General features: G+C 40.5%; 4 protein-coding genes across 4 annotated transcripts; 3 read left to right on the top strand and 1 right to left on the bottom strand.

Moving 5' to 3' along the window:
• The first annotated feature begins 9,177 nt into the window (after nucleotides 1–9,177).
• LOC128869780 (kelch domain-containing protein 10 homolog) lies at nucleotides 9,178–13,757 on the top strand. The gene is made up of 3 exons (XM_054112383.1): nucleotides 9,178–9,233; nucleotides 12,569–13,118; nucleotides 13,187–13,757. The coding sequence occupies exons 1-3, from the start codon at nucleotides 9,178–9,180 to the stop codon at nucleotides 13,535–13,537; spliced, it is 957 nt and encodes a 318-aa protein (XP_053968358.1). The 3' UTR covers nucleotides 13,538–13,757.
• A 343-nt stretch (nucleotides 13,758–14,100) lies between these two features.
• Nucleotides 14,101–14,775, bottom strand: LOC128869781 (putative nuclease HARBI1). Its single transcript, XM_054112384.1, has 2 exons — nucleotides 14,523–14,775; nucleotides 14,101–14,462 (listed from the first exon to the last, which is right to left on the bottom strand). The coding sequence occupies exons 1-2, from the start codon at nucleotides 14,551–14,553 to the stop codon at nucleotides 14,101–14,103; spliced, it is 393 nt and encodes a 130-aa protein (XP_053968359.1). The 5' UTR covers nucleotides 14,554–14,775.
• Nucleotides 14,776–50,379: 35,604 nt separating this feature from the next.
• Nucleotides 50,380–52,161, top strand: LOC128869782 (uncharacterized). Its single transcript, XM_054112385.1, has one exon. The coding sequence runs from the start codon at nucleotides 50,380–50,382 to the stop codon at nucleotides 52,159–52,161; it is 1,782 nt and encodes a 593-aa protein (XP_053968360.1).
• An 18-nt stretch (nucleotides 52,162–52,179) lies between these two features.
• LOC128869783 (uncharacterized) lies at nucleotides 52,180–55,608 on the top strand. Its single transcript, XM_054112386.1, has 3 exons — nucleotides 52,180–54,251; nucleotides 54,297–54,859; nucleotides 54,977–55,608. The coding sequence occupies exons 1-3, from the start codon at nucleotides 52,180–52,182 to the stop codon at nucleotides 55,606–55,608; spliced, it is 3,267 nt and encodes a 1,088-aa protein (XP_053968361.1).
• The last annotated feature ends 16,481 nt before the right edge of the window (nucleotides 55,609–72,089 follow it).

A 72,089-nucleotide genomic window follows, 5' to 3' on the forward strand; every position in this document is an offset into this window, starting at 1 on the left:
CGGTTAAGCCGATTTTGGGTAGATTTTTCTTTATTTGGTAGTCTTCTCATCATAGGATTTGTGTGCGTTAATAATCTATTTATGTGTCTTCTGCTAGCGCTTTGTATTGTTTCATCAATAGTATCGATGTCAAGGTCGCGATGGATATCTGCGTTAGGTATGTACCAAGGTGCATTAGTTAAGATCCTAAGTATTTTAGACTGGACTCGTTGAAGTATACTTAGATTACTTTTTGCAGCAGTGCCCCAAATCTCAATTCCATATTTCCAGATTGGAGCAATTATCGTTCGATAAATAAGTACTTTATTTTGCAATGATAGATTGGACTGAGGTCCAAGTAGCCAGTACAATTTCTTAAAACGATTTTTAACTTCATTTCGCTTTTTCTTTATATGCTCCTGCCAGTTTAATTTCGAGTCGATCGTAATACCCAGGTATTTCGCTTTGGTGTCAATATTCACGTCAGAATTACCAACGCAACTGGTTCAATGGTTGTCCTTCGGTTTGTGTAGTTTACTTGTATTGTTTTGTCAGCGTTAATTTCGATGTTCCATTTTTTGAACCAGTTTAATGTCACATTTAATTCGGTTTGTAAATTTTGTTTTGCGACTTTTGTATATTATCTTTATGAGATACCATGAGGACCGTGTCATCCGCAAATGTTGCAATCATGCTGTTTTCTGACTTCGGTTCCGGTAGATCAGTCGTGTACAATAGATACAATGTTGGTCCTAAGACACTGCCTTGAGGAATGCCTGCGTTCATAGGTTGAATGTCTGAACATGCGTCGTTATATTTAACGTAGAATTTCCTGCCTTGGATGTAACTCTTAAGCATAAGGTAAAAGTCATTAGGTAGTTGTGTTTTTAATTTATGGAGTAACCCAGGGTGCCACACTTTGTCAAAAGCTTTAGCTACGTCGAGGTATATGGACATGCACACTCTTTTTTTATTCAGGTCATCATCAATTTTGTGAACTACTCTATGAATCTGTTGGATGGTTTTTCCTAAATCCAAATTGGTGTTGAGGTATCAGATTCATGCTTGTTATAATAGGATTTATCTGGTCAAATAATATTTTTTCAAAAATTTGTGATATTGTCGGTAGTAGGTTGATTGGTCGATATGATGTCGCTAGTGTAGCGTTTTTGTTAGGTTTCGGGATCGCTATAATTTCAGCTACTTTCCAGGTACTAGGGAAATATTTGAGACTTATAGCAGCGTTGAAAATATTTCTTAGATAAATTATTGCCTTGTCAGGCATATGCTTCATAATTGTTCCCGAAATTTGATCGTATCCAGGCGATTTATTGTTCTTTAGAGTTTTTATTAATTGTTTTATCTCCGTAAGTGTGATTTTTTTAATTTGCTGCTTATTCTCGTTTGCTGCATAAGTAAGATTTATGTCGTTATTATTATTTTCAAAAGTATCTTTAAAATGTTGAGCTAAGACCGTTGCTTTTTCTGAAGAGGTTCGGGCCCATTTCTCTTTAGTTGTTTTTATTGGTGGTAAATGTATTGTGGCGCCCACCACTTTTTTCGTCGCCTTCCAAAGTGTGTAGTTTGAGGATTTTGTTGCGTCAATATTTTTGAGATAATTGCTAAGTTGTTTGTCTTTTTCCTTTTGAAGTAGGTCTCTTATATCTTTTCCCAATTTGTTTAGCTTTTTCTTGTCGTCTGGAAATCTTGTTGTCTGCCATTTCTTCCTTAGCTTTCTCTTTTGTTTTAGTTTCTTTTTTATCGTATCAGGTATGTAGTCATTTTTTACTTTAGTTGGTGAAGAGGGTGTAGATTTACTAACTGCCTTAATAGTTTTGTCGTTAAAAAAGCTATAGCTGTCTCAATTTCATCGCCTGTTTTCAAAGATACTTTTGTGTCTAAATATGATTCCAAAAGCTCAGTAAACGCATTCCAGTCTGTATGATGATTGTAAAGTGGTGGATTTAAGTTTTGTTGCGGTGGTTGTTGGGTTCTTAGTATAATTGGCGAGTGATCAGAAGAGAGCTCAAGACAAGATTCAATTGTCAGTACGTTTGAATTAATTGATTTCATGATAAAAAAGTCAAGTAAGTCAGGTACTTTCTTAATGTCAGAGGGCCAATAAGTGGGTTCTCCGGTACTTATATAATTACAATTACGCGCTCTGATGGCGTCAAGTAATGCTTTTCCTTTCATGTTTGTTAATATTGAACCCCACATCATATTTTTTGCGTTATAATCTCCTCCGGCAATAAATCTACTTCCAAGTGTTTCAAGGTAGTTAGCGTATTGTGTTGTTTTGTTGTTGTGTTTCGGAGGGCAGTAAGCAACTGATATGGTAAACTGGCCTAGAGTGTCATTTATTTGTATCGTCGTTGCTTGCAGATGGTCCATTTGATATTCTTGCATTTTGTTAAACATAATATTTTGTCTCAGTATAATAGCTGTTCCGCCGTGTGCTCTGTTGTCAGGGTGATTGGTGCATATTATTTTGTAGCCGGGAATACTAACGTAGCTTTTGTCATTAAAATGAGTTTCTGACACCAATAATATGTCAATGTTGTATTGGTCAATAAAAGTTTTAGTTTCAAGAATATGTTGATTTAGTCCTTTTGCATTCCATAAGGCTATTGTCATTTTACTTTGCTTGTCCATCGAATTTGGTGACCAGTAGGGTGATTATATTCATCATGTTAGTCATTTGATTGATGAGCTGGCTCATCATTTTTTTAAGTTCTTGAATATCATCATTTTGAGGGTTAGGCATACCTGTGTTATTATTTGTAGCTTGTGCTGCTACTTGCGCATAGGTTGATAACCCGATTCTAGCGGGTTCGACTGTGTTTTCTTGTTGCGGCGGGTTCAGTATCGGAGTCTGGAGTTCCTTTTTGCGTAAAACTGGAAAACGTTGCACCCTCAGTGATTTGTATACCATACATCCTTTATAATTGGCTGTGTGTTTTTCGCCACAGAGTGCGCATTTAATATTGTTACTACTTTTATCGATTGAACAGTTCGCAGTTTTATGCGGGCCTGCACACTTAACACAGATTGGATTTTTTGTGCAATTGTTTCTAGTATGCCCATATTTTTGGCAGTTGAGACATTGTGGAAGGGACCTTATTTGACGTGGGGGTTTGAATTTTACCTTACAATGCAATAGATTTGTTATATTGTATATATCTTTGTTGTTACTATTTGTTTTGATTTCCAGTGAGAATAAAGGTAGAGGTTGTTTTGAGTCGCTTTTGAGGATGTTGAAAATATTTGTTACATCATGACCGTAATCAGCGAGTTCAGATTTAATGTCATTTATGTCTGTAGAATGATGCACATTGCGCATAATTACTTTTTCTTCCTTTGGTCGGAATGTATAGTATTGAGTATTTCGTTTTTTAAGTAGTTTTATTGTTGCTGAATAATGCGTTGATTCCTTCGTTTGTATCTTTATTTCATTGTTCTTAAGTACTTTTAGTTCATAGTTATTTTGTATACATTCATTAAGAGCTTTGATAAGAGTGCCTAATACTTGGACTTTTTGTACATAGATCGGTGGTGGCTTTGGTACATATTTGGGCTTTGTTGTTATTGAATTAAGAGTTTGCGTCTCTTCTTTTTCATTCTCTTCTAATTCGTTCTCTTCTAATTCATTCTCTTGGTCCAGTATATCAAATCTATTCTCTGACGGTGGTTTACTCAGCCAATATGAGAGCTGTTGTTGTTTTGAGGACAATTTCCTTGTTTTCTTGTTTGCATTTATTTCTGCTTTTTCTGGAGAACTGCGTAAACGCTTGGGTGTTTGGGTTTTCTTTGAGTTGTTGGGTTGCTCAGCAATAGATGTTTTTAGTGTCGTGCTCATAATAGACTTTGTGTTAGTCGCTGATGATGATACCGTGGTTGTTACTGCTGAGGCTGTCGTTGCCGTGCTGGTGTTTGTTGTGAGTGTTGCGAGAGCAAGAGTAGCTGTTGTTGCGGAGGCTGTTGCTGTAGTGGTGGTCTTTGTTGAAGATGTTAGTAGAGCAGCTAGAACATTTTTAGTTATAGGAGGAGTGTGGATTTGATCAATTTCTTTGTTGAGCTTATTCGCGTGCGAGAGTATGGCATTTGGTCGGACCGCAAGCGGTTGATTATTTAACAAATTGTTTACACTGTGAGAGCGCCTACGCTCGCATGGAGGAGAGCGTTAGACACTCATTTGTAAATATGAACTAGTTTAGTTATTTCTGTTTTTTTTTTTTTTTTTTTTTTTGTTAGTTGAATGTCACAAAGCGCAACTTAGCGAATTAGCTTGGCACTTTTGATATTTAGAGTCACTATCTCGTTAATTTATCAAATATGCGGATATTTTACCGGGATTTGGTAGCTATTTCGCAGAGCGAATCATAAACACGTGGAAAACACAATATTAAATCTAGCCCTAAAACTTTTTTGCACTACATCTAAGAAATCCTGTACTAGTATTCCATTATTTGGTTTGGTACTACATCCGCTAACCCGCCACTACATGCAGTCAATCTTTCTACAGAATTTGTCCTTACTGTGTTCAGAATGATAGTGATTCAGATTCTTATTTAATTTAAGATCAATCTTTAAATCTTCAGCTCTGAATTTCAGATCGGTTGGAGGATGGTTCCATATGTAGAAGTCCACGCAAGTGTGGAAAGTTACTGATCGCTATTCACTTGGGAGTTGTAAGGACGATTCTTCTGCTTATGGTTCAAGCAGCTCACAACTCCCGGGATAGGGTATGGCTCGCTTCCGAAACACCCGTTCGGGAGTGAGCCAACGTGAGAAGGCGAAGCATTTCAGGATAGCTGGTTGTTCGACGGGTTTGGGACCCGCCACTTAAAAATTAACCCCCCCCCCCCCCCCCAAAGAAAATATGTACAAAGCCTCGGATGAGAACTTCCTGTACTGATGACGTCCCCTGCAAACGAACTGAGGCTAACGATTTGGGGGAAATCACCTGGAATCTCCGGCCCCTTAATGAAGAAGGTGCCTCTGCCTGGCAGGCTGATGTCCTCGTGAGAGTAAAGGCTGACATCACTGGCATCAAGAGATGCGATGGAAGGGGCAAGGCAAGAAAAACATAAACGTTGCGAGGTTATTCATAGCTGCCATGTAAAGGCGCGCAAATACGGTGTCGGAATTGTTTTGGGAGAGAGACTTAGTCGCCAAGTACTGTCGTTCACTCCGGTGGACCAGCGTTTCGAAACCATCCGCATCAAAGCACGATTCTTTTACATCTCGCTCATTTGCGCCCACGCCCCGATAGAATTGAAGGACGATGTGTCCAAAGATTCCTTCTATGAGCGCTTGGAACGTTCCTATGTGCGCCGACATAAAAATCGTGTTTGGCGACTTCAACGGTAGGGTGGGCAAGGAGGGAATTTTTGGTCCCACAGTCGGAAAATTCAGCCTGCACAACGAAACATCCGGTAACGGAGAGAGGCTGATCGACTTAGCCGGGGCCCGAAACATGATACTCTGCAGTACTAAATTCCAGCATAAGAAGATTCACCATTCCACCTGGCTGTCCCGATCGAAAAACAGGAAACCAGATGAATCATGTTGTGATAGATGGAAGACACGCTTCTAGTGTATTAGATGTATGTATTATTCGAGAACCCAAAATCGGCTCGCATCATTACCTCGTTGCAGCCAAACTGCACACGCGCCTCTGTACAGCAAAAAACGTACATCTACCTACGCAAAGAATGTTCAACATTGGAAAGCCACAATCACAACAGACAGCCAGAAGATTCAACACCCGATTCTCACTCCTGCTCTCAGAGAGTACTGCCCAATATTTTTTTGTTTTTTACGTCCCACCGAAAGGAATGTCATGCTGTCGCAAAAAGAATGGATGCTGCCTATAGATCTACGCTGCGATCGGGCGTAATGCGAGCCATGTGGGATCGCTACCAAGAGCTAAGAAAAGAGAGACCGAAATACGTGAGTGTGAGGAGCTTGAGATGCTGACCAATAGGAACAACTTCGGAAAATCCCCCCAGAAAGTTCGCCAGCTTACAGAAGGCTTTAAGACCGGGTCGTTTTCCTGTAAGAACAAAGATGGCAATCTGGTGACTCACATCTAGAGCATACTTAAATTATGGAGGGAACACTTCTCGAACCAGTTTAATAGTGATAGCTACACATGTAACTGCTAAGCTATTCAAACATGATGGCGAAGGGCTGGTAAGGTGCATGCATCAGCTTCTATGTTAGATATGGTCGGATGGAAGCATGCCTGCTGATTGGAATTTAAGTGTGCACTGCCCAAACCATAAGAGCCGGTTCTACGTTACCGGAATGACTTGGGTTTTTCCCGACCAAGGGCATCCGTCATAGTAACCTAGCTCTGTGTAGTGTATCGTATCCCACCCCCAATCTTTCGCCACAGGGGCAATCCATTGAAGCACGTTTGCTCCAAATACTTCTCTTCAGGGCTAGCGTCGAACCCAACCCTGGGCCAGAACTATTTGACTGCTGCATCTGCCACAAACCTGCTCAGGCCTTAAGACTCATAGGGAGTGGTCCCCAAGGGATGTGGCCACGTGTTGCTCCCGCCCTCAGGCGGCCCCTGCCTCAACGGCGATACCACCCTCAGTGCCGGCACGTCAAACTGCCGCTACCAACAACACCTCAACGGTAAGGAGCCCCCACACGCAACACAACTCCCTCACTGACCCACAACCCTCCTGCTCCTATCCCAGTGCGGGGACAAACCAGCAGCTCTTGGTCCCCCGCATAGTCTGCTCCGTGTGTCAGACCGTAGTTCCTCAGAACTTGACAACAATCCAATGCAATTCTTACAGTGGCTGGTGTCACTTTCGGAGGTGCTCCGGCCTGCAGACCACCCGTGAGTGGACACGCGACTTCGATGCTCCCTGTTGCTGAGCTCGGCACTCGCAACCGCCCTCTGTGGCGCGGCCACCCGTCAACGTCAGGCCACAACAATTTTTGCGCAACGCACAGCAGGACCAATGTAGACAACGCCACGCCTCCCTGACCCCCCGAGTTAGGATTACACTCCCGCGAAGTTTCAAGCTATTTCAACTGAACTGCAACGAACTCACGAGCAAGCTTGACGAAATAGTCGACTTCATGAGCCGGTATGGTATCAAGATAGCTGTGGTCCAAGAGACAAAACTGTACGCCAGCTCCCCCCTGATTACCAGGGACGGCTACAACGTGCATATAAAGGACCCCGAGCGAGACAACGGTGGTGACCTAGCGTTCATAGTCCACCATACAGTGCAGCATCGTCTTGTCGATGAAGGCACCGACCGCAGGGACAACACCTTAGAATGTCAAGGTATAGCTGTCCGGTCAGGCGATGCTGAGCACGAAATTTATAATATCTATATACCGCCTGTCAGCCGCCGTAGCCGAATGGGTTGGTGCGTGATTACCATTCGGAATTCACAGAGAGATCGTAGGTTCGAATCTCGGTGAAAGCAAAATTAATAAAAACATTTTTCTAATAGCGGTCGCCCCTCGGCAGGCAATGGCAAACCTCCGAGTGTATTTCTGCCATGAAAAAGCTCCTCATAAAAATATCTGCCGTTCGGAGTCGGGTTGAAACTGTAGGTCCCTCCATTTGTGGAACAACATCAACACGCACACCACAAATAGGAGGAGGAGCTCGGCCAAGCACCTAACAAAAGTGTACGCGCCAAGTATTTATGTTTTTTTTTTTATATACCGCCTGTCGGCCGCCGTGGCCTAATGGGTTGGTGCGTGACTACCATTCGGAATTCAAATAGTGAACGTCGGTTCGAATCTCAGTGAAAGATCAAAAAATTAAGACAAAGTTTTTTCCAATTGCGGACGCTCCTCGGCAGGCAATGGCAAATCTCCGAGTGAATTTCTGCCATGAAAAAGCTCCTCATAAAAATATCTGCCGTTCGGAGTCGGGTTGAAACTGTAGGTCCCTCCATTTGTGGAACAACATCAAGACGCACACCACAAAAAGGAGGAGGAGCTCGGCCAAACACCCAAAAAGGGTGTACGTGCCAACTATATATATATAATATATGAAAACCGATTGGTAGTAGGTGAATTTAATGCGCATCACGATCTTTGGCATTCAAGCCTGCCAAATGATCGTAAGGGACAGCTACTGGAAGAACAGATAGACGTTTCGACACTCAGCACTGTGAACGACGACGTCCCCACCAGGGTAGTGAGCAATTGCAGCAGCTCGCCTGACATCACAATTGCTAGCGCAGGTCTGATAAATAGCATAATCTGGCGACCTATGCTATCGCCTGTATCAGACCACTTGCCCATTATCATCCCGATCGAGAAACTGCCGACTTTGTTTCCGCGGATCACCGGTTATTTATCAACTTCAACAAAGCTGATTGGACCAGATTCGCGTTATTCACTAAGGACATCTTTGCCGCTCTACCTATTCCCACCGATGTGCGCGCAGGCGAACACGCATTCCGCAAGGTAATCACAGCTGCCGCGGCTCGCTTCATACCCGCTGGACTGATCCGGAGATACGCCCCAATTTCCCAGCTGAAGCAGCTGTTCTGGCGAACGAGCGTGATCGCCTACGCCAGGCCGATCCCGGGATCCTCAAACAAAGGATCTCAGTTCGGAGATCCGGCAACTGGTAACCCGTCATAAGCGGACTAAATGGGAAGAGCATTTGAAGTCCTGCAACTTCACCTCTGGTGTGAGCAAGCTCTGGCCCACCGTAAGGTCCCTGTCGAACCCGACGAAGCACAACGACAAGGTGGATATCACCTTCAACGGTCGTACTTCGGTGGATCCGAAGAGATGCGCGAGCTACTTTAGCCGACGGAGCCAAGCGTTGACGGTTGCACAAATTGACACACAACAGTGCATCGCTTGCTTTCTCCAGCGACGAGGTTCAGGGGGCCATCAAATTCATGATACCATCTAAAGCCATTGGCCCAGACGGATTAAACATGCTGATGCGTAAAAAGCTGGGTCCACTGGGAGTAGAATTTCTCACCAAGGTCTTCAATCTGTCTATGGCCACTGCCATCAATCCTAATAAGTGGAAATTAGGGAGAGTGGTCCCACTACTAAGGCCAGGGAAATCCGCCAACCAAGGGGAGTCTTATAGTCCGATAACTCTCCTTTCCCCAGTAGTGAAGACTCATGAAGCCCTTCTACTCCCAGTCTTTACAGAACACCTCACCCCAGCCCCACACCAGCATGTTTTCCGAAGAGCGCACAGCACCACCACGGCACTCAACGTCATTAACACCCAGGTAAACCGCGGACTCAACCAAAACCGCCCCTGCGAGAGGACTGTCGTAGTAGCGTTGGATTTACAAAACGCTTTCGACACAGTCAGCCACGCCACGCTACTAGATGAAATTTTACTGTCGACATAGGGCTGATGAGGTGGACCGCGAACTACCTGAGTGGTTGTCACTCGTCGGTGATATTTCAAGACCAAACGTCTAAACAGAGAAAAATAAGGCAAGGAGTACCGCAGGGTGGTGTTCTTTCACCCTTGTTTTTTAATTTCCATATTTCGAAACTCCCCCAGCCACCAGAGGGAGTCTCCCTGGTCTCATACGCCGACGACTGTACGATAATGGCGTCGGGCAATGACATTGATGGCCTATGCACCAAAGTAAACGACTACCTCGCCCGCCTTTCTCGATTTTTCACTGCGACAAACCTACAACTTTCTCCCACTAAATCCACGCCGACCGTTTTCACCACCTGGACAAAGGAGGTCAAGCTGCAACTTCAGGTGCACGTCATTGATACCCCAATACCGACGGTTAACAACCCCAGAATATTTTGAGTCACCTTTGACAGCTCGCTCTCCTTCTCAGCGCATACAACCGCTATTGCAACGAATGCACAAGGTCTTGAAGGCGCTTGGGGCAAAGACAAAGAAATGTTGCTGTCGACTTTCAAGGCAATAGGCGGACCGGTTCTTAACTATGCTCCGCCTGTCTGGTCGCCTGAAACCGGGGTACGCAGTGGACGAAGCTCCAGACCTGCCAAAATACTGCAATAAGGCCCGCGACAGGATGCCTTCTAATGTCCCCCATACAACACTTGCATGACGAGGCTCATATGCTACCTGTGAAGGAGCATAACAAACTGCTCAGCAAGCAGTTTCTGCTAGGGTGTCTCTGTAGTCCTCACCCACGCAGACACCTGCTTGAGCCTGAGCCACCTCCCAGGCACATCAGGAGGCACTTCCTAAATTACGCGTTGGAAAGATCAGGTGGGGAAGAACTTGGCTCCATTTGGTGTGTCCAACTACGGATATCGCACCAATTAAGAAGAAGAAGAAGTCTATCAGAAATTGATGTCGAACATGGAATATGAAGTTTAAAACCCTCCTCACAGACAGATAACGATGAACTTTCTGTAATTTTTCTAAAGAAATGTCCGGCAGTTGTTGTTGACTGGAAACTGACAAGTATATCCCCAATTTTTAAAAGCGGCAATGAGAATTGATAAGTAGGGTTAGGTTAGGTTATGGTGGTAGTCGGTCTGCACGACCAACTCACATAGACCTTACAGGTCCGTTGTGATACCACTGTGCTACACGGGAACCTCATTTATCTTCCTTCGTGGAACCATTTCGTGGCTCTTATGAAGCGTAGTATTGATGCCAACCCCACGCCAGACAGTTCTGTAAGAGAATTAAAAAAGTATTTACCTTGACAACCTGCTCTGATTTTAGCTAGGGCAGGACAATTGCAAAGGAAGTGCTCAACTGTTTCTTCCTCTTCCTCATCTCTGCAACTTCTGCAATATTCATGGGAGAAAACTCCTAGTCTCGAGGAATGTCTGCCAAATAGCCAGTGACCGGTTAAACAAGCCACGACCTTCGAGATATTGTCTATTGAGAGACTAAGCAATTCCTTTGTTCTTTTCTTGTTTATTTGCGGCCATAGTAGCCTAGCTGTTAGACACGTATCTTCATTTCTCCATGACCTATTGGCCTCTTGGTTAAAGTGGTTTTTTATTATTAGTTTACTCGTGGCCATGGGTATTCCAATGGTACTTTTATCACTCAGCAGTTGGAGAGCGGTACCCTTACTGGCTAGCTCATCTGCTTTACAGTTTCCCTCAATATCTCTATGTCCCGGAACCCAAATAAGGCTGACCTTGAATACGTCACTAATATCATTTAGAGCTGCCCGGCATTCCTGTGCAACCTTCGATCTTAGTAAAGCCGCATTCATTGATTTGATGGCCGCCTGGCTATCCGAGAATATATTTATAATCGTTTTTGTTACGGCGTGCGTATTTAGGTATGTAGCCACTTCTTTTATAGCTAGTACCTCTGCCTGATAGACGCTGCAGTAGTCTGGTAGTCGAACGGATAGTTCCAGTCCTAATTCCTTCGAGAAAACTCCGTAGCCAACCTTATCGTCTAGCTTGGAGCCATCTGTATAAAAGTTTAATTCCCCCCTTCTCCATGGCCTTGTTGTATGCCACTCCCTTCTTGACGGTATACTCGTCTTGAAGAGCCTTTCAAAGGTGAGTCTAGGGATAGAGTAGTCTATTTCTTGTCTATGACTATTCAGAGAGTGCAAAATGGAAGCGTGGCCAAAGCACCGGTCTTTCCATAGCGCCATACTTTTTAGTCTGAGCGCCGAGGCGGTGGCCACGTGTTTTCCTACCAGATTTAGGGCAGGTAAGTTGATTAGCACTTCCAGCGCTTTGTTTGGAGTAGTCCATAAAGCGCCAGAGATGCATAAAAAAGCTGTTCTTTGGACCTTACTCATGATTTTAGCGTAAGTCGCCTTTTGAGCAGATGGCCACCATACAAGTATTCCGTACATTAAGATTGGCCTAACTACCGAAGTATAGAGCCAGTGCTTAATACGGGGTGTTAGTCCCCATTTGATACCGACCGCATTTTTGCAAGTGTATAATGCAACGTTGGCCTTCTTTACTCTTTCCTCAATATTAGATTTCCACGTGAGTTTCCTGTCTAATATGAGTCCTAGGTACTTGACATTCTCTTTCAAAGGAATCTCCACACCATTAAAAATTAGCGGGGAGATTATAGGGAGCCTATGTTTCTTTGTAAAGAGAATTATTTGAGTTTTTGAGGGGTTTATATCTAGTCCCCTGCTCTCAGTTAGAGCGCAGAATATCCATAAGGGAATTAGGATATTTGCCTTTAACGGCGATTGCTACGTCATCTGCGTAAGCTGTGACGTGGCAACCCCCTCTTTCCAGGGTCAGTAACAGGGAGTTTACTGCCAAAATCCAAAGAAGAGGGGAGAGGACTCCACCTTGCGGTGTGCCTCTGCAGACCTGTCTGCTTAGAGTAGTGCTTCCTAATTTATACTAAGTTTCCACCGCAGCCGGAGTTTGGGTTCTCTGCCGCTATCGTGTTCTTAGCGCAAACACGAAACAAAACACCTGTCAAATCCCATACAAAATTAAAACACAACTCCATACCTAAACCCACTTTTCAAAGCGTGTTTTGTTGGGTTTGCGTCTAATTTAATTATTAAGTGGTGGCAATGTTGCTCATTTTTCTCATTTATTATTGCATTCTTATCGAAACATGGCAACAATGATTGCAATTTGTCAATATGACATTTGATTGACGCACCGGCTATCCATTTGCTGAATCTTGCTCAAACGATTGTTATATATATCAAACAACAGGTAAAAAACCGAGTGTTGAGCGAATAGAGGCTACTGGTGATGCGCCAATTCCGCAATATGGGCCGGGAATAGTTTTACACGAACATTATTTATATACGGTTGGGGGAAGAACTGGCTATGATTACTCTTGTGAAGTGCATCGCTTAAATTTGCGCACACGAGTGTGGGAATTCGTATATATCTGTCGTCCAGATATACGCGAAGATCCAGAGGGTCGTTATCGTCACGAAGTTGTCTACGATGAGCAATACATATATGTGCTGGGTGGTGGTACATCGAATTTAGTGTATGATTTACAACGCATCCCTGCATTTAATTTAATTACAAACCGATGGGAATATTTCGTCACATTACCCGATCGAACATCACAAACAAATCTAACAATCGAGCGACAAAATTCCGGATATCCAAACCCACGAAAGTGCTTTTCCTGCGTACAGCACACGAAATCGAATGGTGAGGTCGAAGCATTCATTACGGGAGGCTTGCAGGTGCGTAATAATTAAATTTAGTATTATTAAATTATATTTGAAGTTGGATATCCCTTTTCCATTTGCAGGCCGATCAAGTATATTTTTCAGATATATGGAGATTAAATTTTACTACTAAGCAATGGACACTTATAAAAACAGCCTCTCTACCAAAAGCTTTGTACTTCCATGCCGCAGCTCACAGTCAAAATGGTTGTATGTACATATTCGGTGGTATTGAATATGATGAAAAACGTATACGACGGTGCAATGACCTTTATAAAATGTGGATGACCATACCATTATTAAGTGAAATTTGCTGGGAGGCAGTGTTACATTACAGACCAAATCTCAAATTGAATGGCCACTCACAGCTGCTTAAAATGGGCATACCATTGCGCTTTGCACAGAGATTGTGGCATTCTTCAAAAGCCAAATGATTATACAATAAATGAAGAGATATATGGTATGGTATGTCATGTAACGAGCAATAAGAAGCGACAATTTTTATGTTTCATTCTAGACATAAAAGCATAATTATTGTTTGCTAACCATTTAGGAATGACATAGTTTCATATGGAAGAAATGGAACCAAAAGAATAAACATAATAAAATAAGACATTAATAATGAGTAAAAATGAAAAAAGCTAATTAATATGAAAATAACATAAGAGTAATTATTTTTATACGCTACATATGTGTACGAGCAGTTGTGGCGATTTTTTTTACAATATGGTTCATACACTGTCAATGGATGCTCAGATCACGAATTCTAGAAAATTGTATCATAAGAGTGGAAGCAGGATCAAGTGGCCAATCGGGCAACCAGATGAACACCAAATTTAAAAGGATAATAGTTTGCCGTCTGATTTAAAGTTCGTATCCATGAGTCTATGCATAATTAAATTCGCTTTTTCCAGATTAACGATATAAACAAATTATTTTCAATAAAGAAATCAAAAATGAATAAAATGTTATTTTATAAAATTATGTATTACAAATTTTATTGTTCTGGTGAAAAGTTGTTTTTCAGATTTAAACCAATTGGACTCTTTGCAGGATATGGCTTCATTAAATGCTGAGAGAGACGAAAAGCAGAGTCCCCTATAATATGGACTGGTATTTTTGTGGATCCATACAGCAAGCTCAATTCATCAAGAAGTGCACAACTTTGCAACTCGCGCTTTAGCGATGATTTTTCAAAAATTCCGGAGTCGTTGCATCTTCCAGGACTGCCGCAATGTATATAAACAAATCTATATTTTGCGTCTACCAAAGCCAATAGTACTACGGAATACCACCCTTTGTAGTTGTAGTAATCAATGGCTTCTTCCTTTCTTGGATGAATTTCAATATGACATCCATCTGTATAATAAAGATGCTTTTGATTAAACGTTATTTTTATCGCATTACTTATAAACCTACCTATTGCTCCAATACATTGTGGATAGCCCATTGCATTAAAATCTGCGACTCCATTCTCAATTTGCGCCCTTGTCAGTGGAAAATTTTTCAAATATATTGGAGCCAAAGATGTCCCAACTTCATTGCAAAACTCGATGAGTATTTTGCAAACAGTTGCTTTGCCTACTCCAAACAAATGTCCAATTGATCTGTATTCACTAGAAGATCCTAGTGCATACAGAGCAATTGCCACGCGCTTTTTTAGTGAAATCGGGTTTCGATAGGTTGTTTTTCTTTTGGCTATTTTTTCAAGTTTGCTGCACAATTTTTCAAAGCAGGATCTTTCCATTCGGAAATTATTTTTGAAAAACTTTTCCCCATTACTCTGGCAGTCTACTTCCCAAAAGGTACTGGAATGTTCCTAAAATATACATGTACATTATACACAAATAATGTATCATAAATCTGTTTACCATACCAAAGACCATACACTTTGCGAACGCATTAAATTGGCAGCAACGCTTAAAATTATTTTATTTTCCCTTAACCTTTTTTTTAAATAATATGTGACCAACTCACTATCAATTATTTTAAAATAAAATGATAAAATCAACATAACAAATTGAATTTTATGCACCATTTTATAATTTTATCAATTTTTATAATTCTTATTTCACAATGTCAACAAAAGACAGTTCAAACACAGTTTCTCCCAAACTTTCGGTGGAAACAGTTGACAGTTCTCCCAAACACAACTCCTGCAAACACGGTGTTTGCTTTTGGTGGAAACGTAATATTAGCCGTTACCTTTCTTTTGATGAGTATATCTTCTATCAGGGCTACGACATGTGGTTCAACTCCAAAATCTTCTAATGAATCTACTATAGCGTTTGCATTTATATTGTTGAAGGCGTCTTCTATGTCTACGAAAGCAACCAATGCAAACTCTTTGTCTGATAAGCTTTTTTCCACCAACCCGACGAGTGAGTGTAAAGCGGTTTCTGTGGACTTCCCTTTAGTATAGGCATGTTGCGCCGAAGAGAGCCTATTTAAAGGCACGACACCCCGTATGTATTCATCTATTATTCTCTCCAGGATCTTGAGAAGAAAAGACGTTAGACTAATGGGTCTGAAGTCTTTAGGGTTAGTGTGTGAGGACCTACCTGCCTTGGGTATGAAGGAGACTTTCGCCTCCCTCCATCCTAGCGGAATGTAGCCCATGTTAAGACAACTTCTAATGACAGTTTTGATAAACGGTAGTACAATGCCCCGTGATTGCTGCAGTTCAGCGGGGTAGATACCGTCCATTACTGGCGATTTATAAGGACCAAAAGTATTAATAGCCCATTCGATTTTTGAGTGTGTAACTAAGAGATTTCCTAGGTCGGATTGCCTTTCATTATTGGCGGAATGGTTTTGTTCCACCGGCTTGTTTCCTGGAGAGTGTGTGTCTAGGAGAAGACCTAACGATTCCTCACTTGACGTAGTCCATGTATTCCCTTGACCTTGTAGGTAGCCTAGGTTGCATGGCGTCTTTGAGAGAATTTTTCTTAATCTGGCCGCTACTGAAGTCTCTTCAATTTCTTTGCAATGATTTTGCCATGATTCACGCTGCGCAGTTCTAACTGCTTTTTTGTAGTTTTTCAATTCAGCCTTATAGGCTTGCCAGTCCTCTGACCTTCTCGTGGCCTTGGCCAGATTAAATAGTGTTCTATGGGATTCTCGTAGCGAGGTTAGCTGCTTGGACCACCAAGGTGGTTTAGACTTCCCTCTGGGCCGGACAACCGGACAGCTGGCTGCTAACGAGCTATTCATTGCTTTAGTTACCTGATTAACCAGTTTATCCAACTCCCCACAAGTAGTGGGGTTTTTGGGGGCTTTCTTTGGCAGTAGAGCTCTTAATTTTTTATTGTAAACTCCCCAGTCAGTTTTCCGTATATTCCTGAACTGACTAACTTGGGGAGACCTAGTGTCGATTTCGAATTCAATATACCGATGGTCTGAGAACGAATTTTCGTTTGAAACTCGCCATATTTTAATGTGATTAGAGAACATGTCGGAAGCCAGGGTGATGTCCAAAACTTCCTCTCTGTTCATAGTAACAAAAGTCGGCTCTGAGCCTAAATTCAAAACACTAATTTTATTTTCTAAGATAAAGTCTAGTAGTGACTCACCTCTAGAGTTAGTGTCGCTGCTCCCCCACAGGATGTTGTGAGCATTTGCGTCGCAGGAGACAACCAAATGTTTGTTCTTCCGGGCTGCCTCTTGCACCAGAGTACGGACTTCGTCCGGCGGAGCATCTCTGTCATAGGCCATATAGGCGGAGGCTAGCCAAAAACCGGTTTTCCCGAGCTCGATGCTTGCCGCCATCGTGTCGCCGCTACTAAGCTGTGGGAGCAAGAAGATATTTATATTATTTTTAGCGAGGATGCAGCTACGGATCTTACCTCTGTGTTGTACGGCAATCAGTTTAAATCCCTTCACTCCGAGGCCGCAGATTTTATTGCCGTATATCCACGGCTCTTGAATGAGGGCTATGTCAAGTCCACCGGCAGCCAAGCGGACGGAAAGATGCGCAGACGCAAGTTTGGAGTGGTGGAGATTAATTTGGATCAGCTTCATGAGAATCTGTCCGTTTCATCTCCACCATCGTGACCTCGACGTACTCCTCCGAGATCTCCTCACCCTCAATGTCAGCGAGGAGATCATCTTCGTTAAAAAGCGGCCCCACACCGGTCAGCCTCTCCGAGTCGGTTGAGCATTCGCTGGTGGCCAACCCTTCTGCAGTATCGCTCCGCAAGCTGGCTATGTCACTCTCCTCATCTGAGTTCAAAGCTGGCTCGTCGCTGCGATAGATTCGAATGGTTGCGTCAACGAACTAGAACCTCACGACATTGTTTTTCTGCGCCAGTGGGCTGAGCGATTCTCCATTGAGGATGAGCATCACCTGTCGCCTACCTTCTACTGGCTCCTCTATTCTACCTACCTTCCAATTATGTGTTGGTAGGTCTCTGTTGCAGGACTTGAAAATTTCTTCAATTTTGTTTGGCTCTGCCGGCTTGGCCGGAATCCAAACTCGAGCTCGAGGCCTGCTTGGAATTTCATCCTTGGTGACCGCATCGAGTTTGGTACCCGGCCAAACCTCTCCTATCTTGTTTACGGCCAACCTGTAGAGCGTGGCTGACCTAGTGTCTTCGCAGGCGATGAGTTTAGTTCTACCTTGATACCAGCCTGCGTCATGACAAAGGGGAGGAGGTCCGGGGTGTTCCTCTAGGATCTGGAGGTACACTTCGGCGATAGCCTCCTCAATCCACCTCCATTTTTCCTTAGGAATCACTCCTTCCTCCTCTCCTTTGTCGATGACGGCCAGTATCTCACCGCCGCCTTTTACCACCTCACTAAAGGTTGGATGTTTTTGGCCACCTGCCTTCTGTCTTTTGGCGGCCCTTTCCATTGTCTGCTCTGCAGACCGTTGTCTTTTGGGAGTAGCACCCGCCGGTTTTCCCAAGTCGGATATTACTCCCTTTGCCCACTCTAGCGATTTAGCCTGGTCTTCGGTTAGCTGGTCTGTTGCTACCTCTCCTAGTCTAAATAAGACCCTGCTGGCCGCCTTCTTTTCATAATAATTTTGTTTGGAGGGACGGACATGTTTAGCCGGCCCCCCCCGTTCTGCGCTTATGAACTGCCTAGAGGTACTAGGCCCTTCTATGGCAACCTGCCGGTTAATCCTAGAAGCAGGTGCCGACCCCCGTCCTCTATAAGAGGTTGAGGTGGGATGGGGGTTATTTGTCCTACGCAGCGTTGCCCCCGCAGCTTCTGCCATTGACTGATTTGAGGCCGGTTTACCCAAGCCTCCTCGCCCCCCGCTGCCTCCTGCAGTACTCGTGCTGGGACCAGCCCTTTCGCTTAGGCCCCCTCTAGCTCCTAATAGCGGCGGTCTGACCACTGCCTTGCTCTCAGCTGTAGCAGTAGTCGAATCCACCTTTGTTGGTTTTTTGGGAGGACCGACCTCCTTGTAAAAAATGTTTTTCTTGTTTGACATGTTCATTTTGGTCCCACGAGTGTCGGACAAGGGAGGTCCGCCTGTGCAGAGGTCCGTGTGCACAGGTAAGGCTAGATAGAACCGGAGGTCGCCAGGTATCCGGAGCACTCCGTTCAAGACTGGGCTATTTTTGGTCTGGGTCCCTAGCCAGCTGAACCTCGGCACGGGTTGTTATACGGCTTGTTCCGACCCAGGGCAGAGCTTGGCCATCGTTCAAAAAGCAGCCCGAACCAAGGGAATGAAGTGCATTCGCTCAATACTGGAATGTATTCAAGTGACAACACTATCATCCATTGGTAAGGTCTGGTTAGTGATTCGACTAAGCCTCCGCACCACGGCAAGGTGTCTGCCATCGCGAAGGAAATAATAAGTAAGTAATTATCGACCAATTTCCAGGCTCTCGACAATTTCTAAACTTTTTCAAACCATTGTCAAAGAAAATATGTCCTTTGCCACTAAAACCTAATTTCGTGCAATCAGCATGGATTCGTCACTGAAACGGCAAGTCGACTGCATTTACATAGATTTTTGCAAAGCGAGAGATTCTATCACAATATTTTATCTTCTATATATATAAAAATGAAATGATGTTCGTTTGTACGCATTTTTTTGGGCCGATACGAGGCCAATTTTATTCGTTCTTTTTTCATATTATAGGGATCCACTAGGGGAAGGTTTTTAGCAAAAAAAAATTTCTTTTAAATATTTTCTTCATATAAAAAAAAGAAAAAATCAAACAAAACTTGCTCGATTCTTAGATTAAAGTAAGTTTCGAATCGACATTCATTTTATGTGTACAACTTTTTTTGAATTTTTCGTTATTGTATACAGAAATTTCAAATGATTCGAATGAAAATTTTTTTTTTTTTTTTATTTCTTCCATAAAATATTACACCTGTCGTTAGACAATAAGTAATTTATTTACAAAAAGATGGAATGAGAGTGATATTGAAGGGCCAATGCCCCCAAGCTCATTTAGAAGAAATATATACATATTATTTAAAAACAAGTGGTTAACAAACAATGACATATACGATTAGTTGACAATTGATTACAAGGATTTTCCAAGATCTGTTGGTGTTTGACGGTTAAGCCGACTTTGGGTAGATTTTTCTTTATTTGGTTGTCTTCTCATCATAGGATTTGTATGCGTTAATAGTCTATTTATGTGTCTTCTGCTAGCGCTTTGTATTGTTTCATCAATAGTATCGATGTCAAGGTCGCGATGAATATCTGCGTTAGGTATGTACCAAGGTGCATTAGTTAAGGTCCTAAGTATTTATGAAAATAATGTTTCAATTCAATTGAGCAATGCTTTCTTTGACCAATTCTATATGGAAATGAATGCGTTTGCAAACGATGTTTTCGGCTATGAACAAATGTTGGAATCGAATGAAAAAGGAAAGAAACGCGAAATGATAAAAAAAATTCTTGGACAATTTCAAATGAATGGTGCTTCATTGGAAAAATTCAAAGGTAATAAGAACATACACAAGATAAAGTTAGAATTCGAATTTTTAGATTTATTTTGTTTATTTCTCATTTTTTCAGAAGTACACCACACAACAACTCATTCCAACTCTGATTTTGAAATCCTGTTGGAATTGGTGATCGATAATTTTGTCACTATAATGTTCAATGGAAATTTGCGTGTATCAGACCCTGCATATTATTTACCATATCAACTTTTTATGGAACATATGGACCAAATGAACACAAAAAAATAATTTAGTTTTGTTTTGATTTTTTGCAACATTTTGGTTTTCAGTTAATACAATAAAAACAATACTGTTTTTTCGTGAACACAAAATTCTAAATTTATTACGTTGTTTGTTTAGAATTTTTTTAGAAAAAAAGTACAATAAATTTTTTGGTTTTGAGGAAATTTGTTTATTGTTGCTATTTGTGAAAGCGTAGATATTTGTAAGTATTTGACTATAATCCTAAAAGTTAATGGAATACCACTATGACACATAAAAAACATTTTTTCAAAGGGGTGTTTTTCGAAAATTATAAAAAAAATTGTTTTCAAAAATTTTGAAGAAATAAAGTAAAATAAAAAAATTTCGAAAGCATGAAATTTTTTCAAAACCAAATTTTCCTCAAAAAGATAAAAGAAATTTCTTCGAAGAGGTGTTTTTCTAAAATTACAAAAAAAAAAATTTCAAAAATTTTAAACAAATAAAATAAAATAAAACTTTTTCAAGGGCATGAAATTTTTTCAAAACAAAATTTTCTGAAAACCAAACAAAATTTAAAAAAAAAAATGGTGTTTTCAAAGCATTTCATATTCCACTATTAATAGAGAATACATTTTTTCGAGGGGGTGTTTTTCAAACCGTAAAAAAATCTTTTTTAACAAATCAATTTAAACTTTTACAAAAATTTGACATTTTTTCAAGAACAAAATTTTCTCAAAAACGTTAAAATAAAAAAAAATAGTTTTTCAAAATATTTAATTTTCAGCAATTAACTGAGAAGAAATTTGTTAGAGCGAAGTGTTTTTCAAAACTTCAAAAAACACTTTTTAACCAAAAAAAATAAATCTTTTTTCAAAAACAACAGGAATGATAACATTGCCTAACAATTTCTGCACTTTTGCACAGTCTAAAGAGGCATTGATACAGAGTGTATTTCCAAACATAGTTCAACATTACAAAAACCATGATTGACTCAGCGAAAGAGCAATTTTAGCTGGGAAAAATAAGGACGTCAATGATATAAATTCAGGTATTTTAGATCAAATACCTGGTGACATAGTTGCGTATAAGTCAATGGACACTATTACTGATCAAGATGAGGTCGTAAATTATCCAACTGAATTCTTAAACTCACTCGATTTGCCAGGCTTACCACCCCATAATTTACGATTAAAAATTGGAGCACCGATTATTATGCTGCGCAATAGTAATGTGCCCCGACTTTGCAACGATACCAGACTCGCTGTGAAGAAGCTAATGGGTAACGTTATCGAAGCAACAATTTTGAAAGGGAAGTACAAAGGAGAAGACATTTTGATACCCTGAATTCCACTGATTCCGGCGGATTTACCATTCGATTTCAAACGTTTGCAGTTCCCTATTCGCTTTGCCTTCGCTATGAGAATTAATAAGGCGCAAGGACAGTCTCTACAAATGTGCGGTATTAATTTAGAATACCCAATTTTTTGAATACTACAATTGTATGTAGCTTGCTCACGAGTTGGCAAACCATCGTCATTATTCACGCGAAAGATGAAAAAACCAAAAACGTTGTCTACCAAAAAGTGTTACAATAAAGTTCGAATGAAATTGTATCAAAGAATTTGCTTTGTTTCGTATTAATTTTATTCTCTTTCAACAAATCATTGAATTTATCGTCTAGCGAAGCGGGCGAGGGTACGCTAGTTATCTATATAACATATATAAATGTGAAAATCTGTCCCTATGTTCGCTTATAACTCGAGAATGGCTGAACGGATTTATCTTATCTTGGTCTTGAATTATTCGTGGAGGTCTAGGGAAGGTTTAAAAGGTGAGAAAAATTCGAATAATTGCCGGGAAAATGGTCAAAACGTGGACCCGGGTAACCTTCGGATGTGTATATACAATATGGGTATCAAATGGAAGCTGTTGGTGAATGCTTTAGTTCAGAGTATTTTTCATGCGGCTCCGTGACTAGGGTCCCGAGATAGAGACAAACACGTGGACCCTAGAATGTGTTTGTACAATATGGATATCAATTGGAAGCTGTTGGTGAATGCTTTAGTACAGAGTATTTCTCATGCCGCTCCGTGACTGGGGTCTCGAGATATAGGTCAAAACGTGGACCCGGGTAACCTTCGGACGTATATGTACAATATGGGTAGCAAATGGAAGCTGTTGATGGTTTCTACAGTATAGAGTATTTTTCATACCGTTCCGTGACTAGGGCCTCGAGATAGAGACCAAAACGTGGAGCCTAGAATGTGTTTGTACAATATGGATATCAATTCGAAGCTGTTGGTGAATGCTTTAGTACAGAGTATTTTTCATGCCGCTCCGTTACTAGGGTCTCGAGAGATAGGTCAAAACGTGGACCCTAGAATGTGTTTGTACAATATGAATATCAAATTGAAGCTGTTGGTGAATGCTTTAGTACAGAGTATTTTTCATGCCGCTCCGAGACTGGGGTCTCGAGATATAGGTCAAAACGTGGACCCTAGAATGTGTTTGTACAATATGAATATCAAATTGAAGCTGTTGGTGAATGCTTTAGTACAGAGTATTTTTCATGCCGCTCCGAGACTGGGGTCTCGAGATATAGGTCAAAACGTGGGCCCGGGTAACCTTCGGATGTGTATATACAATATGGGTATCAAATGGAAGCTGTTGGTGAATGCTTTAGTTCAGAGTATTTTTCATGCGGCTCCGTGACTAGGGTCCCGAGATAGAGACCAACACGTGGACCCTAGAATGTGTTTGTACAATAATGGATATCAATTGGAAGCTGTTGGTGAATGCTTTAGTACAGAGTATTTCTCATTCCGCTCCGTGACTAGGGTCTCGAGATCTAGGTCAAAACGTGGACCCGGGTAACCTTCGGATGTGTATATACAATATGGGTATCAAATGAAAGCTGTTGGTGAATGCTTTAGTTCAGAGTATTTTTCATGCCGCTCCGTGACTAGGGTCTCGAGATAGAGACCAACACGTGGACCCTAGAATGTGTTTGTACAATATGAATATCAAATTGAAGCTGTTGGTGAATGCTTTAGTACAGAGTATTTTTCATGCCGCTCCGAGACTGGGGTCTCGAGATATAGGTCAAAACGTGGGCCCGGGTAACCTTCGGATGTGTATATACAATATGGGTATCAAATGGAAGCTGTTGGTGAATGCTTTAGTTCAGAGTATTTTTCATGCGGCTCCGTGACTAGGGTCCCGAGATAGAGACCAACACGTGGACCCTAGAATGTGTTTGTACAATATGGATATCAATTGGAAGCTGTTGGTGAATGCTTTAGTACAGAGTATTTCTCATGCCGCTCCGTGACTGGGGTCTCGAGATATAGGTCAAAACGTGGACCCGGGTAACCTTCGGATGTGTATATACAATATGGGTATCAAATGGAAGCTGTTGGGGAAAGCTTTAGTACAGAGTAGTTTTCATGCCGCTCCGTGACTAGGGCCTCGAGATAGAGACCAACACGTGGACCTTAGAATGTGTTTGTACAATATGGATATCAATTGGAAGCTGTTGGTGAATGCTTTAGTGCAGTGTATTTTTCATGCCGCTCCGTGACTAGGGTCTCGAGATATAGGTCAAAACGTGGACCCGGGTAACCTTCGGATGTGTATGTACAATATGGGTATCAAATGGAAGCTGTTAGTGAATGCTTTAGTTCAGAGTATTTTTCATGCCGCTCCGTGACTAGGGTCTCGAGATAGAGACCAACACTTGGACCCTAGAATGTGTTTGTACAATATGGATATCAATTGGAAGCTGTTAGTGAATGCTTTAGTTCAGAGTATTTTTCATGCCGCTCCGTCACTAGGGCCTCGAGATAGAGACCAACACGTGGACCCTAGAATGTGTTTGTACAATATGGATATCAATTCGAAGCTGTTGGTGAATGCTTTAGTACAGAGTATTTTTCATGCCGCTCCGTGACTAGGGTCTCGAGAGATAGGTCAAAATGTGGACCCGGGTAACCTTCGGATGTGTATGTACAATATGGGTATCAAATGGAAGCTGTTGGTGAAAGCTTTAGTACAGAGTAGTTTTCATGCCGCTCCGTGTCTAGGACCTCGAGATAGAGACCAACACGAGGACCCGGGTAACCTTCGGATGTGTATGTACAATATGGGTATCAAATGGAAGCTGTTGGTGAAAGCTTTAGTACAGAGTAGTTTTCATGCCGCTCCGTGACTAGGGCCTCGAGATAGAGACCAACACGTGGACCTTAGAATGTGTTTGTACAATATGGATATCAATTGGAAGCTGTTGGTGAATGCTTTAGTGCAGTGTATTTTTCATGCCGCTCCGTGACTAGGGTCTCGAGATATAGGTCAAAACGTGGACCCGGGTAACCTGCGGATGTGTATGTACAATATGGGTATCAAATGGAAGCTGTTAGTGAATGCTTTAGTTCAGAGTATTTTTCATGCCGCTCCGTGACTAGGGTCTCGAGATAGAGAAAAAAACATGGAGCCTAGAATGTGTTTGTACAATATGAATATCAAATTGAAGCTGTTGGTGAATGCTTTAGTTCAGAGTATTTTTCATGCCGCTCCGTGACAGGGGTCTCGAGATATAGGTCAAAACTTGGACTCAGGTAACCTTCGGATGTGTATGTTCAATATGGGTATCAAATGGAAGCTGTTGGTGAATGCTTTAGTTCAGAGTATTTTTCATGCCGCTCCGTGACTAGGGTCTCGAGATAGAGACCAAAACGTGGTATTGAATAAATAAATAAATAGTATCAGAATAAAGAAATAAATAATATGAAAACCATATCTTTTCTGTTCTAAACCATATCTATTTTATTTTAGTGTGCCCAGCGAAGCGGGCCGGGTTTGCTAGTATTGTATAAATTATCTTCACTCGGATTTGATTCTGTTTTTCTGCAATGGTTGAAATCCTATTTATGCGGAAGGCGTTGTGTGGTCACAACTGATTGTATATTCTCGGAAACATTCATTGCCTGCTCTGGAGTGCCTCAGGGAAGTATTTTATGGCAGCTACTCTTTGTGTTATTCAGTAACGGCATTAGCAATTGCTTTTCATTTCCTAATATTCTGTTAAAGAATTGAAACGAAAAAACTAGTCGATTGTGTTTATTTATCACTTTCTTAAAATTAACTGTAAATAAAAAATTAGTATACATATTCATAGTGTTTATTGTCATTATTAATTCACTTTTGTGTTCGGTTAAGTGTGAGCTTGTGGAGAAAATTGTGCGCAAAAAGCAAAAAATGGTCATTTGTCGCACAATGGCAAAGCAAAAACTTTAAATTTTCCGAAAAGTACGGTAAATTATGTGTTAAAAAAGTTTAATAAAACCTTGTCGGTGAAACGAAGGCCCGGAAGTGGAAGAAAGAAAGAATTTGTGTCGCAGTCAAAAGTAGTGTTACACTTTATACTCGAACTGCTAAGTCGTGTCATTTCAGAAGAGGATTCTAATCTTTAATTCTATTCTTCTAATTCTTTCTTCCAGAGAGCCAAGATCTTCAACCTCAACCCGATGGAGTTTGTGCACAGGTTTGTTCAAGAGAGCAGTTGTTTTCTGTACCATCGCAAAAGATACTGTTTCAACAAAGGTCCCCTTCGGTGTTGAGTATGTTGCCTCTTTGGTGTCCTGATCTCGTACACCTCTTATGAATGGCTGGTACTTCATCTTTTCCACGAAATCTGCTGGATCCTTTGCATACGCCAAATTCATTTGTCCTCTGGTAACGATTCATCAGTTCCATCTGGAACATTTGTTGATGCCTGTGGCCACTCTCGTAGCGTCTTCATATAGCTGGATGGCGGAACCCTTCAGCGAGACAATCTATGAAAATTTATCTGACGACTGAAGGTAAGTAGCGCTGAAATGCACTTTTTGTTTGTATTTTCTTTTTTCGCAACTTTTCTAGCGTTGAACTGTTTTGTTTCGATACGCCACTTGGAACGTGTTATTTATTTTAGCGCACACTACTTTTTTTTTGGAGCACTAACTGGCCGAAAGAAACTCGTTTTATGTTTTTACATCACTGAGGCCGATTTTGTGTGGTCCGCACTGGTTCCATCGAGAGCACTTTATACATGTATATATGTTGGCTTATTTTTTAAGTGCAGTCCACTTCAGCACACAATATTATTTTGTTTTTATGTTTTCAGCACACTTTTTCAACGCCACTATTTTACTTATTTGCTGTTTTTAATTTCAGTCTTGTGTGTTTTCTTTTTAAGTTATAATTGAAAACTGTGTCCGTTCCAAATTAAAAAAAACTCACTCTGTCCGTTTTTGAAAACACCACACTGTAATTGCAGCTGGTACCGTTTCTCATTTCATGTTTACATGTGTATGTAGATATATTATGCAACGGGTGAATTTTAGCTATTATGTTGTTGTTGTTGTTGTTAACAGCATAGGTAGCCCTGTCAGTGTAGGCATATCATCGTTCGTCTTCGTCTAGCTCATCTAAGGGTAGGCCCAGGAAACATGCTGTTTCGACAGGTTGGGTCCAAAGGGAGAGGGGGGTTAGATGAGTCGGTTTGAGGGGGCATTTGAAGAGGTGGTTAGTGTCGTGCGGGGTACCTTCACATGCCGGACATGTGTTTGGTATGTCGGGGTCGATTCTGGATATGTAGGAGTTTAACCTGCTACAGTATCCAGAACGTAGTTGTCCCAGTGTTACACGGGTCTCACGGGGAAGCTGGAGCTCTTCATCTGCGATAGGTGGTGGTTGGACTCCGATTACGGCATTCACAGGACGGGAGTTCAAGAAGGAGTTAACGGTCTCCCGGTGAATGTCGTTTATAGACTGTCTAAATGCTGTCCGGTCCAGTAGGTTACGGTCAGTCTTGTCCTGGATTTCGCCAGCGTAGTCAAGGAGGTGTCTCCTGACGTGCCTGGGAGGCGGCTCGGGCTCAAGCAGGTGTCTGCAGGGATGAGACCTACGGTAACATCCGAGCTGGAACTGCTTGCTGAGCAATTTGTTGTGCTCCGCAACTGGGAGCATTTGTGCTTCGTTATGAAGGTGTTGGATAGGTGACATCAGGAGGCACCCGGTCGCTGTCCGAATGGCGGTATTTTGACAGGTCTGTAGCTTAGTCCACTGCGAATCACTAGTTCCAGGCGACCAGACAGGCGCAGCATAGTTAAGAACCGGCCGGCCAATTGCCTTAAATGTCGAAAGCAACAGTTCTTTGTCTTTGCCCCAAGTGCTGCCGGCAAGCGATTTGAGGAGCTTGTTGCGATTTTGGACTTTAGTGGCAATTGCGGTTGTATGCGCAGAGAAGGAGAGCAGGCTGTCAAAGGTTACACCCAAAATTTTGGGGTTATTTACCGTCGGAATTGATGTATCATCGACTTTTACCTTTAGGGACAGCTTGACCTGCTTTGTCCAGGTGGTGAAGAGGGTCGCCGTGGACTTGGTGGGGGAAAGTTGGAGACTCCTCGCAGTGAAAAAGCGAGAAAGGTCGGTGAGGTAATTGTTCACTTTGGAACACAGGCCATCGACGTCATTGCCCGTCGCCATTATCGTGCAGTCGTCAGCGTATGAGATCAGGGAAACTCACGCTGGTGATTGGGGGAGCTTCGAGATGTAGAAGCTAAAAAGCAAGGGAGAAAGGACACCACCCTGCGCTACACCTTGCTTAATCTTCCTCTGCTTTGATATTTGATCTCGAAAAATCACTGACGAGTGCCGACCGCTCAGGTAGTTCGCGGACCACCTCTTCAGCCCTGGCGGGAGTGTCGACTGATAAATATCATCTAGTAGCGTGGAATGGCTGACTGTGTCGCAAGCCTTCTTCAGGTCCAACGCTACTAGGACAGTCCTCTCGCAGGGGCGGTTTTGGTTAAGCCCGCGGTTTATCGGGGCGTTTATGGCGGTGAGTGCAGTGGTGGTGCTGTGCACTCGTCGGAAACCGGGCTGATGTGGGGCTGGGGCCAGGTGTTTCGTGTAGAGTGGGAGTAGGAGGGCTTCAAGTGTCTTCACTACTGGGGAAAGGAGAGTTATCGGCCGATAAGACTCCCCTTGGTTGGCGGGTTTCCCAGGTTTCAGTAGTGGGACCACTCTCCCTGCTTTCCACTTGTCAGGGATGATGAGAGTGGCCATGGACAGATTGAAAACCCTTGTGAGAAATCCTACTCCCAGGGGTCCCAGATGCTTCAGCATCAGCGCGTTTAGGCCGTCAGGCCAATGGCTTTCGATGATTTCGACTTGTTGATGGCCCCCTGAACCTCATCACCGGAGAAAGTAAGTGGCGCACTGTCGTTCGTCAGTTTGTGCAGCCTTCTGGTTGCACGACGCTTGGTTCTGTCGCCCGGAGGATGCAATATGAAAAGCCGGCTAAAATAGCTCGCGCATCTCTTCGGGTCCGACGAAGTGCAACCGTTGAAAGTGATAGCCACCTTGTCGTTGTGCTTCGTCGGGTTTGACAGAGACCTAACGGTGGACCAGAGCTTACTCACCCCAGAGGTGAGGTTGCAGGTCTTCAGGTGCTCAACCCATTTAGTCCGCTTATGCTGGTTTACCAGTTGCCGGATCTCCAAATTGAGATCCCTTATGCGGGGATCCCCGGGATCGGCCTGGCGTAGTGGTCACGCTCGTTTGCTAAACTGGCTGCTTCGACTGGGAAATGAGGACGAATGTCCTTATAACTTCCAGCTGGAATGAAGCGAGCCGCAGCAGCTGTGACCACCTTGCGGAATGCGCGTTCGCCTACGCGCACATCAGTGGGGATGGGAAGAGCGGCGAAGGTGTTCTCGGTGAATTTCGTGAAGCCGGCCAAATTAGCTTTTTTAAAGTTAAAATAAGACCGGTGACTCGCGGAAACGAAGTCGGCAGGTCTCTCGATCGAGACGATAATGGGCAAGTGGTCTGATGCAAGCGATAGCATAGGTCGCCACGTTATGCTATTTATCAGACCATCGCTAGCAATTGTTAGGTCTGGCGAGCTGCTGCAATTGCCCACTACCCTGGTGGAGGCGTCGTCGTTCTGAATGTCGTTCTGTGCTGAATGTCGAGTCGTCTATCTGTTCTGCCAGTTGCTGTCCCCTACGATCATTTGGCAGGCTTGAATGCCAAAGATCGTGATGCGCATTGAAGTCACCTACAACTAATCGGTTTTCACCTCTGATGAGCGCACCTATATCAGGGTGATATCCTGCCGGGCAGCAGGTGACAGGGGGTATATATGTTAAATATTTCGAGCTCGGAATCGCCCGACCGGACAGCTATGCCTTGACATTCTAAGGTGCTGTCCCTGCGGTCGATTCCTTCATCGATAAGACGATACTGCACAGTGTGGTGGACTATAAACGCTAGGCCACCACCGTTGTCTCGCTCGCGATCGTGTCTGTGCAAGTTATAGCCATCCCTGGTGATCAGAGATGACCTAGCGTGCAGCTTTGTTTCTTGGATCGCAGCTATCTTAATACTGTGCCGGCTCATAAAGTCGACTATCTCGTCGACCTTACTCGTAAGTCCGTTGCAGTTGAATTGGAGAAGCTTGAAGCTTCTCGGTGAGGTCAGTGTAATTCGGGGGGTGAGGGACGCGTGGTGTTGTCTGCGTTGGGCCTGCTGCGCAATCCACTGTGGCTGTTGCGGCCTGATGGTGGTGGGCGGCCGCGCCTCCGGGGCGGTAGTGGGTGCAGAGCTCTGCAGCAGGGGGCAACGTAGGCAGTTGTCCACTCACGGGTGGTGCGCAGGCCGGAACATCTCCGAAAATGGCACCAGCCATTGCAGGAATTGCACGGGACTGTTACCAGATTCCGAGGTATTACGGCTTGACACACGGAACAGACTGTGCGGGGGACCAGGAGCTGCTGGTTTGTCCCCGCACTGGGGTTGGAGCTGGAAGGAAGGGGAGGGGTTGAAGGGGAGTTGTGTTGCTCCGATAGGCTCCTCACCGTGGAGGTGTTGGTAATGGTGGCGGTTGGTAGTGCCGGCCTATCAGGGAGTGTGTTAGCCGTGGAGGCATCAGACGCCTGCTGGCGGGAGCAACACGTGGCCACATACCGTTTGGACCACTCCCTATGTGATTTAAGACCCGAGCAGGTCTGAAGGTGGCTCCACCCGTTGCACTTGTTGCACTTAACCGAGGTGGAGTTCGGGTGAAGCCGTTTGTGGCAGACGCAGCAGTAGAATACTTCTGGCCCAGGGTTGGATTCGATTCCAGCTCTGAGGAGAAGTTTTTGGAGCAGGATTGCTGCGAGAGTTTGCTCCTGTGACGTAAGGGGTGGGATGATATGGGTTTCACTAGACAGGGCTAGTATACTGGGGCGGCAGCCCTTGGTCGGGAAAAACCCGAGTCATTCCGGTACGTAGAACCGGCTGCCATGGGAATGGCTGCCATGGGAATGAGCTATTATCTTTTTCAACAGTTGGTTTAAACAGCTGACGCACGTTTCGTGTTTTGCTTCACTGTCAAACATCTTCAGTTTGGTCTATAATTTAACCATGAATCGTCTTACAAATAAACAAAGTTTGCAAATCATTGAATTTTATTATAAAAATGCGTGTTCTGTTAAGGAAGTTTATCGCGCGCTTCTTCCATTTTATGGTCAGTTTAATCGACCCGCTGAAGCGGCTATTCGGGTTATTATGACTAAATTTAGAACCAAATTTACATTATTGGACATCAAACCACCAACGCGCTTACGAAGAGTGCGAACTGAAGAAAATATCGCAGCTGTATCGGCCAGTGTTAATGATGACCATCAATTATCGATTCGTCGCCGTTCGCAGAAATTGGGCCTCTGTTACTCAACAACGTGGAAAATTTTGCAAAAGGATTTAGGTGTGAAGCCTTTCAAAATACAGCTGGTGCAAGAATTGAAGCCGAACGACCCACCGCATCGCAGAATTTTTGCTGAATGGGCTCTTGGAAAGTTGGCCGAAGATCCAGTTTTTTATCGAAAAATTGTGTTCAGCGACGAAGCTCATTTTTGGATCAATGGTACGTAAATAAGTAGGATTGTCGATTTTGGAGTGAAGATCAGCCAGAAGAATTGCAAGAGCTACCAATGTATCCAAAAAAGGTCACAGTTTGGTGCGGTTTATGGGCTGGAGGTATCATTGGACCGTACTTCTTCAAAGATGCTGCGAATCGTAGCGTAACTGTGAATGGTGAGCACTACCGCGAAATGATATCCAACTTTTTTTTGCCCAAAATGCAAGAGCTTGACTAGCATGACATGTGGTTTCAGCAAGACGGTGCCACATGCCACACAGCACGTGTAGGTAACAATGGACTTGTTGAGAGGCGAATTCGGTGAACATTTTATTTCACGTTCGGGACCTGACAATTGACCACCCAGATCGTACGATATAACGCCTTTAGATTATTTTTTGTTGGGCTATGTTAAAGCTCATGTCTATTCAGACAAGCCTGCTTCAATTAACGCATTAGAAGACAACATTAAAACATTTGCATGAAATAATCTTCAAACATTAAATTATATGGACTGTACTATCGATTTAAATTAGCATTTAATGCATTATTCTGAATTTTACGTGTGTTTTGTTTGAAAAACTTTCCTATAGCTCTTAAAAAATCACCCTTTACATATGCATGTACTTGGTTTGTATCCCTTTCTGTTTGTTTGTTTGTTTGCTTATTTGCGTATTTCTTCTTTCACTCGTACTTAATGCGTATGGAGAAAATATTTAGAGGCCTGACCAAGATCAGACCGTTCACCGGTTCTCAGCAAATTTGAAAGAATCAGCTGATAGTATGACGTAACAGGAGATGTGAGGACGATTTCCTTACGAAAAAACTGAGATTGTATTGAGCAAAAAATTAAGATAGTCCTCGCACATGTTGCTTTGTTGCCGTCTGAACAACTGGCAGTGCTAAGACTTGAAAGTTTTTTAAGCTGATTGAATTATCAGAGAACGTTAATGTATAGAGAAATCTCATGGGCTACGAATAGTGTAAATTTTCAAAAATGAAGTCTAACCACCGCCGTGGTGTGGTGAAACTTTTAACAGAGTTGATTACAGTGAATTCTCTCTTTAGTATATTGACTCGCCACAGTTTTTGGCTTCTGTAGGAAATCAAATTGATCAATGGCCGACGTCATTTTGCATAGCATTTAAATACGTTTTTTTTTATGTTCGTTTGACAAACGAAATTTTATTCAATGTACATTCAAAGATACGTATATTTGAATTATAAGCACCATATTGACTGACACCTGTTCGTGTGTAGTCGTAATTTTTACTGCGCTCCACGTTTTTAAGTTTTTTTACTCTACAATTAGCCAATTTTTATAATTTAATGTGCTCAAGATAGTGACTCTTTGATTTGATAATTTTCAAAACACCTTTAACTTTAACAATATTAACTTTTATGTATAAAATGGCTTCTGCGGATTAAAGGTTGACCGTAAACAGGCTAACGCATTTTTCATTTGGATTGTGTTGGTATTTTGCCAGCTGATTTAGAACCCCTACTCAGGTTGGACAATAAGTTTCTTTACAAAAATTTGTGCGGCCGATCGCCGAAAATCTATCCGCTCTCCAACTCCTCCCGCTAGTGGAAAAATATCTAAAAACATAACATCAACTAACTCGCTAACTACCGCTCAAAAAAATTCCACTATTCCGCCGGTATAACAAAAGGCTCCTCTTACTGAACGGCTAAGTGATAAAGAAACTGAAAGCATTTAACCAATTTCCCTACAAAACGTTCTTGAATAGATTGTTTCTCTTAAAGCAGAGTATGCCCGTGCAATGATTGTTATTAGTGCTCTTCGATCTGACAAGAAGCTTTTGATCGAAAAAACAGAAGCACTGCATTCAGAACTAAGAGCCATGCATAAAAATAGCATCGAGAGTGTCACCTCTACCTCTGTCTTGCTTACAACCGAGGTTAACGAACTCCGCGGTTGTATACATGCAAGTGGGTGCTATGATAAAAAAACTAAAAGTGCAAAAATAAAATCAAATCATCAGACTAACTCTCCTACATCAGCTGTAAACGCGAATGCTGTCTCGCCATCTCCCGCAACTAGTCTTTTAAACGACACTAATACTCATGCTGCTGTGTTAAGAGAGGCCAAGATTGCGGCAGAGCCATTAAGATGATCATCAGCCACTGGTAATAGTGTTGACAATATCAATTCTTATGTTGCTAAAACTCAAATATTGATCAAATTAAGCTGATAAAAAAATACACTGATATCCGTAGTTAAAAAAATTAATTTTAAGCTAGAGGTTCGGCCATCATTGTTGGACCATATACTAAAACCGTCGGTTTGGCCTGCTGACATCAAGGTTCGCTCGTCCAAATTTGTTCAAAAGGACTATTTCCCAAGCAAACAGATTTAGCCAATTTCGGTAGTACTAGTACATCACTAAATCATTTAAAAATTTATTTTCAGAATACGGGTACAAAGTCGGTGACTATTCGCACCCGTAGCTCTCATTTAGATTTTGATGTCATAATTTTTGTTGAAACCTGGCTGTATACTAACTCTTTTGACCCAGAATACTTCGACTTAAACTTATGTAGTGTATTTCGAAAAGACCGAAATGTAGAAAGTACGTGTTGCTCTTTAGGGGGGGTGGAGTTCTCATTGCAATGCAACATAAGTTACAAGCTTTCCATATCTCGCTTATAAATGAGAACCCCATCCTTGATCAATTGTGTGTTTGTGTAAAGGGATCATCTCGATATGGCTCTTTATACTTACTGGTATCTTACATACCAAGTAATAGTAATTATGATCTTTATCAATCGCATATGGACAACATTGTTTTCCTTGTCCTAAATAAGTTTGATGATAACCATGTTAATGTTTTAATCAAATTTTAATTTTCCGAATGTTTTTTGGTCTACTAACTTCTGCAAGCACGGTTTAATCTCAACTAATGTCACATCTTCACTCGAATCATATGTAATTGATAATCTGTTAAGTCTTGACTTAGTATAAATAAATCCTTTCGAAAACAAGTTCAATCGAATTCTTGATCTCATATTTGTCAGCGCTAATATTTATACTTCTATCTCTGAATGTTTCTCATTCTTCTTGCTGGTGATAACATCATGCCACTTTAACGCTTAATGTTGAGTTTAACGAATGTGCGAGTAGTAAACAAGACGAGACACTTGCTTTCAATTTCTCCTCTTGTGACTTTTCTAGGTTAGATATTGTTGAGTGCTATTCTACTTTTAAGGCTCAGTTGCTCCAAATTTTTACGAAATATGTGCCAAAAATTAAAAAACAACGTTTTAAGCTTCCACGGTATACTTATTAATAAGCGGTATTAATAGGACTATGAATAAGTTCGTTTCGGTTTTACAACAGATGGCGTAACTTGATTATTATTCCATCGATCCACATTTCCAAACATTCATTGGAGAGCTACTGTCGTAAGGCACAAACGTCAGTATAAGTTTTTTATTTGAAGCGTAAACAACAATATTTTTACCACACTTGAAAATGTCGAATTTCGTGCCAAATAATGTGTTTTTGCGGGGAATTCTTCTTCATTATTTTAATATGAAGAAAAAAGCAGCCGAAAGTCATCGTATCTTGGTGGAAGTTTATGGTGAGCATGCTCTATCTGAGCGAACGTGCCAGAAGTGGTTTGCACGCTTTAAAAGTGGTGATTTTGGCTTGGAAGACGAAGAACGCGAGGGTGCGCCGCCAAAGTTCATGGATACCGAATTGGAGGAATTGCTCGATCAAGATCCGGCTCAAACGCAAGAAGAGGTTGCAAAAACTTTGGGAGTTGATCAATCAACCATTTCCAAACGTTTAAAAGCCATGGGAATGATCCGAAAGGTAGGCCATTGGGTGCCGTATGAATTGAAGCCAAGAGACGTTGAACGCCGTTTTATGGCATGCGAACAACTGCTTCAATGGCACAAAAGAAAGGGTTTTTTGCATCGAATTGTGACTGGCGATGAAAAGTGGGTCCATTACGACAATCCAAAACGTCGGGCAACGTATGGATACCCTGGCCATGCTTCAACATCGACGTCGGCGCAGAATATTCATGGCCTGAAGGTTATGCTGTGTATCTGGTGGGACCAGCTGGGTGTTGTGTATTATGAGCTACTGAAACCGAATGAAACGATTACGGGGGATGTCTACCGACGACAATTGATGCGTTTGAGCCGAGCACTGCGAGAAAAACGGCCGCAATACGCCGATAGACACGACAAAGTTATTTTGCAACATGACAATGCTCGGCCACATGTTGCACAAGTGGTCAAAACATACTTAGAAACGCTCAAATGGGATGTCCTACCCCACCCGCTGTATAGTCCAGACCTTGCGCCATCCGATTACTATCTCTTCCGATCGATGCAACATGGCCTGGCTGACTAGCACTTCCGTAATTACGATGAAGTCAAAAAATGGATCGATTCGTGGATTGCGGCAAAACCGACCGAATTTTTCACAAAGGGAATCCGTGAATTGCCAGAAAGATGGGAAAAAGTAGTAGTAAGCGATGGACAATATTTTGAATATTAAATTTGTAACCATTTTACGTCAATAAAGTTTCAAATTTCGAAAAAAAACCGCACGAACTTAATCATAGTCCTATTACTTAAAAATAAGCGAAATAAGCTTCACTAACAATTTTTAGAATCTAAGAATGAATCTATCTTTATAAATTACCAGCATTACTTAAAAAAATTCAACTGTTTAAATAAATTTATGTACAGGAACTTAGGCGTTTGGCGATTTGTTAAATCTAAAAAGTCAAGCGATGGAATCCTTCTGCGGCTCGTTTTAATGACAAATCTGCTATTTGCTGCGATTTTTTCAAATCTAATTTCATTATTGATGACGCTTACTCGTTTTCTTCTTGTCATGTTAATCCACTTTCATATTGTTTCTCTGGTCATTGAGAATGCGATTTCGGGCTTAAAAACTTTTTAGCAGGCTGATATGGATGGGCTGTCCATAATTTTCCTCAAAAACTGCCCGGCCATTGTCATTCCTCTGAAACTAATTTTTAATAAATCTCTATCTTCTGGAGTTTTTATTAACGATAGGAAAATCACAACTATGACCCCTATTTTCAAAAGTGGCAAAAAGAATAATGTGTGCCGATCTCTAAGCTTTCTATTACATCTAAACTCTTCGAAGGAATTAGAAAAGATATACTTTGCGACTAAGTACTGAATGGATTTATCTCTACAGTTTTCAACCTGGCTGCTTTTAGTAATATTGCTTTCAACTTTTTCTCAAGGTTTTCAAGTCGATTGTGTTTATACGGACTTTTCAATTACGTAAGTTCTGTTTTCTTTTAATGGTTGAAATCTTATTTATCCCATGGACGATGTGTGGTAACGATTGAGAGTGAATGTTCGGAACCTTTCATTGCATCTTCAGGGGTGCCACAAGGCAGTCCTCTTCTTTCATTTGGTTTTTATTTGCCAACTTTCTTCTATACGCCGATGATTTGAAAATATTTGCTGCAATTAGAGAACATGAGGATGTTCCTATGTTGCAAACGGAAATTAATGCACTCCCTGGTGCAGTAACTCTGGCATCTCTCTAAATATTAAGAAATGTTTTCATGTCACTTTCGCAAAATCTCATATGCTTTCCAGCGATCTTATATATATATAGGTATATATGGGAGTTTGGCCGAGCGCCTCCTCTTTTTTGTGGTGTGCGTCTCGATGTTGTTCCACAAATGGTGCGACCTACAGTTTCAAGCCGAATCCGAACGGAAGATTTTTTTTACGAGGAGCTTTTTCATGGCAGAAATAGACTCGGAGGTTTGCCATTGCCTGCCGAGGGGCGATCGCTATTAGAAAAAACTTTTTTTCATTTTGGTGTTTCACCGAGATTCGAACCAACGCATTGGGCTACGAGGTCGCCAGCGATCTTATAGCATCTATAATACTTTACTTCAATTTGTTTATGAATTCAAAAATCTAGGGGGGCCTTTGACTCCCATTTTTCATTCAAGAGTCACATTAACTTTATTGTATCCACTTCTTATTCAATCTTATGTTTTATACGGCGGACCTCTAAATTAGAAAATACAACATTTAGCTGGAAGCTTTGCCACCGATTTGTAATTGAGAGAATTTAACGTGTAAAGAAGGTGTTCCTTAAATATGCTCTCAGGTCGTTGAAATTCTCAAATCCTATCCCTTCCTATGATTCCCGTTTGATTTTATTTAACTTAAAGTCTCTAGAGAGTAGAAGGTCTGTACTCCCACGGGCGTTTAGATTTTAGTGTAATTAAAGGAGAAATTGATTACGTAGCACTCACTTGCATATTTCTACTAGGTCTTTACGCAATATTTACCAATTTCATCTCAAATATCTTAACACGAAATATGCGCGTTGTGCTCCTATTGCCCGCGCTCTAAAAGAACTCAATGAGATCTCGAGTTCTATTCCGCTTGACTTTTCGATTTCAAAGAATGAATTTTATAAATTTCTAAACTCTTTTTTCTAAATGTATTTAATTTATTCAAAAACTTCAAATTCTTTAGAAAAACAAAAACTAAGCAAAAAAAAAAACCAAATAACACACTATTTCGACACTGCTAATAAACTGTTTTTACATTTTGCCTTTTCAATTTCTTTGCAATGAGCTGCGCGATTAACTGTTACCTCTGCTTTAAAATGGGCACTTCTGTTCTACAATTCAGTTAAATTCAAATTTAAATTTAATTATTGTGTTTTTAAAATGCCTGGCAAAATATTATCCTTTGATATTACGTTTTTAGTATGTTATAATTACTGTTGAGTCCAATTTAGTATTAGTTTAAAATACTTTAATGTTTTTCAACTCTTGTTATTCGTTATAATTTTCTGTGAAAATAAGTAGGCTTTTGTTTGAAATAATTGTGTAAAATTGTAACTTTTCAATTGAAGCAGCAAAATTTCATTACTGTTTTGGAGAATTGTTGGATTAAGGACTCTCCCCGCAGCGAATTTATAGCCGCCTTCAAGATTCTTCCCGCATTATTGGTTCTTCCTGCATATTAAGGATTCTCCCCGCAACAATTACATTTGGGTAAAAGTGTTCAGGAATTGTCTGCAATGTTTTCGGTAAAACGTCGGTTAGTTTATAATATTAAATGTAAATCGAGCGGAAAAGGAGGGCGGATTAGAGCAAAAGCAGGTGGGTCTAAAACTATAATTACTGGACGTGCAGAAAGCTTGATGATCCGAAAATTTGATCAAAATTTGAGAATTTCCTTGAGAACACTTGCAAAGGAGCTTAACGAGGTGTATGGTATTGTTATTTCTTATGAAGAAGTGCACCAAGCAAAACTGCACCACAAATATTCATCGAGATCAGCACGCAAGAAACCATTGCTATCTGTACAAAATGTAGAAAAACGCCTGTATTTTGCTTTGCACAACATGTCCGAACCAGATGATTATTGGGAAGACGTTATATTCTGCGAGGAAACCAAAATAATGCTGCATTAAAACGATGGACTGACTAAAGTATGGCCATTGTAAGCCATTGAGAGCTTTACAAAATCGAAATAAAAGTCCCAGGGTTAATTGTGGAAAAACTTCCGTTATGGTTTGGGGATACCTTTCAAGTAAAGGAATACGAGGCTTGGTGTGTATTGATAGCGCAATGGACGCCAAACAATATTTAATTATATTGAAAAAAACTTAGTCGGCAGTGCTAAAAAATTTTGGGTTTATCACTGATTAGGTTAGGTTAGGTTATTTTGCGGCAGGTCCGTTGTGGTACAACTGGGTAACACGGGAACCCTACTGTTAGTTTGCATAGAACCAGTTAGACTCTCATATGTAGCGCAGGATAGGTTTTAACCCAACACCGGATAGTTCCGTAAGAGAGTCAAGAAGGTATTTTTCCACCAACCTTGCTTTACTCCTAGCTAAGACTGGACAATTACAAAGGAAGTGTTGTACTGCATCTTCCTCTTCGAAAATATTCCTAGTCTAGAAGAGTACCTACCTAACAGCCAATGACCGGTGACAAATGCCTCGGCCTTCGAGATGCTCTCCCCTGAGAGGTTAAGCAATTTTCCTGAACTTCTCTTATCTATTTGTGCCCAAATTAGCCTAGTTGTAACACACGTATTTTGTTCTTTTCACGGCGTATTGGCCTTCTGGGAATATTATATTTTATCCTTAATTTGCAAGTTGCCATAGGGATTCCCATGTTTGCTTTGTTTTCAAGAAGTGGAAGATTAGTACCCTTTCTGGCAAGGTCATCGGCCCTGCAATTCTTTCCAATATCTCTATGTCTCGGAACCCATATAAGGTTGACCTTGAAGACAGTGATAATATCACTTAGAGCTACCAGGCATTCCTAAGCAACCTTTGGTCTTACTATAATTGCCTCTATTGATTTAATGGTTGTCCGAGAAGATAGAGAAGGTACACAGTTACCTCCTTTATAGCTAAGTCCTCTGCCTGATATACGCTACAGTAGTCCGAAAGTCGGACCGATAATTCTAATCCTAAACCCCTCTTCTCCATGGTGTTTTAGTTTGACACTCTCTTCTCGAGGCGATTCTAGTCTTAAAGAGTCTGTTGAAGGTGGATTTCGGGAATGAGTAGTCTAGTTCTTGGTTATACTACTCGTAGTATGTAGTATAGAAGCGTGGCCGAACCGCAGGGGCTTCCTTAGCGGCAAGCTGTTAAGTCGAAGCGCTGAAGCGGAGGCCACGTGTTTTCCTACCAGATTTAGATCAGGTAAGCTGACTACCACCTCGAGCATATTATTAGTGGTGGTACTTAAAGAGCCGGTGATGTATAAAAACGCAGTTCCTTGGATCTTGCCCAGCAGTTTCATATAACTTGCCTTTTAAGTTAATGGCCGGCACACAAGTAGTCCATATAGAAAAATGGGCCGAACTACCGAAGTGTAAAGCCAGTGTGTGATACGAGGCGTTAATCCCTTGAAAATAAGTGGGGAGACTGTCTACGTTTTCTAGTAATGAGAATTAGTTTAGTTTTATCGGGGTTTATTCCGAGTCCCGTATTCTCTCTCCATGTACTAAGCGTTGCCTTGTTAGAGCGCAGAATATCTTCTCCTTCAATGTCAGTTTTTGTAGATATGCCTTTTATGTAGACGTGTTGTGCAGGGGGGAACCTGCTGATTGGTATGACACCCCGTAGATACTCATCGTCAATCCTTTCTAGAATTTTGAGGAGGAAAGACGTAAGACTGATAGGTCTGAAGTCTTTAGGAGTAGTGTGTGAGGACCTGCCTGTCTTGGGTATGAAGAAGACTTTCGTCTCTCTCCAATTTAGCGGAATGTAGCCCTTATTCAAACAGCTTGTAACAATGACTGTAATGAACGGAGAGATTACAACCCGTGATTGCTGTAACTCTGCTAATTAGCTTATTTTTCTTGCCCACCATGGTGGTTTTGTATTTCTTCTAGGGCGTACAACCGGACATTCAGCTTCTAAAGAACTTTTCATGGCATTCGTTACTTGATTTACCAATCCGTCCAGTTCCCCGTTTGTAGTGGGACCTTGGTTGGGTATCTTTGGGAATAAAGCTCTTAATTTGTTGTTGCATACTCCCCAGTTGGTTTTTCGGATGTTCCTTAACTCGCAAACTTGGGTAAGCTTATGACCAATGACAAATTCTATGTAACAATGCTCGGAGTAAGATTTTTCTCTCAAAACTTGACATGTTTTAACGCAGGTGGGAAAAGGTTCAGAGGAAGGGTTAAATCCAAAACTTCTGATAATGACTAACCGCCGAGCTGCGGCTTCATACGATTGACCGATTAATTTTACGGCCTGTTTTGAAGGGCAGTGTGACTTGAAGCCTTCCACTTGGTAAAACCTGTGTGGGTTTCGAAAAAAATTCTTCACATTTAGGCTGCTCTGGAGTCAGTCGTGTGGAGTTTACTTGTGCAGGTATTTCTTCCAATTCCCAGAATTTTCGAATTGTGGCATCAATGCTAGCAACGCTTTCTTCAAATTGACATAATGTGCTACTTATTTGAGCACTGAGCTGAAATTATCTAGCCCAGAATTGTTTTCTGTAGCGTTGGCTGCATTGGACTGGTTCTGATCTGACCCACCGACAACAGATTAAAAAATATTTCAGCTCCTAAAAGTATGTCTATTTTTTGACATTTACAGAAACTTGGGTCAGCTAGTTCAATACCCAAAAGTCCGCCGAAAACTTAAAATCGTTGATCCTCGATTTTATACAATATATGTTTTTAGTTTGCCCTTTTATTTTCAATTGCCAATTCCAACTATATTTAGAGCGAATTTTTCTTTCCGGATTCCTAATTTCTGCACAAGCTCTTCGGTCATAAAGTTAGCTAACATGACTATATGCATGGCCTCTGACGTCGAAGGTTGCGGCTCGGTCTCAAAGAAGATCGGGTATTGATGCAACATAGTGTGATGCGAACGGTTTCACATAGCACAGCGATCTGGTTTGCACTTTGAGCAACCAATTTATGCACATGGAAATAGATCTTGCAAATACAAATTTCTTAAGTACAGTAGGCGCTTGGAAGTTTGGGCAAGCTATTAAATAATGGTCCTTAGAACCACAGTGAAGGCAAGTCGGCAGTTTGGAATTTGTCGCGCTAAATGTTGTCTTTGAGTGTTACAATTGTTGATTTTTTTGTTTTTGTGCCGCGTATCTTCATTGTTTGGCCTTTGTTGTGATGAGGAAACTTCTTCAGCTGATAAATGCTGGTTTCTCTTATTTAGCATAGCTTCACACTCAGCCCAAAGCGGCAGCTTTTCATAGTCAAGTTGCTCCTCCCACTTCGACCGATTAGTGGGATTAACCCTCGACATGACTATGTGAATCAGCATCGCATTTGAAATATGCACATCGCCACCCAGCGATAAAAGAGAGTCATATACTGCATACACTGTATCAATCATTGATCGCAAAGACGACGCAGAAGGCATTTGACAATGCAAAAGGTTTCGTCACTGTAACCTTTCTCAAACATGCCAACGCCTTTGGATAATTTTCTTCCGACATTTGGAAGGACTTCTCTGTGCCTAAGGCTTCACCGGATAGACATGACACTAAATGATTAAATTTTTCAATATCCGGGATTGTGGGTTCATTGTGCACTAGACTCTTAAACGGACTCATAAAGTTTTTAAATTCGGAATATTCTCCTTTGCTCGTCATGTTGGTCTCCTTGCCTGGGGATGAGGCTTAAGTGGTGGTTTTACCCCCATCTCATGGGGACCAACCGAACACGAACTAAGAAGGAAGCGCCATATGTGGATTGGCCAGCCATCCATCCGCTTTACGGCAAAATTGGTGGCCATCCAATCACCATGTGAAGATCACCGTACCGACGAAGATCCCCTGTCAATCCTAAAGCCCCCTCATCCCATCATCTCCTCTCCTCGCCCTTCCTAACCCAAGGTGTCATGCGACCCGTGCCTATTGGGTGGTTTGCAGTTAGGGGGTTTTCTGTCCGAGTGTATTTCTACGGAGCTACCTCGATACCGGGTCACCTCGGTATTGGGCGCTGCTGCGGTCGACCATTATGTTCCCTTCCTATTTATAAGATCACCATGTCTGCCACGGTGGACGGGGATCGTAAGAAGCAGATGGAGTCTTTCAAACAAATAACCTCTATGGACAAGCAGTCCTTAAATGCAAAGGAAGTTATTGTTTCCACCTCCGAATCTGGAGCAAGCCGGATTTCTATTTGTACGACGGAAGCTGGGATAATCAAGCCTAGTGGAAGTGTGCGTACTAATAAGAAAAGGGATAAATGGTTTCATGCTCTCTAATTACAGCGACACCGATCAATTGACCATTAGCCTGGAATCGGGAAACGAATGGATGTGGCTATCTTTCCGTTATCTCGCACATGACCATGATGAGCTACCGATACTAATATTCAAAGATCTGTTAGCGTAAGCGCAGAAGCTTGGCGCAAAGCTAATTATTGGTGCGGGTGTAAATGCGTATCACGAGATTTGAGGCAGTACTAGTATCAGTAGAGGTCAGTGTCTTTTCATTATGATTATTTTTGCAATAAAGGTAATAAACCTAGTTTTGTCTTTAGTAATAGACAGGAATAGACGCTACTTTTGCTTTTGACTCCGTTATTAACAGAATTAGGAACTGGAAAGTTTTGGAAGAACATTCCTTCTCTGATTATAGATATATCTCGTTTGAGGTTAGTAAAAATCTACCGAAACCTAAGCGTGGTAGAAGTATCAGGAAAACAGACTGGGAAAAGTATGTAGATTGTATCGGGGTTACCCTAGGAACTTGTCCATCTGTGGTAATACAAAGCATATAAGGACTAGAAAATTTGGTTGACAAGATTACCTACAACATGAATGCTGCCTTAGCGGAAGCCTGTCCCATAAGAAGACTGAGGGGTATACCTAAGCCTAAGTGGTGGACGGTTGGAGAACTTGAAGAAACTGTTTTTGTGGAACAGCCCCAAGGATTCGGGGATGAAACCAACAAAGTAAGTGAGCTCAAAAGAAGCCTTTATGATCTGAAGCAAGCGCCAAGATGTAGGAACAAGCGTTTTGGGGGATTCCTGCAAAAACTGGGCTTTCAGGTCAGTGGTGCAGATCGATGTCTATACATTCAAAAGAAAGATGGAAATAAACTCATACTTGTTATTTATGTGGAGGACGGCTTAGTTGCAGCTACAGATCCACGAAACTTGGAGTTTTTAATTTAAAATTACTTCAAAGAAAACTGACTATTTTTTGGGATTAGAAATTCAACAAGAGGAAACCAAGCCGAACTCAACTCCAATTCTCAAGAACTCAGAAACTTTGGGACCAGGGAAAGATGACCATAAGTCAGAGAAGTTTCCCTATCGACAGGCAGTCGAAAATCTAATGTATCGCATGCTTTAATTTATCAACGAAACTAGAAAAAAAGTATTCTGGAGGTTTACAGCGATACAGATTTTAGAGGGTGTTTGAGATCAGGTCGCTCAACTTCTGGAGTCATCGTCAAATACGCAGGAGGAGCAATTTCCTGGCTAAGTCAGCGGCAGATAGGGGCAGCGAGCTCCACGACGGAAGTAGAAATTATAGCAGCAAGCGAGGCAGCCAAAGAAGCCATTTGATTAAGTAGACTTTTTCGTGCAATCGCAAAACTAAAACATGTCCCTATTGTTCAAGTTGACAACAATGCAGCGGTGAAACTTGCACAGAATCCAGAGTTCCACCGCAGAACGAAACATATACCAATGAAACACTTTTTCATCCGGTATAAAATTTCCAAAGGACGACTGGGAATTGAACGAGTTTCCACGGATCAAAACACAGCGGATATTATGACGAAGCCGCTACCAAGAACACGTTTGAAGATTCTTTGTATAAAAATTAAAATAAATTCAAGTTGATTCAGAGATAATCGCATAGATGTCGCGTCGATGTCGATTCAAGCAATTCAAGACCGCTGGTCACTCTGCCTCTTGCGATGATATATACATATATAGTTACACTCGAAGAGAACAGAAAAACTCGAAGCATTGCCATTTTGTTTTTACCGAAGAATTTTGTAACGTTATTAAATAAACAACACCTTTGTAAACCAAAAAGGCGGTCTCGTGAGTTTTACTCAAAAATACAATAAAACTTTCAAAATCAGTAAACGATGTATTTGGTTTTTCATGGTCAGACGAATAGGTTTGTTCCGCTCTTGCTTTACGTTCGAAAATTTACTACATTGTTTCTCACCTGAATCGAGAACGTTATTTCTTTCGCATACCATCAGCATTTTGAATGAACAATCTTTTTGTTCCGAATTAGCATTTGTCGTTTCGACCAAAACAACACGGCTTATCATAATTTTTTAAGTTTTAGGATTAAATAACCGATATGCTTTCGAAGCCGTGCAATATCCAAGCATGATGCTATCAACCGATTTCGCAACTAATTTTCTATGTTTATCACCTTAAGATGCTTTAGGTTTGGTGTTTTTACGTAGACATTTTTTCGGAACTTTGCGCGTTTGAACCGAACGGCACATGATTTAGTAAGTACAAAGCGGTGTTTGCGGCTTCAGCCCAAAATTTAGTTCTTACTCCCGAATCAATTATCTACAACGTACTTTTTCAACGACGATTAAGCCTTTCTGCTACACCATTCTGTTCAGGAGTGTAAGAAGAAGTAGTTTAATGCACTATATCACTCCTTGACAAAAGTTGTTGAAACTTTGCTCTGGTGTATTCAGCCCTATTGTCCGAACGAAACACTTGTATCTTGTGACTGCACTGATTTTCTGCTACATATGTATTTAAATTTCACAAATTTTTCAAAAACTTCGTTTTTGTTCTTAATCAGCACCGAAAATATTTTGTGCGATGAATGTAACCACAAAACGCATAAGAGAAAAAGGTTTTACGGGGAATTGCCTCATCACATCTGAATGCACCAAATCAAGTAGTCCTTTCGCACGAGTTACATATTCAATTCCAAAGACAAATTCACATTTTAAAACAGACGAAGTTGACGAATTTGTAACTAAAATAATAAACAATAAGTAAAAGTAATTGGAAACGCATTTCCTGTTTTGCAACAGTCTGACTTACTTGAAAAAGTGTGGGAAAGGAAATGCTGAATAAGATATTGACAATAATTTTGTAAAATAAAATATTAAATGCTAAATACGCAAATACATATGTACATTAGTTTAAGTATGCTAAATAAGCAAATACAGATGTACATTAGTTTAAGTCTGAATGTAATAATTGAACAAATAATAAATTAGTTGTTGAGAAGCCCTTCAAGGCAAAAGTAATCTCTGTTCTTTCTTTTTTAAAAATTCCCCTGCTTGAGTAAAATATAAAATTGGCACAGTCGGTAGGATCCTTTAAGAAGTAAAAGGATCCAGTGAAACGAAATACGGGCAGTGAATAAACTAAAAATTTTTTATAACACCCCAAAACTAATCCTGCGAATCCGTAGCCAACTCAGGAGTTGACTGGACCCTCCAGGGTATAACTTAACATACGTATAACTTAAAAGATAAAGTGCTGTGAACATTTATTTAATACAAAAAAAAGTGAACACCACTAAAGATAAAGTGCAGTGAACATTGATTCAATAAAAAGAAAATTGAACACCACTAAAGATAAAGTGCAGTGAACAATTCTTCATTACAAAGAACAGTGGACACCACAAAATATAGGGTTATTCAATAGTGCAGTGAGTACACAGGAAAGGAAAATCCGTGTACCAACCACTAAACGATAATCAAGTGAAAAGCCACAAGAAAAGCACTCAAATTCGGCAAGCCAGGCAGAAGGAATTTGATAAGAGATGGATGGAGCAGGCCCAGCAAGAAATGGCCCCGGTAGATCTAGTAGAGCAGCTCGCACGAAGGGAGCAGCAACTCGAGCAACTAAGATTGGCCTACCTAGATCTACAACAAAGGCAGCAACAAGATCAACACAGACTGGACAGAATATTGAAGAACATCAACCACCTTCCAGCATTCACAGGACACGGAGACATAACAATAAACTCATTCTTCAGTAGCGTAGAATATTTAATATCAACGCTCGAAGATGAAGGACAGAAAAAAGAAGCAGTAAGAACCATATACTACAAAACAATCCAAGGAGAAGCTAACAACGCAATCATCAACATCCCGGAACCGGACAATTGCAAACTAATTAAAGACACACTGAAATTGAGGTATAAACCAGACACAGAGCCTCATGAAATCTGCAAGCAAGTTGCCAATTTACGAGTCAATACGGTAAGTGAGTTAATTACTGTAATTCAGAATATTAAGTATAAAACTGACGAGTTAATAGTATATTATAATGGTGAACTTGGCATAGACTTGACAAACATAGACAGCTTGTTAGTGAATACTATAAAAGAGATGACCCAAGGGACATTACTCGACAAAATTTACGAACAAAGACAATTAAAAGATATTTTGTTTATAATGAATCAAAGATGGTTTGAAGACACGTGCATAAGACCCGAATACAAGAGATTCGGAAGAGAAGAAAAACATAAAGGACAATTTCATAATAAAACATCGTATAATAATCAGAATAGGATATATAGTAATCAAAATAGGAATGAAAGAAATAACCGACAATTTCAAGAAAGATATAAGTGGACTACTGATTTTTATAGGCGCGAAGAGCAAAACGCTTTTAATAATCCTTTAAATAATTCGGGAAGATACAGATTCCAAAATGACGCAAGAAATAATAACACCCCAAGACAGTTCCAACGTGTGCCACAAATGGGACACGCTAGGCCGTATTCCAACCAAGTTCGCTGGCAACCGCTTAGACAAAACCGCACGGAACCCATGGAAGTGGACAATATTGAAAGGTGTTATAACAATCCTCGAGTGGCAGGACACCCTAATCATAAGTTTGGCCAAGATCGCTTAAACTTAGGTAGGCAAAGCCCAGAAGGACCTGAAATTAATAATACCATTTTTTTTACGAGGCAGCCACTGAATGCCTGCCAAAGATAACATTAAAGATCGTAAATAAAGAATACGTAGCACTAATAGATACAGGTGCCAGTTTTAGTTTAATTAATAAGGAAATAAATGAATTTGATATATTTAAATTAAAACATCCCATAACATTTAGTACATTAACAAATAAAGATACAATAAATTATGAAGTACACACAAAAAGCCCGGAGCAATTTAATTTACCTAACAATGCCAGGATTCGTTGGAAGATCACCCCATTAAAAGGGAGAACTTATGATTTCATTATAGGTATCGATATATTAAACTTTTTAAATAAATATAGAAAAAGGACAAATAACACTAAATGGAAAAATATCTTATTTTATTAATAACCCATATAAATTTAATCAAATTTACATGCTTGAAACCGGTGATCCTAAAATCGAAAGGCTTCAATTAAATCATTTAAATAATGAAGAACGTAATGAAATTATAAAATTACTAAACCGATATAACAAATTATTGTTTAGAGAAGGCGATTTATTAACTAATACAACAGAAAAAAAGAGATAAACCCCATTACACAACAGCAAATCTATTCAAAGCTATATAGATACCCACCTCAACACGAAGCAGAAGTAAGAAAACAGATCAGAGAAATGGAGGAACAAGGTATAATTAGAAAAAGCCATTCAAGATATGCAAGCCCACTTATAGTCGTACCCAAAAAAACGGATAATTCAGGCGAAAAAAAATATAGAATAGTTGTCGACTATAGAAAACTTTATGAAATAACCTTAGACGACAAATATCCTTTACCCAATATAGACTCAATTCTAGACAAATTAGGTAGAGCGCAATATTTTACGACATTAGACTTAGCGAAAGGCTATCATCAGATTTTAGTAAAGGAGGAAGACAGAGAAAAAACTGCCTTCGTAACTCCTCATGGTCTATATGAATTTATGAGAATGCCATTTGGTAAAAATGCGCCAGACAAATTCCAATGGCTGATGAATGAAATCTTGAGAGATCATATTAACAAAACCTGTGTAGTATACTTAGATGATATACTCTTTAGTACTTCTTTAACTGAGCATATTAAAGCAATAAGAGACATTTTCGAAATTCTCGAAAGTAAAAATTTGAAGATACAAGTTGACAAATGCAATTTTCTTAAAAAAGAAACAGAATTTCTAGGGCACATTTTAACAAAGGATGGCATGAAACCAAACCCAAATAAAATTACAATTATCCAAAATTTAGAATTACCCAAAACCGAAAAACAGATAAAAAGTTTTTTGGGAATAACAGGTTATTATCGCAATAGAAAGAACCTAAAGAAAGGCGCAAAAATTAATGTAAAAGACCCAACATACATTGAAGCTTCAATAAACAATTCACATTGACAACGGATGCATCCCACTATGCGGTTGGTGCAGTACTATCGCAAGAAGGTCACCCAGTGTGCTACGCTTCAAGAACATTAAATAACCATGAGAAAAACTATTCTGCAACGGATAAAGAATTCCTAGCAATAATGTGGAGTGTAAATTATTTTAGGCCTTACATATATGGTAAAAAATTTAAAATCCTTACTGATCACCAGCCAATTAAATATCTCCATTCCAAATTCAAAGGAAAAGACATGTCACCCAGGCACCAGCGATGACTATTAAAATTAGGTGAATACCAATTTGAGAATTTTGAAAAGGAAAAGAAAATAAAGTGGCAGATTTTTTAAGTAGACTAGAAAATAGTGAGGACACTATTTCAGAAAAAGCGTGGAGTGAAAATACCATGGTAGAAAATACCAATATTTTAAATTTTTTTTCAGTTAACAATATAGAAGATGATGTTACAATGGCAACAGTACATTCAGCCGAGGAAGAATTGGGTGATCATTTTTTTATAAAAGAAGAAATTGTGAATAAGTACAAAACCCAAATAATATTAACAAATAATAAAACGGAAGAATTTAAGGAAGTACATGGGAAAAGAATTATTTTTATTGCAGAAAGTGACTGTTGAGTATTAGTTTAAAAATACTTTATGTTTTTTCAACTCATATTGTTCAATATAATTTTCTGTTAACATAAGTAGGTTTTGTGAAATAATTGTGTATATAAAGGGAAGAGTTTTGTAATAAAATTCAGTAAAAATTGTAGCTTCAAAGCTGAAGCATCAGAGTTTCATTTTGCTCTGGATTTTTGGCAACTTTCCCGCAATAATCAAGGACTCTCCAAGCAACTTTCCCGCAATAATCAAGGATTCTACAAGCAACATTCTCGCAACATATTTAGAATTCTTCCCGCAACATTCCCGCAACATATTTAGGACTCTTCCCGCAACATATTCAGTACTCTTCCCGCAACATTCCCGCAACATATTTAGGATTCTTCCCGCAACATTCTCGCAACATATTCAGTATTTTCCACGCAACATTCCCGCAACATATTTAGGATTCTTCCCGCAACATTTCCGCAACATTTTGGATTAGTCAATTTCGCAACATCAGTAAATTCCGCAACGTTTTGGTCCTTCGAGCCGGATCAGTAAATTCCGCAACATTTTTGGTCCTTCGAGCCGGATAAGTTCAAACCCGCGAACATTTTGAGTTTAGCCAATAGAATTTGGCTAAGGTGCATGCAAACAGGTACTATATACATATCTCAATTAATTAGCATTGTTTTTGGGTTTTTGTACCAATCGGTTTCAGTGCGTTGATTTGTGCGTGATAGCAGTGTAAATATCGTCCTTCAAATCTACAAGGACAAGAAAAAAAAAAAAAATGTCGAGCTCGGTAAAAACACGCGACTCTGCACTTAACGCCATTAAGCGGTATATGGCTAAGAGTGTGGACGATGCCTTTACAATGGATGCAGAAAGCATAAAGAGTTATATGCAACTGCTCAGTGAGCAGTGGACTCGCTTTAATAGCGCTCAAGATACGGTCGACATTTCGTGTGGAAGTGAAAATGTAGATATTGAAGAAAGTGTGCGAATTCAAGCTGAGACGTGGTACTCTACAGCTTTAGCAAATTTTAATCGCGTACAGAAGTGTCGTGCCGAAGCGCAACCCGCGTCCGTGTCAACGCCTGTGTCTGCAGCAATACGGCTGCCAAAGATGGAGCTGCCTAAATTCTCTGGGGACTCCACTGAGTGGATCGGTTTTTTTGACGCATTTTCTGCCTTGGTCGACTGTAATGCCGCATTGTCAAAAGGTCAAAAACTTCACTATCTTCGTAGTTGTTTAAGGGGTGACGCGTTAAAAATCATAAGTGGTTTTAAAATATGTGATGTTAATTATGAAGAAGCTTGGGACCTACTAAAATCGCGTTATAAGGTCATGCGAGTTATAGTTGAAGGACATTTTAGAGCTATGGCCAACGTAAAGAGAGCAGCTAGTGATATCGCTGACGCAATTAAGGGAGTGATCGACGCTTTCCAGCAACATATACGCGAGCTTAAGGCTTTGGGACGCCCAGTGGAATTTTGGGACGGTTGGCTAGTGTACGAACTAGTCAATAAATTAGGCTTCGAAACACGAAAGCAATGGGAGCTATCACTTGTCACTGATGAGCCTCCGACATTCGAACAGCTGGCCACGTTTTTAGAAGTTAGATGTCATTCTCTATCAATGCTATCATCGTCAACGGTATTATTGCCAGCTAAGGGTAAAACCGCGTCGGTGTGTAAGTCTACGAATGTGTTTCACGCAGTGCAAGATCAGGACAGCACGGGCTGTACATTTTGTAACGGGCCACACAAAATATACAGTTGTGAAAAATTTCGGGACCTTGACGCAAACGGTAAGTCGAAATTTGTGAGAGAATCGCGCGTGTGCATGAACTCCTTAAGTTTAGGCCATTATAAGGCAAAGTGTAACAGCACATCTGCATGCAGGATTTGCCATCAACGCCATCATACGCTGTTGCATAATGCTGTCGCTACAACTAACGCTACAACCGTTACTCATTTCGTCAACAGCGCTTCTTTTAGGCCTTTCTCCCCCGCCGCAGACGTCATGCATCAAACGAACGTAACCGTTTCATCCGCTAACGGGCCTTCCACAGACACCGCTGCTGCCTGTACGTCTTCACATTTGAATGTCAATCCCAACCAGCCTCGTCCAAGAGAAAGAACTGTGCTGTTGGCGACCGCCTTAGTCAAGGTACGCGATTGTTCTGGTCATTGGCAACCCGCTCGCTTGTTGTTTGATTCTGGTTCGCATGCTTCTTTCGTAACCGAGTCATGTGTACAACGCTTGGGATTACCGCGAAGAGGGTCCGCAATATTAATTTCTGGAATTGGTTCCTCCCAAGGGATACGCTCTAAAGGTGAAGTATTGCTTTCATTATCATCTCATTTTTCAGATCTATGCTTTACTGTTGACGCATTGATTCTGCCTAAAATCACAAGCGATTTGCCAACACAGCCCTTGAAGGTTTCGGCGTGGCCGCACATACAAGATCTATTTTTAGCCGATCAGCACTTCATGAAACCCGGGCGTATCGATATCTTGGTCGGAATGGACGTCATGGGACAGCTCCTCTGCTCGGAGATTCGTTAGGGTCCGCCCGGTACGCCCATGGCTCAACGAACGGTTTTCGGTTGGACGTTGTTTGGAAATGTCGATGGGTCCGAATCCGCTTCGCTCGGTTTGCAGTCTTTGCATTGTGAAGTTCATTTAGATCGAGCGCTCACTAGACTTTGGGAGTTAGAAGAAGCACCGAAAAAGGCCCACCTCACCTACGAAGAACGCTATTGTGAAGAGTTTTTCGAAAAAACGCACAGAAGGTCACTTGACGGTCGATTTATAGTAGAGCTGCCGCTGAAATCTGACGTACCCTTGGGAGCATCACGAAGTTATGCTGTTCGAAGTCTACTAAGCATCGAAAAAAGACTTGCGCGAGATGACGACCTATGCCAACGCTACAATGAGTTCATGCAAGAACTCATCGACATGAAGCACATGGAACTTGCACCACCGCCAACGGATCAAACGTTCTATATGCCGCATCACCCCGTTATAAAAGAGTCAAGTGTGACGACTAAATTGAGAGTCGTGTTCAATGCGTCCGCCAAAACCACCACCGGGAATTCGTTGAACGATGCATTATTTGTTGGTCCCCAATTGCAACCTGATTTATATTCTATTTTAACACGTTTCAGAACGCATCGCTACGCAGTAACAGCGGACATCGCGAAAATGTACCGCCAAATATGCATGTCCACGAAAAACCTCGATCTACAACGCATTGTCTGGCGTCGTGACCCGACGCTACCCATTAGGGATTATCGCATGTTGCGCGTTACTTATGGCGTTGCCGCTGCGTCCTACTTAGCCGTTAAATCGCTGCAACAAACCGCAAAATATTCGTCACACATTTGTGAGAAGGCTGCTGCCGTCATCCATAAGGACTTTTACATGGATGATCTCCTCACTGGTGCGTCTTCTAAAGAAGAGCTGCTATGTTTACAACGAAACGTCTCCGAAATACTGAAGGAAGGGGGTTTTGAACTTCGAAAATGGGCGTCTAATTGTGCGGAGCTTTTTGAAAATGTTTCGAATGCATCAGAAAATATATTACACTACCTAGTCGATAGTAAAGATGTCCATGCCTTGGGCCTTATATGGAATACAGAGGAGGACTACTTCACGTTCTCAGTTAATCTGAATCAACCACCCACTATTTTAACGAAGAGAAATTTCTTGTCTGATGCTAGCACGCTTTTCGACCCACTGGGTCTGCTCGCTCCAGCGACCATAAGATCAAAGATGTGGTTTCAGGAGATCTGGCGTATGAGTGTCGGTTGGGATGACGTTATTCCAGACTGCATCGCAGCACAGTGGCGACAACATCGCTCGGAATTGCTACTGCTATCAAGTTTAAAGATAAGTCGCTGGTTTGGCACAGGAGCAGGGGAGTCGTTCACTGAGCTACATATTTTCGCTGACGCTTCCGAGCGCGCTTACGCTGCCGTAATGTACGCGCGCACATTACACAACGACGGCAGTATTACTGTCGTGCTGATATCGTCGAAGACTAAGGTAGCACCGTTTAAAACAACAACCCTGCCGCGCTTAGAATTGTGCGCTGCACATCTTGCTGCTAAATTGGCGCGAAGCGTGTTACATAGCTGGGGTGATCTCCGCTATCCGATCTATGCTTGGACTGACTCAACTATCACATTGGCATGGCTTCAGGCGCATCCTAGTAAGTGGATAACTTTCGTTGCCAATCGCGTTGCTGACATACAAGAAGTTTTACCGCCTGAATGTTGGAACCATATCCGCTCTGAACTGAATCCAGCAGATTGCGCTTCTAGAGGTGTAACTCCGTCTGAACTACTGCATCAAAAACTATGGTGGTCTGGTCCTGAATTCTTAAAAGGTCCTGACCATTTCTGGAAGTTATCACCTTCGCAACACACAACTCAGTTGGGCGTTCGTAGTAAGGTCGTCGCCCATGCTACGAGCTCAGATGACCACTGTCCTGTATTGATAAGACATTCATCGTATTCCAAGCTGCGCCGCATCATTGCTTACGTGTTAAGGTTTTTCGTCAACGCTCGAGTTAAGACACGAATCAACGCTGCTAAACGGGTCGGTCCTCCCTGCTGTCAAGAGATATCCGAAGCTGAACTGCGCTTGATCAGGTATACACAATTCCTGTATTTTTCTAATGAAATTTCTCTTTGTAGCAAAAGAAAGCCGATTCCGCTTCGGAGTAGTATTTTGACATTGCAGCCACATCTCGATGAGAAAAACGTCTTGCGAGTAGGAGGTAGGATCAAGAACGCTGAAGTAGCTGCTGACGTAAGACATCCGATTATCCTGCCAAAAAACTGCCCACTTGCGAAACTGATCATTCACGATATTCACGAATTCACGTTACACGCTGGACCTCGCATCATGCAAACTATCCTGCAACGTCGATATTGGGTTATTGGCGCCCGCAGCCTAATTCGTAGCACATATCGCAAATGCGTAAAGTGCACCTGTCTCAACCGCAATCTCGCCGCACAATCAATGGGGGATTTACCTGCGATCCGAACCACCTACGCACGCTGTTTCATCCACGCTGCTGTCGATTTTGCTGGACCATACTCTTACAAGTTCACTCATGGGAGAGGAGCGAAGGCCACCAAGGGCTATATTTGCGTTTTTATTTGCATGTGCACCGGGGCGATGCATTTAGAGTTTGTCGGAGATCTATCAACATCGAGCTTCCTCAATGCCTTTAAAAGATTTGTAAGCCGCAGAGGTTTTTGCAAGGTTCTTTCTTCTGACAATGGGACGAATTTCGTCGGGGCCGAGAAGGAGCTTCGAATTGCGTTTGAAAGGTGTATGGCTGATACCAAACTCCATTCATTTTTTGTAGACTCTAACATCGAATGGCGTTTCAACCCTCCGTCCGCGCCTCATATGGGGGGGTACTGGGAGATTGGCATAAAAAGAGTCAAATATCATCTGAAACGCGTTATGAGCGAAATTCTTCTGTCCTACGAAGAGTTCAACACGCTGCTGACAGAAGTAGAAGCCTGCATCAACTCCCGTCCACTTTGTGACAATTCTGCAGCCGCTGGTGATGTAGAGGTACTTACGCCTGGTCATTTCATTGTCGGTGAACCGCTTAAATCTATCCCGGAGCCTGAGGGTCAAGGGCTCCGTGGAAATCTGCGTCAGCGGTGGCAAGCGATCTCTGCCATGAGACAGCATTTCTGGCGCCGTTGGAGAGACGAATATCTCGTCAGCTTGCAACGTCGTACCAAGTGGCTTCGCCCTTCACGCAACATCGAAGAAGGTGATGTAGTTGCAGTCTTCAACGAGCCTACCCCTCCGACGAAGTGGACGCTGGCACGTGTTATTAAATGCCACCCTGGCGCCGATGGACGCGTGAGAGTGGTTACGCTGAAAACACCGCATGGCGAATTAGTTCGGCCCATAGTAAAGCTCTGCCCTTTACCAACGAAAGAAGACTTGTTTCACGAAGAAACTACTAATTCATCATAAATGTTATCAAGCTTTTCATATTGTTCTTTGTAATTTGTAAATTTCTATATTGAACTTATTGAGATAGTTCAAGGGCGGCGGTATGTTGAGTATTAGTTTAAAAATACTTTATGTTTTTTCAACTCATATTGTTCAATATAATTTTCTGTTAACATAAGTAGGTTTTGTGAAATAATTGTGTATATAAAGGGAAGAGTTTTGTAATAAAATTCAGTAAAAATTGTAGCTTCAAAGCTGAAGCATCAGAGTTTCATTTTTCTCTGGATTTTTGGCAACTTTCCCGCAATAATCAAGGACTCTCCAAGCAACTTTCCCGCAATAATCAAGGATTCTACAAGCAACATTCTCGCAACATATTTAGAATTCTTCCCGCAACATTCCCGCAACATATTTAGGATTCTTCCCGCAACATTCCCGCAACATATTCAGTATTCTTCCCGCAACATTCCCGCAACATATTTAGGATTCTTCCCGCAACATTCTCGCAACATATTCAGTATTTTCCACGCAACATTCCCGCAACATATTTAGGATTCTTCCCGCAACATTTCCGCAACATTTTGGATTAGTCAATTCCGCAACATCAGAAAATTCCGCAACAGTGACTTTAACCTAATGGGAGACATTTTTAGAAGATACATTTCAAAAGGGAAAATAGGGATATTTTCGGAACTATCCGAACACAACTATAATATAGTACAAGAGAAGCTTATAGATATGTATTCAAACGATAGCCAGATTAATTTTACTAAGTGTACCATGAGAGCACAGGACATTGAAACTGAAGTGGAAGCAGTAAAACAAATATCACTGTATCATGTAAGAGAGAGTATGCACTCTGGCATACAAGAAACTTATAATAAAATCAAAAATATAATATATTTTCCAAAACTCATGGAACTCATCCAAGTGGTAATTAATCAATGTGACATTTGCCAACAAGTAAAGTATGAACGACATCCGATTAAAAATAAATTTCATTACCCAGAAACTCCTTCAGATAAAAACCAAATCATACATATGGATACATACGTAATCAAAGGATTTACCTTTTTGACGACCATAGATAAATTTTCAAAATTTGGCGCAGCGTATCCATTGAATGACAGAAATCATATGACTATAATAGAAAAACTAGAAGAACATATCACTAAAATAGGAAAACCAGATAAAATAATAGCAGAAAATGAATTTAAGACAATAAGGGTAAGGGAATTTCTAACAGAACAAGGAATCGAGTTACATTTATCTAAGCCCAACAGCCATACAGGAAATGCCGATATAGAAAGATTTCATAATACGATGGCAGAAAAGTTTAGGATTTTGTACCAAACTAATAAAAATTTACCTATCCAACAATTAATTCAACGAACAATCAGAAATTATAACGAAAGGTATCATTCAAGTATTAAATGTGCACCAAAAGACGTTCAGGAAGGACGTTTAGATCTAGGAAAAATTAAACAAAACTTAGAAGAATGCAAAAGAAAGAAAATTGATAAACTTAATTTAAAAAGAGAGGACTAAAAAGAAAAAAGACGTGAGGGATTCATAAAGAACTACAAAGCAGTTAGGCACAAAGAACAACCTAAATATAAAAAAGGACTGTTAAAAAATATTCATCCATGCAACATGAAAAGACAATATAAATTTACAGATAATGATCATACTCATACTAATAATGACCTCGACACCGATAATTAAAGGAGAACTGACCACAATTGAGTTAAAAGACCAAACAGGATTCACAGACATTCAGTTAGGACTTCAGGAAATAGTTAAGGATACAGATATAGTACTCCATATAATTGACGTTAAACAAATAGAAGATATTATTAATGAAATGACAGAAAATATTATACAAGTAAAGACAATTAACAAAAATGTATTACAAACAGAATTATTAGAAGCGAGAAATAAGTTAATGACATTAATACCAATAGAAAAAAGACATAAGAGAGGACTTGTAAGCGCAATAGGTACTGTAGCAAAATGGACATTTGGCACAATGGACGATGACGACAGACAGACAATTCAAAAACATTTAACACAAACGGGCGAATAACAGTATAAATAAATTCATAGACGAAGAAAATCAACAACATATGTACTTACAACAGATGACAAAAATTCAGTTAATAAAAAGTAAAATAGAACAAATCCAAGACAATGTAGTCGCAGCAAAATATGGTCTAGTTCACCCAAATATTCTAACAAATCAGGAAATTACCAATTATAACATTGATTTCAATAAATTAAAATATTTACAACTAGGAATAGCAACTTTTAATAATACCTATTTAATATTAAGCATTAAAATTCCAAAATCACTCATACAAATAAAAATAAGAAAAATTGTACCAATACCAAATAAGAATAAAAAAGAAATAGAAGCAGAAATGGAGGAAGTTTTTACTTATAAAGATAAAATTATGAAATTTGAAGAAAATAAACATTTCAGACAACTAAAACCCAGCACTCATTGTATAATAACAAAAAATTGTAAATTAATATCAAGTAAAGAATTAGAAATTATAGCACTAGACGAAAAAACAGTCCTAGTTAAAAATGCATTCAATTTATTTGTAAATAACACATGTAACATAAATGACACTGTTTTGAACGGAAATTACGCAATCCAATTTAACAATTGTTCAATAAAAATTAATGATTATTATTACTCTAATTGGATTGAAAGATTCGAAGGAAATATTATGAGATTGCGATATGACAATATAAAGAATTTTACAGAAAAACTTACATTCGAACAAATAGATGAAGAGAATAAAATAAATTTCAAAAATATATCTAATTTGAAAATTCATAACAAAATCATATACGGGTGTAATTTCTTTCTAATTTTAACAATAATATTAATAATTGTCATTTGGAGAACAAAACTAAAATATATTAAAATAAATCTAAATAAAAGAATTCAGGAGAATTCTAATCTAAAAGGGGGAGAAGTTACATATTCAATTCCAAAGACAAATTCACATTTTAAAACAGACGAAATTGACAAATTTGTAACTAAAATAATAAACAATAAGTAAAAGTAATTGGAAACGCATTTCCTGTTTTGCAACAGTCTGACTTACTTGAAAAAGTGTGGGAAAGGAAATGCTGAATAAGATATTGACAATAATTTTGTAAAATAAAATATTAAATGCTAAATACGCAAATACATATGTACATTAGTTTAAGTATGCTAAATAAGCAAATACATATGTACATTAGTTTAAGTCTGAATGTAATAATTGAACAAATAATAAATTAGTTGTTGAGAAGCCCTTCAAGGCAAAAGCAATCTCTGTTCTTTCTTTTTTAAAAATTCCCCTGCTTGAGTAAAATATAAAATTTGCGCGTACCAGTTTCTTTAAAGGGAGTAAAGCCATGTCAAGTGATCCTCGAAAATTCCACTAAGTCAGGGATTTTAGGGCAAGATGTCTCGTTGTGTAGTCAAAGTCATGTTAACGCTATTCTATAAATATTTCGAGCAAATTCCAATTTTAGCAATTGTTATTAACAATCAAAGTTTTAAGCAAGATTAAATTGAAAAATTAATTACTTCAAAACTATAATAGATAAGACGTGAAATTTTGCATACCATTCAAGTATTGTCTGTACTATTTTTCAATTGTTAATAACATTTTTTATTGTGACAAATAGATAAATAAATAATAACTTTTTGTAATCAGTTGCATTTTTTCATGTTTTCTTCACGCCGTTAAACAATCGGACTTACGCATAATTGTGCGAAAAACGCTTACCTTCAATAATCTGAAAATAGAATTTTGTACTTTTACTCCATTTCCGAGATATTGACTGTTTTGTAACTTAATGCGCTCGACGGTGGCATTGCTGCCATCGGCTGATCGGTCGCGCGGCGGCTTGAGGGGCCGCGCAAACTGAAGCAGCGTACAACTAATTTCATTAAAATAATTATATTGTATTAGAAGGCCCAAAGGTTCCAACTATAGTACATTTTACCATAATATGACAGTTGTATTTACTTTTCTTACTTTTATTTGCTGATAGTATTTTCAAACAAAGAATCGTCTTTTAAAAAAATTCGACTTTGAACTTTTTTTCCAATTGTAGGTTGAAACTGGTGATATTGCCGCGTATTTTTTATCGCTACAGCTCCTTTGATGTGGTTTTGATTTTTTTTTTTCATGAGCATCATGCTCAAGTTGAGAGCAAAAATCGAAATCGATTGTTTTATGATTGATACTGTTCTTTTCAAGCAAAGCGTCTTTAATATTTTTCACAAAAGCTGAGTATAGATCTTCTGTTTTTTTCTGATTTTTTAATTCTGCATTTGCTGTTCCTTTTCCGGAATTAATGAACAACAATTGCAACAATTTCATTGAGTTCCTTATCGCATAAATCAGAATACCTTTTTTTTTAATTGGTGACTCGCCTAGGTCTTGCAGAATTTTGTTCACTTTATCGAATTTCAAAGAATGATCAATGTTCTTTATTTCGAAATTTTCATCCTCCGAATCGTCAAAAGAATCTATAGAGCTATCCGACGTCTCATTTTCTGCACTTTGAGTAGGACTGAAAAAAGAAACGTGGCGATTTACTCTAGCAGAGTCAGCAATTTTAAATGTTTTATTAACTTTCACATTAAAAATTGAAGTGTTTTTATTTGAGGTTAAAAATAGCAATAAAAGAAAAAAAATTTGGAAAGTATGTAAATATCTAACGAAATGCCCATTACACAAGCAAACATCTATTCACTCTGAAAAGAAATAATTTTCAATCGAAATTCAAATCTTGTTTGCAACAGCAGACGTATTATTTTACAGTATATGACATATTAATTTCCAATGTGATAATGTAAGCGATAATAATTAAATTATTACTCGAAGAATATTGAATAAATATTACAGCTCACCTCGTATTCTGACAATGTTCACCTAGTGCGATAACAGTGGTTTTCGCACCCTGATATAATTCTTTGCGACATATTTTACAAACATATTGACCAATATATTTTTCAAATTTATCATTCCACTTAGATGTCCCCAAAAATAAATTGCGTCGGACACAATTATGGCCTTTTTTCATAAACGGATTACAGCATTCGCTCGGTCGAACCATATTAATAATAATATTGAAATATGCAAATATGCTTTGTCACCAGTCACCACTTAAATCGAACTGACACAAAGCAGTGGCGAATTCAGTCAATAGGCAATAAATCCTGTGCGAGCATGTTCAAACGTGCACGCTGCTTCAGTTTGCGCGGCCCCTCAAGCCGCCGCGCGACCGATCAGCCGATGGCAGCAATGCCACCGTCGAGCGCATTAAGTTACAAAACAGTCAATATCTCGGAAATGGAGTAAAAGTACAAAATTCTATTTTCAGATTATTGAAGGTAAGCGTTTTTCGCACAATTATGCGTAAGTCCGATTGTTTAACGGCGTGAAGAAAACATGAAAAAATGCAACTGATTACAAAAAGTTATTATTTATTTATCTATTTGTCACAATAAAAAATGTTATTAACAATTGAAAAATAGTACAGACAATACTTGAATGGTATGCAAAATTTCACGTCATTATCTATTATAGTTTTGAAGTAATTAATTTTTCAATTTAATCTTGCTTAAAACTTTGATTGTTGTAACAATTGCTAAAATTGGAATTTGCTCGAAATATTTATAGAATAGCGTTAACATGACTTTGACTACACAACGAGACATCTTGCCCTGAAATCCCTGACTTAGTGAAGTTTTCGAGGATCACTTGACATGGCTTTACTCTAATGTAAAAGTCAATTAAGTCAGATCGCTTCCGCTTGTAAGTTGGCCAATAAGTGGGTTCTCCAGACTTTAAAAAGTTACTTTTGATTTCTATTATTGCATCGTAAAGATTTTTTCCTTTCGTGTTCGTTATTCTGGATCCCCATAAAATATTCTTTGCATTGAAATCTCCGCCTACAATAACACGGCCTTCAAGAGTTTTAAGAAAGTCGAAGTATAGTGTCTTAGAATTTTTATGTTTAGGAGGGCAGTATATGGCAGAAAGGGTTAAATGTCCACTAATTTCTTTGTTTATAATTACTGCCGTTACACCATGTGCCTTATCATCAGGGTAATTGGTGTGATAAATAGTATAGTTAGGAATGTTTAAATAATGTCTATCTGTGAAATGCGTTTCAGATATTAGAGCTGTGTCTATGTTATTGTTATTCAGGAATGTTTTGAGTTCCAGTGCATGTTGGCTTAAGCCATTAGCGTTCCACAGGACAATTCTTAATTTATCTTGTTTGTTCATTAAATTTAGCAAAAAGTAACGTGATCATGTTTGTCATTGCAGACATTTGTGAGATTAATTGTTTCATAATACCTTTCAACTCTGAAATTTCTTTGTTTTCCATTGAAGTTGCTCCAATAGATTGATCATCATTTTTAGTGTTTATGGCAGTTACTTGGGCACAAGATAAATTTGGTGTTGTAGTACTGTGTTGGGTTGTCAAATTGTCCAGTATAGTTTGTGAAGCAACTTTTTCTTCTGTTTGTAATTGTGGTGGGACTTTTGTGTCTGAGACTTAGAAATTGCAGTATTTTTAATGATTTATAAATCATACAGCCCTTGTAATTGGCTGTGTGGTTTTTACCACATACAGCACATTTTATTTCGTTAATGTCCTTTACTGGACATTCTATGGTTTTATGACTTCCAGCACATTTGACACACACAGGTGTTTTAAAAAAAAAAATTTTGTGTGACCGTATTTTTGGCAGTTTGTGCATTGAGGCAAAGTGCGTTTTTGATGTTGAGGCTCAAATTTAATTTTGTAATGTAGTAGATGTGTAATAGTGTATACATCTTTGTGGTTGGGTTTGGTTTTTAATTCAAGTATAGGGTTATTCAATAGGTGCGCTTCAACTTTTTTCCGATAGGGAGGGCGAACGACGCAATATTTTTTATTTTTCGCTTGTCATTTGTAAACTTCATTAGTATACATTTCATCACGGAACGCTACACACTTGAGCAACGATTGTAAATCGTGCACATTTTTTATGAAAATAATCGTTCTGTTGCTGCTACTTTAAGAGCATTACGGCCATTTTACGGTCCATTTAACAAGCCGTCCCGTTTTGGGGTTATGTGAAGTCATTGGTCTACAGTAACAAGCCTGCGACGATTTGTGAGCTCAGAGCCAATATTGAAAGCGAAATTGCTGGAATTTCGGCCGATTTATGCAAAAGAGTGGTCGAAAATTGGGTTCAACGATTGGACTTCGTAAAACATGCATGCGGTGGTCATGCTGCTACAGTGGCAAAGCTGCTTTGGTAGTAGCGTGTAAGATATTAAGAATATTTGTAATCTCATGTCCAAGTTCACCTAATTCTTTTACAAGTTCACCTTTATCTGTGGAGATATGCAAGTTCCTCAGTATCCCTTTAAATCCCCTTGGCTCTTTGGGCTTATATGTATAATACTGAGTATTTTTTTCTTTTAATAATTTAGATATTTGTGTATAGTGGTATGACTCTTTGGGTTGAATTTTTACTTCACTGTTTTGCAGTACTTTCAGTTCAAAAACGCAATTCGGAAGTTTGTTTAGCGCATCGGATAAATATTTAATGTATTCAACATTCTGTACAAATATAGGTGGTGGTCTTGGAGTTTTAGGTTTTTTCTGCTCATTAGTGTTGTTTGTCCTACTGTTTTGTGTTACTTTTTCTTTTTCATTATCAAGAGAGAGTATATCAAATCTGTTTGATGTCAGAGTATGCGGGATGGATTTGCTATTTGTTGGTTTACTTAACCAGAAGGTTGTAATTGTTTTTTGGTTTGCTAATGTTTTATGTTTTTTGGTGGTTTTTGTTGTTTCTGTATTCTTATCTGGAGAATTACGTGTTCTCTTTGGAAGAGAAAGTTGTTTGTTGTTCTCACCTGCTTTTGCCTGCATAGCTATGTTTGAGCATGTAGACATGATTGGCGAGTATGAGAAAATGGAAAGGTTTGTAGTAGCGGCTCTGCTTGTTGATGTTGATGTTGTAACTGTTGTGATTGTTGTCGCGCTTGTGAGAGCTACCAGACCAGTGGTGTGATGAGAAATGCTGATTAGCTCAATTGGAGTTTGGCAATGCTTATTCCATGAGAGAGGAGTTGTGGGTATAGAGTTGACGGCGGTTGCGAGGGGAGGTTGTATAGCTGATGACTTACTCTTAATTTCACTTGTCGATAATGGAGCATTCTAGCTGGAGTTAGCACTTGTTAGTTGCTTTTGTGCTGGTGAGCGGAGCCTATCTTTGGGAGGAAAGCGCCCCACAGGCATTTTAATTGGTAAACAAGTTGTTTGTATTATTTTTATGTTTTTATTTTGTTTGTATTTATATTTGCAAAACAAAAGTTGGGCTGAGATAGCACAAGATGTATTGTGTTGCAGTATTAAAGCGTTTATATCGCTGTGTGTTTTTATATATCATACGATTGGTAGATTCACTACGAAACTTTCACAAAGCAAGAGCTAATAAAAGCACGTCTGTTCAATCGAAAAGTTTAACTTAACGTTGGTTGGTTTTTTGTTTTTTTTTTATCATTAATTTTTAGGACCCATAAATGGACTCGGAAGGGGTCCAAATAACCATTGAATTACTACTTTAATTGTGTGCGAGGCTTACGAGCGCTTCGATCACCAGATACATAAGTCTGTTATAAACAATATGCGTTGGCTGGGAGCACTACGCGGAGAGAGGGTTGCTGCTTTCGAAAGGCCTTTTACGACTACTAGTCATATAGCTCGGGCACACGCTCATGCATTTGCTGTCCAGCAGCTTATATGTGTGCGTGTCGAATGCATGACGCCAATATCTAAAATTTTTAATTTTCATCACCGGCAAAAGCCGACAACAAGTATGTGTGACACGAAACAAGTACGTATGTCATACGAGACAAACACATATAAGCTGCTGGACAGCAAATGCATGAGCGTGAGCCGGAGCTAATAGTTAGAATAGGACGTAAAAACTGATGGAGAGTATTGTTTAGATGTTTGGGCGGTACTCATCAACATTGCAAACAGCTTATATAGAAGTTCCTGTATACTGTAAACAAAACTTAGTTTCACGTCGCGGATATCCCAGATTAATTTTCTTTGACAGCGGTACCAATGTCAAAACATCCGAAAAAATAATTTCGATCAAAAAATATAAGGATATAATACAACCAACTAAGAGCTCCTCATATGAGGACATGGCTAGTGAGAAAAAAATCGGTTTTTGGGATATTTCTTTCCACAAGATTAAGCGATGAGATTCTCAGCTGTTATGGAGAAACTCCTCACTCACTCCAAATCACCATTTACATATTTCGATCACCTCATGGCTACAAACCACTGACATTCACAGCATGCGGCGGCGTTGGTGTTTGACTTAACATATCACTGACTGCTTTTGGCACCGATAGGTCAAGGAATATGAATTGATCCTCTCACAGTGTAGTAAGTGAATCAAGGAAATACTCTCCGTGCGTATTGGCGATATCGTGTTGATCAGTCACTGATAAATCAATCAACTACGATTTGCCGGGAAACTGTTGGTCAAAAGGCAGAATCGTAGACGCCATAAAAGCCAAGAATGAACAAACGAGGACCGTATTAGTTTAAACGAAATCTAGAATACTTCAACGAACAGTGATAAATGTGCGATATTAGACAGAGGTACTGAAGACAGAGTGAACGCGGAAATAATAACTTGTTTTCGGGTAAGGGAGTGTAACCGAAAATGTGTGTATGTGTGTACACACCCACTTATTTTACAATCTGGGTCGATTCCTCGTCGCCTCTCTCTCTAATATATGGACATCTCTTATCTTTGTCTTAAAGCTGGAATACTATAAATACGGGTAACGAATAGATTGAATATCTTGAGTTTATATGCAATGAAAACCAAAGCCAAACCCAACCAGAAAACAGCTTACATGTGTAAGCATAAAAGAAGCCATGCGGTACCATGGCTGAGGCGTTTATAAAAATCGCAGGAAGTCTGATATTCTTGTCGAACTAACTCCTGAGGTCTCAATGCCATGGGACATGATGCTACCGAAATTAGCAAGACCGAACTGGGCAATAAAAATGCTTGAGAAGGGTTATGCGTTTGGTAAGAATACAATTATATTTCAAATGGAAGTCTGCGCAATAGATATATGCGTTCACTATAACTTTGAAAACAACTATACCAACAGAAGCATAGCCGGTGAGCAATCAAGGCTCTCAACTCTGTCCAGTTTGCTCCAAAACAGGTGCTGAAATGTCTTGCTAAGCTGAACATCCGTGGATTTCAGGATACATAGAAATTACTGTGGGGAAAAGACAGACAATTAAGCTAGGAAAGGGACAGCCTTCCCATTTATAGAACCAGAGCCATTTTGTGGCCTAGAGTAGGTTCTCTCTTTTATTTAGGAAGTAGAGGAAAGACAAAGAAGGTCATACTGGGATAATCTATTTATCGCAATCAAAATCAATGATAGGTAGCTTTAAGAATGATTTTATAACCGTCACAGTAATTTTAACAGGGCAGTGTAGATTGAATCAGTATATTACTAACTTCGAAGCATAATTCAATGCATTTTTGCAGCGAGTGAGATGAAACCGCCAGGCATGTGCTGACATCGTTTCTAGCTTAAGCAGGCAAACTCCTGGATAAACATAAAGGGTCTTTCAAAAAACGCACCTAAATGTTGTTTCACAATAAAACATATAAAAATGTAAACTATTTTTATATGTGAAAAATAACTTCATTTAAATGTCCATTAAGAGTACGTCTATAGGTAAAATCCGTCAAACTGTCAATTCATGAAACCCTAATTGTTGCGCTACAGCAACAATATTCTCAAAAACGTCCAGTTTTTGGTCTGCCAGTATTTCTCTATCCTGGACAGAAACAGTTTCTTGAAATTTTTCACTAGCCTTTGAATTTTTGACTAATTCTGGCGATTATTTACACCGAAAAATTACGAAATTCGCGATATGTTGTTCTCCACCATTTTCATAATAAGCTTGGATAATTTTAACGCGTTGTTATACCGCGTAAAATTGTACATCTGTCTATTTCACAAATGTCAAAGATGACATAAAAAAGGTACCGTCTAGGAGTTATTCACTACTGACATCTAGGCGTCACTTTTGAAGAACCTTTTATTTTACCCGAGAAAGAAATAAAACTCAATAAAATTGGACAAGTACTAGTTACTATAATTCGTAAGTAACTACATATGTAGATATATGTAGTATCCAAGCGAAAACTTCAAATGACGATAAATAGCTGTGCTAGATACATACGTATTTTCTAAGCGTAAAAGTACGTTAACAAATGCAGAAATTAGCAGTAAATCCACAAAATTAATCTACCCGTTCATAGATTACCTGCAATCAGTTGTCAATAGTGTTTTGAAATGTTTTTGTTCATAGAAATTGCTTTGATGGAATATTTTGGAGTTTTTGGTTTGTTTAATTCTTATTAATGATATGAAGAAAAGACAAGTAGCAGAAGTAATTTAATTGCATAATTAGCTGCTAGTAATAAACAGTTGGACGAAATCCGTAAACGAAATTTACTGAGGCTTCGAAAAATTATGGCAGCAATACGCATGCGATATTCGATATTACATTTTATAATAAGCAGGAACATGCCAAATCGGCTACAGACACCCGTAAGGAATGGGGAGTATATCAGCATTTTTTTATTAGTGAATATAATGATCAACGCGTGTGCGTGTATTGTAGGTGAGGGACCGCAAGTTCTTTGAGCTAGAAATTCCTTTCAGCAAAGACCAGTTTTTTAAGGAGTGATTTAGGATGATCCGGGACTCCTTTGACTTTTAATGTAACGAAGTCACGTCCATTGCAAAAACTAATGCAACGTCAATTCGTACTTACGCTCTCACGAAAGGACTGCAGAACTATCAGTCATGCTTCTGTGCGTTTGTCCGGCATTATTAATAACGCGTTTAAAATGCCTGGGAGCGCCATTGCTTGAGGGTTTGGAGGACGTCCCTAAAGCGGATCTCCCAGCTCTGCTTAGATTCGCCAAATGCGTTGACATCCTACATGTTGTCTACTTTCAGTATTCATAGAGGTCGGTCTCCATCTGGTATCGATAGGGACCAAAAGGTCTTTGCGTGACTTATTGCTAAAAAGGCTAACCAACCTAACCTAGAGCAAAATGCATCACTTTAGACAAACGTATCTTGGTTACTCAGTCAGTGGTGCTGTAGTCTATTACAACTATAAGGGTTGATGAAAATACTGACCTTAATTTTTCATAGGTGTGGGGTTATGTATATAAATGTTGGGTCACCCGGACCCTGCAATGATTCTCAAATTTTCGTGCAGTCGTTCCTAAAGCAAATTTTTCAAAGCCCTCTTCTCAGCGAGAACACGAAACCAATTTTTGACACAAATGTCCCAGTCGTTGTGCTTATTATTTCGTTTTACACAGTTTCTAAAGAAGCCTTACCCTTAAAACTCAACGCCCAGATGCAGTGAAAAGGTTTTTCATTGCCAACTTTCCGAGTATAGGAGAGTAATAGTTAGTGCTTTCGGTCACTTGAAACTCCGTGTGGAGTTGCGTGATCTCCCATCGGGCGCGTCCCAGGTGGTGGATAGGGAAGTCCTGACATCACACGAGTGGCCCTCCCTAATGGGGTGGTTTCAACACTCGTGTGATGACTCAAAGTTGGCATAGAATCAGGGTGCCATCCGCGAACCAAACTGGCTAGGGAGGAGTCCCGAATAAAAACCATCCTTGGTAATGGACAACACAGTGGATATTACTCCAGGTGGAGCAAACACAAGTGGCAATCCACCCACTTCGGCGGCAGGGCCATGGATTCTGGAGGCTCCAACCATTATCCAAGACTCTCAGCTCTACGAGCGAGAGCACATCCAGGAGGAGACGGGGGTTGCTATCGCAATCTCCTCTCCTCCAGAGTCTGAAAAACGTTTTCATGTTTCAGACGGCCTGAGTTGTGAGGTCTCTTCGGTGGCTGCACGGTAGCTCCCAAAGGTAGACACCATAAAAGCCAAGAATGGACAAACGAGGAGCGTATTAGTTTAAACGAAATCTAGAATACTTCAACAGTGATAAATGTGCGATATTAGACAGAGGTACTGAAGACGGAGTGAACGCGTAAATCGTAACTTGTTTTCGGGTAAGGGAGTGTTTTTTTTTTTTTATGGAGGTGGCACAAAACATAGAAAGCCGAAAAGTGTGAGACTTGCCTTTCGGCTCACCCACTAAAAACCCACCCTAGCTCCGTTTCCCTCCCGCGGGACAACGGTTAAGTAGTACTTGACGGGAGGGAGAGCGGACTATTGCCTCTTCTTGAAGATCTGCACTGTTGTTCAGCGCGACGCAGTTTGGAGATTACTATTTTTGCCATACTACATACAGCGGACCAATGTTCTTCTGACCCTAACATAATATCCCAATGGTTATATACCATCCCAATGGCGACGCTTAAGAGTAGTATTTATTCCGAAACTAGGAAAAGGTCTCCCTAGCAAAAAGTTTTAGACCAATCAGTTTGACATCGTTCATGTTGAAAAGTCTGGAACGAGTGGTGGAGAAACATATTCGAATGGGGGTATTGCCGAGAAGTCCACTTAGTAGAAATCAACACGCTTACCAGAGTGGAAAATCAAGTGAATCAGCCTTACACTATCTTGTTAACAAGTTTGAAGCCGGGTTGGAAGCTGACGAATACATAATGGGCGTGTTCGTGGACATTGAGAGGGCTTTTGATAATGCCACTTTCGGCTCGATATGTTCTTCTGCCGTACGACACGGAGTTAATCAAGCCATTAAAAAATGGATATATTCCATGCTCTCTGAGAGGCTGTTAACCGCTGGTGGGAGCAGTGACGAAAAAATCACAGTCAGGGCCAAGCAAGGATGTCCTCAAGGGGGTGTTCTTTCTCCGCTGCTGTGGTGCTTCGTCGTAGACTCTCTACTAGCGGAGATACAGGAACTCGGCTTTCACGTCCAAGCATATGTGGACGACGTCTGTGCGCTAACATCGGATAAATCCCTAAGGAGGCTTTGCACGAAAGTGCAGAGGATTCTTGACAAAATCGATGACTGGTGCATGAGACAAGGTCTTTCCGTTAACCCGAACAAAACAACCATAGTCTTGTTTACGAGAAAACGGAAATTGGATAGACTCAGTCTTCCAACACTGAAAGGTGTGACACTTGGTCTTTCCAACGAAGTTAAATATCTAGGAGTAATCTAGGATAAGAAGCTGACTTGGGAGACACACGTTTCACTGAAGGTGAATCGTGCATTGAAGATTTTTCAGCAATGCCGTAGAGACTTTGGCAAAACCTGGGGTCTGAAACCTGCTGGGGTCCTATGGATATACACAGCACTTATCAGACCAATCATCACTTACGCTTCTGTGGTCTGGTGGCGACGGAGCATGGTTAAATCCACAATCCGGGAACTATACAGGATGTAAAGAAGTGTATGTTTATGCATCACGGGTGCCATGAGTACAACCTCTGGTGATGCCCTAAATGATATGCTTGATTTGCTCCCCCTGGATCTTAAGATACAACAGGAAGCAATAAAAGCAATGTGTAGACTCCATAAATATGGTTTCTGGCACGAAGATGCTACTTCGATGCAGTAAGAAGAAGCTTTATTCTGTCGCAAGACAAAACAGGCTTGTACTTATATGGGTTCCAGGACCCTCCGGTGTTCAAGGAAACGAAATTGCCGACGAATTGGCCAACCGTGGATCAGCGGTGCCCCCACAGGGGCCAGAGCCAATAATCCGAATCAGCCCCGCAGGAATCAAGAATTGGATCAGCGATTATGTAGGCAATCTACATTAAGAGCGATGGTCCGGTCTAGAACGCTGCAGAACTGCAAAGTGTTTTGTGACAAGTCCGAACAGAAAACTGTCAAACTTTCTTCTAAAACTTAGAAGGAAAGACATTCGGTTGATGGTCGGCATCATTACAGGACACAACCCATGGGGTCAGCATATGACCACCATGGGAATCATCGGGGACCCGGTATGCCTGTCATGCTTGGAGGAGGCGGATAGCACTGAGCACTTTCTCTGTGAGTGTCCTGCCTTTGCTAGAGCACGACTACGAGTATTGGGTTCCGATGTCATGAGAATGAGTAATATTCGTTCTCTAAAACTGGAGGATATTTACAGATTTGCCAAAGAATCTGGAAAATTCTCACAGGACTAACTGTCTCTATCTCTGTCTTTATTCTTTCCTATCTCTTTCTCTGATACTTTTCTCCTTCCCTCCTTGACTATCTACCTCCTTTCCAGAGCTTTAAATACAATGGGCTCTGGTGCTCCTTGGCTCGACCTTATCAAATTCAAATTCAACATAATATCCACTACGTTATCAGCCGAAATTGGCTTCCCCACCCTAGTGCTTAATTCCTTCCTTTCGAACACAAATCGCAGACAGACAAAGAAAACATGTTCTGCGTCTTCTACAGCTGGTACACAATGAGAACAGTACGGGTCGTCTTCGTGCTTAAACCTATATAAGTAGGATTTAAAGCACCCATGTCCCATCAGTATTTGGGTCAGATAGTAATCTAACTGTCCATGTTCACGGTTAACCCATTTGCAAATTGTGGGAATCAAACGGTGCGTCCGGCGTCCGTTGGGGGAGAAGCTCCATTTCTCCTGCCATGAACGCAGGCTACGCTCTCTTGCTATCTTGCGTATTGTCACCCGATCTGAAGTAGCTTTTTTTCTGTATATTTCCGCATACTCTGTTGAAATTAGGTTGATTGGGAGTAGTCCTGCTATAACCATAATGGCGTCTTCCGATACCGTTCGAAACGTGCAGTACACTCTGAGGGCACTTAATTGGTACACTGATTTCATGCACTTCACATATGAGGTGCAATTTGTGGCTTCCGCCCATGCTGGAGCTGCATACAGCATAATCGATGAGACAACCGAGTTGAGTAGTCACCTACAGTTTTTGCCTAGGGCCTCTGATGTTCATCATTATTTGCGTTAGCGCAGTTACTGCTTCTGCTGCCCTGCTGCTCGCGTACGCCAAGTGCTCTTTGAAATTACGCCTACGGTCGATTATTACTCCCAGGTACTTAATGAATGGCCTCGATCCTATGCCATGATCGCCACCATTATGTTGGCCGACTCCACAATCTTCCTGCTGCTAATTAGTACTACTTCGGTTTTATGGTCCGCAAGAGTTAGACCACTGTTGCACAACCATTCCTTTACCATGCCAACAGCTTGGGTGCATGCTTCTTCGGCTTGATGGAGTGATATAAGCCACGACCACAACAGCTATGTCGTCAGCAAATCCTACAATTTGTGACCCTAGAGGTAGATTAAGACGCAGAACTCCATCGTATATAACGTTCCATAACAAAGGGCCGATGACTGAGCCTTGTGGAACTCCGCCAGTTATTTTGTACTCTTTTACACCAGTATCGCCTTATTACG

Source organism: Anastrepha ludens, chromosome X (genome assembly GCF_028408465.1).
Source record: "Anastrepha ludens isolate Willacy chromosome X, idAnaLude1.1, whole genome shotgun sequence".
NCBI lineage: Eukaryota > Metazoa > Arthropoda > Insecta > Diptera > Tephritidae > Anastrepha > Anastrepha ludens.

What these genes read in the sequence shown, in the direction of transcription:
- LOC128869780 (XM_054112383.1), top strand. Translation starts at nt 9,178, where the DNA reads ATGTTTTCCGAAGAGCGCACAGCACCACCACGGCACTCAACGTCATTA. An exon ending in TCAACGTCATTAACACCCAG is followed by an intron (nt 9,234 to 12,568) that starts GTAAACCGCGGA and finishes ATTTGATTGACG; the next exon opens with CACCGGCTATCCATTTGCTG. An exon ending in TCATTACGGGAGGCTTGCAG is followed by an intron (nt 13,119 to 13,186) that starts GTGCGTAATAAT and finishes TTCCATTTGCAG; the next exon opens with GCCGATCAAGTATATTTTTC.
- LOC128869781 (XM_054112384.1), bottom strand. Translation starts at nt 14,553, where the DNA reads ATGGGCTATCCACAATGTATTGGAGCAATAG. An exon ending in ACAATGTATTGGAGCAATAG is followed by an intron (nt 14,463 to 14,522) that starts GTAGGTTTATAA and finishes TTTATTATACAG; the next exon opens with ATGGATGTCATATTGAAATT.
- LOC128869782 (XM_054112385.1), top strand. Translation starts at nt 50,380, where the DNA reads ATGTCGAGCTCGGTAAAAACACGCGACTCTGCACTTAACGCCATTAAG.
- LOC128869783 (XM_054112386.1), top strand. Translation starts at nt 52,180, where the DNA reads ATGGCTCAACGAACGGTTTTCGGTTGGACGTTGTTTGGAAATGTCGAT. An exon ending in GCTGAACTGCGCTTGATCAG is followed by an intron (nt 54,252 to 54,296) that starts GTATACACAATT and finishes TTCTCTTTGTAG; the next exon opens with CAAAAGAAAGCCGATTCCGC. An exon ending in AAGATTTGTAAGCCGCAGAG is followed by an intron (nt 54,860 to 54,976) that starts GTTTTTGCAAGG and finishes CATTTTTTGTAG; the next exon opens with ACTCTAACATCGAATGGCGT.